Source organism: Sphaerodactylus townsendi, linkage group LG06 (genome assembly GCF_021028975.2).
Source record: "Sphaerodactylus townsendi isolate TG3544 linkage group LG06, MPM_Stown_v2.3, whole genome shotgun sequence".
Taxonomy (NCBI): Eukaryota; Metazoa; Chordata; class Lepidosauria; order Squamata; family Sphaerodactylidae; genus Sphaerodactylus; species Sphaerodactylus townsendi.
In genome coordinates, this window is record NC_059430.1 from 18,024,253 (window position 1) to 18,093,603 (window position 69,351).

At 57.3% G+C, this 69,351-nt stretch overlaps 1 protein-coding gene across 1 annotated transcript; it reads left to right on the forward strand.

Annotated features, from left to right (window-relative positions):
- The first annotated feature begins 1,663 nt into the window (after positions 1-1,663).
- DERA (deoxyribose-phosphate aldolase) lies at positions 1,664-38,367 on the forward strand. Its single transcript, XM_048501497.1, has 9 exons — positions 1,664-1,713; positions 3,871-4,042; positions 4,310-4,316; positions 6,673-6,768; positions 9,662-9,796; positions 19,231-19,359; positions 29,711-29,823; positions 37,031-37,180; positions 38,115-38,367. Exons 1-9 carry the CDS (start codon positions 1,664-1,666, stop codon positions 38,169-38,171), a joined length of 909 nt encoding a protein of 302 aa, XP_048357454.1. The 3' UTR covers positions 38,172-38,367.
- Positions 38,368-69,351: the final 30,984 nt, after the last annotated feature.

The window sequence follows — 69,351 nt, forward strand, 5'->3', positions numbered from 1 at the left end:
TATAGCCAGTGGCTCAAACAGTAAATACTTGACTTGACTTGACATGGTGCATGTGAGGATTTGAACTTGGGTTTCCAGGTCCTGGTCCAGCATCTTAAAACTACTACACCGCACTGTGCTTAGGACTGCTGTAAACCGACTCATGCATCTCTGTGACTTTGGGATAGTCAAAGTTCCTCAGAATTCTCTCAGCCCCGCTGACCTCACAAGGTGTCTGTTGTGGGGAGAGGAAGGGAAAGAGTTGGTAAGCCACCTTGAGTCTCCTTACAGGAGAGAAAGGCGGGGTACAAATCCGAACTCCTCCTCCTCCTCTTCCTCTTCTGGTGGCTGCAGTTCTCTAGGGCTCTTTCCGCACATGCAAAATAATGCACTTTCAAACTGCTTTCAGTGCTCTTTGAAGCTGTGCGGAATAGCAAAATTCACTTGCAAACAGTTGTGAAAATGGTTTGAAAAAGCATTATTTTGCGTGTGCGGAAGGGGCCTGGGAATCCCAGGACGTGCATCCCGAAATCCTTTTAACGTGAGACACCCGGGATTGAACCGGGGACATTCTGCATGCAACTGTGCTCTACCAAGGAGCCACGGCCCTTGCCGATTTGTGCTGCTAGGTGGCAGTATAAGGCCAGATAACCTGTTGAGATGCTTTGGTTGTTTTACTGCAGAGCACAGTTTTAGTTCTGTTTCTAAGTGATCGTGCGAAGTAGAGGAAAAGTTAAAAAATTCTGCCCTACAGTAACCCATCCTGAATACTGTGACTAAATTATGCAAATGTTTGCAATTATGTTTAATTTAGTGTATTTGCAGTTTCAGTAAACAGAAGCATATACATATAGAGAGAGAGACCGAGACAGAGACAGAGAGTGCTTTCAGGATGGAGTTAACTCAAACGGGGGTACATTGTTAGAGGTGTTGCTGTCTGGGGGATCAGTATTCCATTTTGCTTCCTCTTAACGTTCTGCTTGAATATTTTGTAATATCTGCTTGGTTTACAAGATACCTTAAGCCCGCTGGGCTCACTTTCTCTCTTCCATAGCGAGCTAACAAGGCAGAGTTATGCCCGTGCAAATCTAATTAAGTCACTGGGCTTAGAATGGTGGGATATTTCTTAGAAGAAGAAGAGTTTGGATTTATATCCCCCCTCTCTCTCCTGCAGGAGACTCAAAGGGGCTTACAATCTCCTTGCCCTTCCCCCCTCACAACAAACACCCTGTGAGGTGTGTGGGGCTGAGAGAGCTCCGATAAGCTGTGACTAGCCCAAGGTCACCCAGCTGGCGTGTGTGGGAGTGTACAGGCTAATCTGAATTCCCTGGATAAGCCTCCACAGCTCAGGCGGCAGAGCTGGGAATCAAACCCGGCTCCTCCAGATTAGATACATGAGCTCTTAACCTTCTGCGCCACTGCTGTTGGGCAGTGCAGTCCTGGGGGAGGGGTGGGGGGGGGTAGTTACGGCATGCCTGGGGACGGCACAACTGGACCGCCTCCAAAGAGTTTTGTTGCGCAGCAGATGGCAAGTTGAAGGCCACACACCCCATATGGAAGCGGCCTATTCAGCTCAGGCGGTTGCACCGCTGATTTTGCCGGCATCAGTTTATGCTGGCAAATGGGGGCATTCCCAGGCCAAAAGAACTCAAGAAACGGGCTAAAACCGGATCCACCCATAAGAATGCCGCCTTTGGTGCCAGTGCGGACTTCTGTGTTGGAAGAGTTCTGGCGGTGAGGGCACCCAGATGTCACGCTGCCATTCGGCTCCTCAGTACCAGCGTTAGTGCTTCTGCTCTGGTGTAAATGTCCCTTGCACTGGCACAAGATGCAGTGTGTTGTAATGGTTAAGAGCAGGTGGACTCTAATCTGGAGAACCGGGGTTTCCCCCCCACTCCTACACATGAAGCCTATTGGGTGACCTTGGGTCAGTCACAGTTCTCTCAGAACTCTCTCAGCCCCACCTCCTCACAAGGTGCCTGTTGTAGGGTGAGGAAGAGAGTTTGTAAGCTGCTTTGAGATTCCTTAAAGCAGGGTAGAAATCCAAACTCCTCCTCCTCTTCTTTGTGTGTCGGGGGCTGGGATCATGTTGCTTCCTGAGCGGTTTTACTACCCCAGGATTGCACTGTAAATCTCCTAGCCTTGCTTTTGGAATTTCTTGCCACTCAGGAAAGTGGGTAGCACAAAGCAATACTTACGTTATCCAGCTATTATCAAATGCTGTCGATCAGTAGTAAAAGCTGGGAAGGAGAGATGAGTCTCTTAACAAATATTGGCAAGACCTGGTCGTTTTTGCTCCTGACATTTTGCCTGCATCTATGGCTGAAACACACCTTACTGTGATATACCTCTGAAGAGGCCAGCCATAGATGCAGGCGAAACGTTAGGAGCAAAAACTACCAGACCTCAGCCACACAGTGCAGAAAACTCACAACGGTCAATTGGCAAGACCATTCTCAGTGTCTGAGCATGCCCATAAAAGCTTATATCAAGAAAAAAAGGCAGAGGTGGAATCCAGCAGGTTCTCACAGGTTCCCGAGAGAAGGTTACTAATTATTTGTGTGTGCCGAGAGGGGGTTACTGATTGGTGATTTTGCCACGTGATTTTTGCCTTCGTTACGCCCCTCCTCTCAGCAGTAGCGCACAGAACTTGAAGCAGTCTAGCAGGAGGTGCACCGGCGTGCGTGGCAGCCTGTGCCTGCGTGCATTCGTTTCCCGCCCAAGGACCAGCGCAGCAGCTGCGTCCTTGCCACAGCCCCGCCCAGGAATGCCCCGCCCCCAGAATGCCTGGCCACACCCCCTTCGTGCCCCACCCAGCCCCATTGGCGCTACACCACAGTTTGAATCCCACCACCATGGGAACCTGTTACCACCAAGTTTGTGAACACAAACTTTTTTGACTGGCAAGACTGCATCTGGTAAAGATAAGATGACAGGTCTCCCCCACAACTCTATATATATTGAAACTGGAGGCACACCAATATGCAACCTCTGTAAAGATTTATAATCAATAATGTTATGTTCCTTGATTCTCTCATCGGCAACGTCTGCCATGTCTGTACAGGCAAACAGCTGTGTAATGTGATTTTCTTGGCAAAAGCCTCTGTCTGGATGGTTTCCTTTTAAACACGAAGAAGGCAGTTTGTTGGTTTTATTTTAAGATGTTTGGGAGAAGAACTGTGATTTTAAAAAATGGTCTGCGCTGCGGAGAAGAACTTGCTGATAACAAACGGAATGATGCATTTTAATCCAGAATTTCTTAGGAAAACGGTGACGTTTTGATCTATCCAAGAAACCAGTGCTCTGTTTACAATCACCTTTTTGTTTAAAAAAGAAAAGAGGGGAAAAGATTACTTACAGCCCCATCCAAACCTGGACTGCAACCCAAACCCCACTTATTTATCGCAAAGTGCCAACCCAGCAATTTAACCTGAATGCTGAGGTTTTAGTTTAGAAAAAAAGGTTGGCTCCCTCTTCCTCCACCCCACCTGCGCGAGAAGGGGTCAGCCTGCTGTAGACTCCAGCAAGTCCTGCGCGCACCGCTCTGTACCTCTCTAGCATCACTGTCTCCTCTGCGCCCCCACCCCCCGGCAGCAGCCACCCAGAGCACAGGCACCAGACCTGCTAGCCAAGTCCTCCCTACTCACTGCGGTGCGTGCACATCGTTCTCAGTGGCCCAGGCCAGCCTAGATGTGTGTGTGTGTGTTGGGGGAGGGGGTGATTTTCCACCTCCCACATGACAAACTCTGTGTGTGTGTGCCCACAGAGAGGGCTCCGAGTGCCACCTCTGGCACCTGTGCCATAGGTTCGCCATCACTGCCATAGGGCTTACAGGACTTATGCCACAAAAAGGGTGGCGTAAGTCTGAGGGCCGGAGCCCTGTGCTGCCAGATATCAATCCTTGGAGGAAGCTGACTCCATCCCCAAGGAACGGCCCCCCTACCCCCCGCGCTGGTGTCCAAGTGGGATGCCAGCACAGCCCGCCACAGCCCAGACGTCCAGCTTATGCGGTGGTGTGTCTGTGGGACGGGTGGCCACCGGCGTGTCTGCCCCCTTCATCGGGGTAAGTGCCCAAGGGAGGGCAGACGTGCCGGTAAAAGGCTGCATTGCTCTCTGGAGCCCTTCCCCTCCCCTTTGGATGAGGCTGTAAAAGTTCACCGGCGACTCCAAACTGATAAGAGTTTTTTCTCATTGTTCAACAAACTGGTTGTTGTGGGGTTTTGGCTGGGAAAGCCTCTGACAATACATTCCACAAACCCTTTGCTTCTTCTGCCCTCAGAACCCCCTTCCTCTTAAGACATTTCTAGCCCACCTTTTCTCTGATAAACAGGCTCCAAGTGGGTTTCACGGATTGCAGAAACAGTATAAGACAGTGATGGCGAACCTTTTCGAGACCGAGTGCCCAAATTGCAACCCCGAACCCACTTGTTTGTCGCAAAGTGCTAATACGGCAATGTAACCTGAATACTGAGGTTTTAGTTTAGAAAAAAACAGCTGGCTCCAAGGTGTGCGCTACACGGGAGTTAGCTTCGTGGTTCTGCTTTGAAGCAACTGTGCAACTCTTCCAATGGGTGAATCGCGACCCTAGGAGGGTTTACTCAGAAGCAAGCCCCATTGCCCGCAACCGAGCTTGCTCCCAGGTAAAAGGATCACACTTTAGTTCTTTGCATGAAAATCAGTGGGGTTTAACAGCGCTTATCAGGGTCACCTACACTGCTTTCCCAAAACTAGGACTTAGGTTTAATGCGAATAATGGAGCCCAGCAGCCCAGGCCAGCCTAGATATCTGTGTGTGTGTGTGTGTGTGTGTGTGTGTGTGTGTGTGTGTGTGTGTGTGTGTGTGTTGGGGGTGACTCTGTTCGCATGTGCCCACAGAGAGGGCTCTGAGTGCCACCTCTGGCACCTGTGCCATAGGTTCGCCACCACTGGTATAAGACCACTAAAACCAGATCCAGCCCAATCCTATTGGAGCCAGGCTACAAGAACAACATACTAAACCACAACAGTGAGACTCGGCATTCACCACCACCAGTCTTTCGAAGCAATTCTCTTCCTCCTCCCCCCCCCCCCCCCCCCCCCCGTGTTCTGGAATATCAACAAAATGGGTGCTTCTCTTTTGAGGCATTCAGGAACGCATTTCTGTGGGTGGAACTACCCAGAAAGCCCTGTGATCTAGTTGTGGCTGGGCTGACAAGCTTGCTAAAAGGGAATAGCACGTAGGTGTTGTTCTGATGAGCAGATTAGTCTCATGGGAACATTCTGGGAAAGGCAGCCTTTTTGTATGGGATGTTAGCGTGCCTTTGTGCTGTAGTGGTTAAAAGAGGCTGGCTCTGATCTGTTGAACTGGGCTTGGTTTCCTTGCTGTTCCCCAAGAAGCCTGCGGGTGACCTTGGGCTAATCACAGTCCTCTCAGAACTCTCTCAGCCCCACCTGCCTCTCAAGGTGTCTGTTTTGGAAGAGGAAGGGATGGAGTTTGTAAGCTGCTTTGAGACTCCTTAAAAGTAGAGTAAGGCAGGATATAATCCCCCCCCCCCACACACACACAATTCTTCTTTTCCTTCTTTGATTCCCTGCTCCTCCACACAAAGCCTGCTGGGTGACCTTGGTGCAGTCACAGTTCTCTCAGAACTCTCTCAGCATCACCTACCTCACGAGGTGTCTGTTGTGGGGAGGGGAGGGGAAGGCAATTAGAACATAAGAATATAAGAACTAGCCTGCTGGATCAGACCAGAGTCCATCTAGTCCAGCACTCTGCTACTCGCAGTGGCCCACCAGGTGCCTTTGGGAGCTCACATGCAGGAGGTGAAAGCAATGGCCTGCTTCTGCTGCTCCTGAGCACAATTGTAAGCTGCTTTGAGACTCCTTAAATGTAGAAAAAAGCAGGTATAAAAACCAACACTCCTCCTTCTCCTTTTTCTCTTCTCCCACTCTCTTATTTGTGGGAAGGTGACAATCATAAGATTTTTTTGATGCATTGCTTCAGGTCCATGTGACCTCTTTCTTTCCTCCGTCTGCACTGTGATAGAATAAACTGGGCTTGCCACGGTATGGTCTCCCCACTTATTTGGTCCAGTGAATCAATAGCAAACGTGGTAAAAAATTCTCACAAATGTCTAACCCTGTTTCCCAACTCATCTCTTTGCTGGGCCTTCAAAATGCCTTCCGAACGGGAGGCAGAAGTGTCATCTTAAACTGATGTCTGAAGCAGTGACGTAGCTATAGATTTTTTATGGCGTGGTTCAGGGGGCGGGGCCATGCCCCTACCCCCCCCCCGGGGGAGTGGCCACACCTCCCCAAGACCCGTCCCCGGGTTCAGTGCTTATAAAAGCAGCTCTCCGAGGCCGGGGATGGCAGACTGCCCTGCCCTGCCCTGCCCTGCCCCGCCCCTTCTGCCCTTCCCCCCACTGGCTGGACTCCCAGACAGCAGCCCCTTCTGCCCTCCCCTCTGGGCAGAGGCGTAGCTAGGGGAAATGGAGCCCGGTGCAAAATCTAAGTTTTCTGCCCCCACCCCCTCCATGGGTGTCCTTGGTCTGAAGGATACTTTCCTGGGAGTAAGCGCCAAAGAGTAATGTGAGACTTGCTTCCAAGTAGATCTGCTTGAGATTGCTTCCAGAAATAGTTTATTATTGAGGAATGTCAAAAATCTGCAGCAGTCAACTCTGTTTTTATTTATTTGTTTGTTTGCTTGTTTTAGATATTACAACTGCTGCTGTTTGTGTATATCCAGCAAGAGTAGCCGACGCTGTCAAAGCACTCAGGGCTGCTGGCTGTAAGATCCCTGTAGCTTCAGGTAAGCTTTCCATCTTTATTTGAAAAGGGGGCTCCAAATGTTTCAGTGGATGATATTTTATCTATTACCACAGCATGGTGTAGTGGTTAAGAGCAGGTGGTTAAGAGCATATGGATAACTGGATTTGTTTCCCTGCTCTTCCTTGGTGACCTTGGGCCAGTCACGGTTCTCTCCGAATTCTCTCAGCCCCACCTACCTCACAAGATGTCTGCTGTGGGGAGAGGAAGGGAAAGGAGTTTGCAAACTGCTTTGAGACTCCTTGCAAGAAAGAAAGTGGGGTATAAATCCAAACTCCTCCTCCTTCTTGTTCTTCTTGTTCTTCTTGTTCTCGTTTTGGATTTAGAAGAAGAGTTTGGATTTATATCCCCCCTTTCTCTCCTGTAGGAGACTCAAAGGGGCTTACAATCTCCTTGCTCTTCCCCCTCACAACAAACACCCTGTGAGGTGGGTGGGGCTGAGAGAGCTCCGAGAAGCTGTGACTAGCCCAAGGTCACCCAGCTGGCGTGTGTGGGAGTGTACAGGCTAATCTGAATCCCCTCCTCCTCCTCCTCCTCCTCTGTGATGGTGGGCAGGTGTTCAGTGGGAGGCAGGGAAGTTTGGCCACAGGCTGGGCACAGGGGTAAGTTTGGTTGGGTGCCATTTTGGGGTGGTACGTCTATTTTATTTCACAGAAGTCCTGTGAAGTAGGTGAGGCTCATAGAAAATGACTGCCCCAAGGTCACCTAGCACACTTCATGCCTGAGGGGCTGACTAGACATGACAGGAGTCCTCAGCGCTGAGTTCGACCCACTGCAGAGCTGAAGCTACATCTAAATAGGCCAGTTCAACAACAGCCACCTTGTTGTTGAACAAGAAGTTCTTATCAAACAAGAAGTTAAAACATAAAGATGGCATTCTTAATAAAATATCGACAGAGATAGCAATTAAATCATGAACAATGTAATATTTTTTTTAAAAAAGACAATATACCACAAGGGCTTAGCTTTATAGGCCTCCGCCAGAAACTTTGCTGCCACTGTGTTAATCTCAAGGACATGATTATCCAAATAAATACCGTGTTTCCCCGAATATAAGACAGTTTCTTATATTAATTTTTGCTCCCAAAGATGTGCTATGTCTTATTTTCAGGGGATGTCTTATTTTTCTGTGTTCTGTTCGTCGGGCATGCTTCCAAACAAAAACTTTGCTATGTCTTACGTTTGGGGGATGCCTTATATTTCGCACTTCAGCAAAACCTCTACTACATCTTATTTTTAGGGGATGTCTTATATTCGGGGAAACAGGGTACTGAATTCCATTTCCATTTCTTAAACCTTTAATGGCATATATAAAACACCACATAACAACCGTCACAATTAACACAATTTGGAGCGCATAGTAATAACACCAGTTAAAATTTTTGCCGCAGCTTCCAAAACCTCGTATCTATCACTATTTAAAAGAAAAATGACCTTCTGTTCATCATTTATCCCTCAAGTTCCGGCAAAAGGGGGACTATATATTTTTCCCTAGATAACACATAGAAGGGACTGTGTAACATCATATGGGAAACAGATTCTACACAATTTTTTAATTAATTTATTTATTATTAGTTTTATATACCGCCCTCCCCCTGAGGGCTCAGGGCGGTTCACAACAGGTTAAAACAAATATTAAAACATAATTTAAATATCAATTATATAAAAACAGAACCCATTTTAAAATGTGGATGGCGTCTGGCTACTCCCCTCCCCCCCTTGTGCCCATGGGAGGCCAGATGACATGGTAAATGTTTTTTTTTTTAAGACAATCCAGATCACATAAACATTTCCTATCTTTGTGGGGAATCCTACTGAATTACAGACTCCTTATTTACAGATCCTTTCAACTGGAGTAAAGGGGAAAGAAATTCACTGTGGGGACCCCTGTGGAATTTATTTATTTCTAAGCCACCTCTTCCTAGCCCTGCTCGAGGTGGCTGATGATTAAAACCACAGTATAAAACACAAGCCATTAGACCTACATGACATAACGACTGTTCATAAAAGCAGATTGTTCAAGAGCCGATGAGATAAAACTCTTATTGATACCCTGAGTAAAGATATGTTTTACCCTGGTGTCTAAACAATAGTAAAGTATGGGCAAGAGGGATGGCACTTCAAAGGCAAGGTGCCACCACCAACAGGGCCCAGTCTCGCATTGCAACTGCCTCATTTCGGATAGAGGAGGCACAAAGGCCAGGGCTACTGAGGTGAGTCTTAAGTAGCAGGCTGAGTGCTGCACAAAGCTCCTGTTCCCCTCTATACTTTGGGATCACACCCCCGAAATCTAGCCCTGCTGTATATTTAGAACAGCTTGTTAATTATAAGTGCAGATGGGTCATGACCAGAGCAAGGTGCAACTCATTCCCCTCTGTCTATCTTTAAGGTCGTTTCCTTAACATCCCACAAAGTGGGCGTTGTTGTCGGTACTGTCCCAACACTATGGACTCAATCCCTCATATCCTGCTTTACTGTTCGAGGTATAATGATATTAGAACCGATCTGGGAGCTTTACTACCTCTAGAATTTATGTTTCTCTCAGACAAACTAAAAATGTCTAAGCTATTGAACAGCCCTAATGTAGAAATTTCTGAAGCAGTTGCTACATTTTAAATCCGTGTTCTACATGATGTGTAACAATGATCCTGTTTTTGTACTTGGAATGTATGGTACTTCTGGTTTATGCCTAATAAAGGTTTTTGGATTGGATTGGATTGGATTGGAAGTAGCAGGCTGGATAATATGGGAGGAGGTGGTCATTCAGATATCCCTGCTTACACGGAGAGCTGTTGCACACCTCGCACAACTTGGCCCGCGATGATTTGTTTTATGGATGGCACGTCTCTTTTGTTTTGTGTTGTATCTCTTTTCAGTGGCAACGGGGTTCCCGGCGGGGCAGACGGCCCTGAAAACTCGCTTGGAGGAGATCCGCTTAGCGGTGGAAGATGGTGCCAAAGAGATCGACATTGTCATTAACAGGACCTTGGTCCTAACGGGCCAATGGGAAGGTGAGTGTGCCCAGTCAAGGGATAAGACAAGAATACTCAACTCCAGGAAAACGGTTCTTGTTTTGGCTGTCGATACGCTGCCTTGCTTTGGCTGTTGCACGGAGGCCCTTTCGACAGCCTCTCGCAGTTCAGTAAAGAATCAGCGAGCCAGTCTCCTAGCTCCTCCTGTGTGCATTAGAGTCATTTGAACAGTGTTGTGGGGGTCTGCAGTGCATTACAAAGCACCCATTTGAAAGTATGTAAGCCTTTCCAAAATGATGCAGGGTGGAACCCTGGGTCTTGCAACAGATTTCCAGATTTGTACCCTATGTATCTTCCATCGCAGAGCTCAAGGCAATGGGAGCACAGGGGGTTTCCCAGGAAATTTTTGTATCGAGCCCCTGACCTGCTTGGCTTCAGTAGAGTATCCCACCAGTTGGCCATTATTTTCAAAGTTCTGTGTGTTTCAGGTGGCAAGCCAGGTCGATCTACAGTAGAATGCTTAGATTCAAGTCCAGTACCACCTTATAGACCGTAGGCCCCATGGACATAGGTAAGGGGGGGGTGTTCTCGGGTTTGGACCCCGCCCCCCGTTCATGTCCGAAGCTCCGCCCACCCGTTTGTGGGTTTTTAAAACCTTTTAGTGCTTTTTTGGTTTTTGGCCTGCAGGGGGTGCATTGTTTGGGCTAGCAGCACCAAACTTTCAGGGATTGTTTGGGGGACTCTCCTGATGATATTACCCGGGTTTGGTGAGGTTTGGTTCAAGGGGTCCAAAATTATGGACTCCCAAAGGGGGTCCCCCATCCTCCATTGTTTCCAATGGGAGCAAATAGAAGATGGGAGCTACACCTTTGAGGGTCCATAACTTTGGACCCCCTGAACCAAACTTCACCAAACCTGGGTGGTATCATTAGGAGAGACTCCTAAAGATACCCTGAAAGTTTGGTGCTTCTAGCTTAACCATTGCACCCCTGACAGCAGGCACCCCTCAAATTTCCCCAGATTCTCCTTTTAAATCCACCCCCTTCGACATGGATTTAAAGGGAGAATCTGAGGGCCTCAGTTTAGAAAAAGAAGAAGAGTTTGGATTAATATCCCCCCTTTCTCTCCTGTAGGAGACTCAAAGGGGCTTACAATCTCGTTGCCCTTGCTCACTCACAACAAACACCCTGTGAGGTGGGTGGGGCTGAGAGAGCTCCGAAAAGCTGTGACTAGCCCAAGGTCACCCAGCTGGCGTGTGTGGGAGTGCACAGGCTAATCTGAATTCCCCAGATAAGCCTCCCAGCAGCTCAGAGACGGCAATGAGCTGGGAATCAAACCCGGTTCCCTTCCAGATTAGAATGCACCTGTTATTAACCACTACGTACCACATTGGAAAGTGATGTTGTTTCAGTGTGGGGGATGAAGCATCCATTCTCCCTTCAAACAGCATCACTTTCAATGTTGTTTAACTCAGGGGGACCCCAGATTCTCCCTTTAAAGGTGTGGATTTAAAAGGAGAATTTGGGCTCTCTAGTTTAAACACCATTGAAAGTGATGCTGTTTGGGGGTGGATTCCAGCATCACAGCGGCTGTCGGGGGGGGGGGGGGCGCAAAACTCAGATTTTGCACCAGACTCCATTTTCCCTCTATGCCTCTGCCCAGAGGGGAGGGGCAGGGCAGGGCAGGGCAGGGGCGTCTGCCATCCCTGACCTTGGAGAGCTGCTTTTATAAGCGCTAGGATAGGGGCGGGGCTTGGGGAGGCGTGGCCATGCCCTAGGGGCTGGTGGGGGTGTGGCCCCACCCCCGAACCCCCCCCATAAAAAATCTATACCTACTTCCCTGGTAGGCCCCCAACCTTTTTGAGCGTACGGGCCTCTGTGGAATTGTGATGCAGTGTGGTGGGTGCAACCCCAAAGTGGCTTCCCCAAGATGCAGAGCCAACTACAAAATGGCCGCCCCAAGACGCGGAGCCAGCCACAAAATGGCCGCCCTAAGAGGCAGACCCGACCACAACTCTTAATAGTAATTCTTCATCATTTCAGACAGAAGCTTTGACAACAGGGTGCCTTTAAAAATGAACGTATTTCTTGTGTATATACACAGTGTGCCTGCCTAAAGTGGCTCAGTGAAGATCCTTTTCCTGCGGTGGCAACTGTGCCCCAAGCAACAGTTTAAAAAATCTTCTCAGCCAATCAGCTCTCCAGTGGCCAACCAGAAGCGCCATCTGACCCCGCCCAGTTTCTAAAAACACTTGACAAATGCCAGGAAGGAGGTTGGCCGGTGTCCATGGTGCCCACGAACACCACACGGGGGACTCCTGTTAGAGATCATCAATATTTCCCAGATATAAGCTCACAAGAGTCCACACTCTCTTCATACTTTGGTATCTGACCAAAACAGCTTTGATTCTTGGAAGCTTCTATCCTGGAAATCATGGTCTATGAGTTGCCACAGGAACTGAATCTGAAAGTTAAGTATGTAGTCAAAAGTTAACAAATATTTTTGTCACACCTTGAACCACCCCCCCCCCCCACCACACAGTTTCTGATTACCTGGAAAAGCAAACAGGAAAATCTTTTCGCCTTAACTTGTTAGTGCTTGCTGAACCCCGTGACAGGTTTTTGCAACGTTTTGTGCAAGAGAATATTGTAGAACATTTCCTCTTACTTTTGTCTGAGTTCACGTGAAACAGGAAGGGGGGAAAACGGGCCTACATGGGTGCCAACGTTCTAATTATTTCCAAACAGTTGTAAAAGAACTCGAGGGGTTGTTGGGTTGGATGGTGTCTTGTTAAGAAAAAACGCACACACCAGGCTTTTTAATTTTGTTCTTGACAACAAAATCTGTGTGTTTTCTAATTGGTTTTTGCAGAATCTGGGGGCACGCTCCGTACCATTTAGACTGCTGTTGCTTTTCTCCCTGGAATGCTATTAATTAGCAAGCATGATAATGCAGGAGAAGTTGGGCTTTCTTCCCCCCCCCCCCCCCCCCCCGTAATTGGGTTTCTCTTAATGTACCTTGAATGGTTTGCCTTTAAGTGTTGACAGTGCTCCAATAACTAAGCTCTGTGTTAACCCTTGCTCCCTCCCCCAAATCCTTGGGTACAATTAGTGTCTGTGCATTAGCATGCAACTTCCTTAGACGGAGAATCCTGTTCCAGCCGCCCATTCAACAAGAACCGCGTTGGACCTCGCAGTCTGGTTCTCTGTGCCAGCGTTCGGCTTTCCCCCTAACGTCGGCTCGCTGATGACTGCGGTTAACAAATCCGAGCGAGGCCAAGTGAAAGGCATTCCTGGCTCGCGGCCCTCTGCTCCGCAGCTCCTGACAGCAAATCCTCTCTCGCACCCTTCTTAAAAACTCTGACCGGCAGAGTCAGCAAGAAGCAAGAAAGCGTAGTTTCCACATTGCTGGCCCCTCTTGGCCAATTGGGAAGGGCACCTAGAGAAGGCGGCAAAGCACGATCCTTTTGTGCGCTGTTTCGTCCATTGTCTCTGAGCACTCACCCGTGAAGCTGGCCTTGATGATCTCAGCATTTTCAGTGTCGAAAGCGCTCGGTTCCCGTTTAAGGATCCGCGTTTTCCTGTCCTGTGACTTGTTGAGCAATTTGCTCGTGCCCACGTTGGCAGCTTTTGATCCTAGCTGCGGCTTCCATTAAACCTCACTCTCTTCGGAATAAGCTCCAGTAACAGTTTTTAGTGTCCTGATCAGCATGAGGCAGTTCTGCGTTGCAAGAACCCAGCCACGGAGGCTCAGGACTTTCCTGCAGTTATTTTGAGGTCTGGAGAGCATTTCTAAAGGGCACTCTAGTCCCTGGGATAAGGAAAACCTTGGTTAGCCTTACACTTGGACTGAATGATACAATTTTAAACATGTCTGGTCTGGGTTCCCTCAAGATTACATTCCCCACAGGCCCACAGCTACATAAGGGAATTGGCATTTCCTGGTAGGGCCTATTGGCTGTTTAGGCTCCAGAAAACAACCTGTGGGGAAGACGCAGCAGCCCCTTCCTCCCTTCATGCCACAGCTCTGAGCAAAATCAGCCTCTTCAGGCTGTTCAAAAGAAAATGACCCACATCTTCTACGTGTTTGCGGGGAGCATAAATCAGGCCCAGAGTCCCTGATTTGTTCAGTCAGGTGGCGAGGGGTCGTGGCTCAATGATAGAGCCTTTGTTTGGTGTGTTCAAGGACACAGGTTCGATTCCCAGTATCTGCATTTAAAGGGTCTGGCAGCAGGTGAGTTGAAACACTGCCACCCACGGTGCTGGAGAGCCACTGTCGGCCTGGGTAGACAATACTAACTGAGATGGACCAGGAGTCTCATTAAGCGCAAGACAGCTTCATGTGCATGTTCATAACATCCAGCTTGTGCCCGAGTCTGTCCTGTTGAATAGTAGCTTTAAAAGAAACTTTCTGTCCAGGGAGGGAAGGTGTTGTTCATGTCTTTGTGCTGGAGGGGCGGAGGCCATGCTGGCAGGGACTGATGGGATTCGTAGTCCATGAACATCTGGAGAGCCGCAGGTTGCAGACTCCTGCGTCTAATCTGTTACCCAACTTGGGTCCCAGATGCTTGAGATAAAAGTGAGCTTATAAACACTCCTCTTCAAAAATAAATTGAGTCTCCTGGAAGAGAGACTCCTGGAAGAGTCTTGGAGCCTCCACCAAGAAGGCCCCGTCGATTGAGCTCACTTTCCAAACTTTTGAAAACAACGGGAGACGAAGCAGAGCCTCTCCCGTTGACAGCATCCAAGGTTCACTTTGGGTCAAACCAGTTTTCGGTGCAAAGGAACAAAGCCGGAAGAGATGACTTAACAAAAGCACTGTTGCGCCAAACCACCTCCTCTCCCTCCCACGCCCCTGCGATCGGGGAGGCAAATTCACTCCAAAGGCAATTTGCAACATCTCCCTGTATTATCAGACTGGGAATGTGGGTTTTGAAAAAAAGAAAATTTGCCCTTGATTTCTCTTTGTCTCGCACATGCTCTCTTTTTTAAAGCTTTTAAGAAAGCCCGTCTCAAAAGTTGAGGGTCGGGCTTGATGGGGGAACCGCTGGACTTTTTGAACAGTCTTTCAGCGCTTAATTTGTTTCGAAAATTGCTGAAAATGTTAAGTACTTCAGTGTGCGTCCAAATATGCCAAGCTTTAAGTTAAATCTGCTGTTACCTATTGTTGAATATCCGTGTGCCAATTGAACTATAATTGACTAAGCCTGGTCTTTAACAATTATTTTAAGTGCTCTCTAATGGATTGGAGTATAAAAGCAAGCGTTATTGTGTGACTCCCTTTTTTTTTAGGTTCGGCGCCGTGTCCTTGCGCTGGATTTGCTGAGCTCGTTCCCGGTAGATAGCTTTTCTCTAACAATCTTCCATTAGTGCCAACAAGAAAAGAGTATTTTTTAAGCTAAAAATTATTCCATTTACCTCCCCCGCCCCGGTATATCACAAACAAGGAACAAAAGAGACGTGATCCTTATGTCTGTGCCTCTCTGTCTGAAGATTCCTGTTGGATCAGGCCAAAGACTTACCTGTTTTCAGCGCAAATTGGTCACACCTAGAAATGTTTCAGCGGGTAGCTATGTTGGCCTGAAAGGACGCAGCTAGGTTTGAGTCCAGTAGCACTTTAGAGACAGACTTAGATTTTTCAGGCATAGGCTTTCAAGAGTCAACCCCCCGCCCCCCCCGCCCCCAAATTGTCTCAGTCTCTTAAACTGCTACTGGACTCTAATCTAGCTGAGCTAGAAATGTGGTGCTGTTCATTCAGCTTCTCCAAACAAAAGGGTAGAGCCAGCGTGGCGTAGTGGTTAAGAGCAGGTGCACTCTAATCTGGAGAACCAGGTTTGATTCCCCGCTTTGCCACTTGAGCTGTGGAGGGCTATCTGGTGAACCAGATTAGCTTGTGCACTCCAACACACGCCAGCTGGGTGACCTTGGGCTGGTCACAGTTCTTTGGAGCTCTCTCAGCACCACCCACCTCACAGGGGAAGGGAAAGGCCCTCCCCATTTCCACAAGAATGGTCAGGAGGCAAATCAGGCATTGCAGACCAAAGCCCCTCTCCAGTTTTGCTACAGCATTTAGTATTCAGCGGTGTACTGCCTCTGAATATGGAGGATCCATTTAACACAGGTGCATGGGCACAGACATTTCCCCTCCCTCCCTGTATCCAGTTTTGCTTCCTTCTGGAAGTGAGAATTTCCTCATTCAAATATTTGACATTTGAAGGAACAGTCTGTCAGGAAAAAAGACACGTTTTGGTGCTCTGGTTGGGTGACTTGGGACCCGCAAATCCAAGAGAGGTGGCTTCTTTAGAACAGACACGCAGGCTGGGATTTCAGATGCACTAAAGCTCTGTCAGCTTTTATCAGAGGGCCTCATTTTGAAAAACAAAGAGAGAGCTGTAACTGTTTCTTACAGGTGAATGCATATCCCATAACATCACAGAAAGTTAATTTCCAAGTTATATAATCCTTTTGTTTCATGGGTCACAGAAAGGGTTTTGATCTACAGGTAATACACCAGATAGCAATCTGTTTATACTCGAGGCAAGCTCCCAGCAATTTGCGCTGGATCCATAGTTTCCAAATTCGCATGAATCCAAGTAACCAGTTTTGACGGAGCTAAATTCTGCTCCGGCTTGCTTCAGTGAAGAGTCATGTCCGCTCCGGGTCACCTTTGTATTATAAAACTACCTTAAACACAGGGTCTGTGTACATGACGACAATGCTGTCCTCTAAATTGATTCCTGGGATGCTTTGCGTTTTAGGAATAAATACAGTACTGTTGTGTCCTAAAGTCTTTTGTGAAAGGGAGAAACAGGGAGGGGAAGAAAGGAAGGAAAAAAGATGTATTCAAAAGAGCCTGTCGCGGAGTCTGTAAAAGCATCCGAAGAATATTAATGCCTTCAGATGCTATTTAAAGGTGAAGGGACAGAAACACAGATGGCTGTCTGGCACTTTGAAGGGGGTGAATTCCATATTGAAGGGGGGCTTAAACTAACCAGGGTCCTACTGCCTGCTAACTTATGACAGGAAAGCACGCATCCTAAAAATGAAATTGATGTCTGAGTGAAGGTTGGTTACTGTGTAAAAACCCTTTCGCCTATCTGAACACATTTTATTTTTTTATTTTTTTAAACACATCAGAATAAATTTCTGAGGAGACTTAAACCATGAAAACCAGATCTAATAAAGGCACGTCAGCCATTCTAAAATAGCCTACGACATTTGAAAGCTCCTTTGCTTTCACCTCTTTTAAATTTATTTGTTTCACTTAAAGCATTTATTCGCCGCTTTTCTAACTTAAAAGAATTCAAGACATAGATAAAACACAGAAATTAAACTACACTAAAAAAAACTAAGAACCAAGATTTAAAATGATAGTTCAGTGCTAATAATTCAACCAAATACAGTCCTAAAGAAAACAGTTGACAAGTGCCTCCAAAAGATTGAAAAGATGCCAGCGCTTACCAGATTAATTTAAACCCCTAGCAGTCTCTTCTGTCCAATCTGTGGATTCAACCTATTTAGTTACATTTGTGGCAGTTACGTTTTTAAAATAAATTTCTAGTTTGCTTAATTTTTTTTTAAAAAAAAAGCTTTGAATTGGGCTAGGGAGTATATTGACAGTTGGTGTAATTGCTGTAATAGGGTCAAATGCTCCCAGATCCTGGCTCCGACCAGCAGTCTAGCTGCAGTGTTCTACACTAGCTTTAGCAGCCAAACAGTCTTCAAGGGTAGCCCCAAGTAGAGTGTATTTCTAAGAACTTTCTAAGAACAGAAGGGAAGAAGTCCCACCCATATAGTAATCCTGGGTGAACAGGAAGATCTTATTGTCGAAGGCTTTCACGGACGGATTCAACTGGTTGTGGTGGGTTTTCTGGGCTGTGTGGCCGTGGTCTGGTAGGTCTTGTTCCTAACATTTTGCCTGCATCTGTGGCTGGCATCTTCAGAGGTGTATCACAGAGAGAAGTCTGTTACAAACTGTGTCTGAAGATCTTAGTTTGACACTTAAAGCTAAGGCAAAAGTGTTGGGTTTGCAGAAGCAGAGGGAACATTCTAAACAGCCAGGGGTACCACCACAAAAAAGGCCCTGTCTTTGGTAGCCGCCTTCCTTGCTTCTGACAGTGGGATCCTCCAGTGGTCTTAGTTTTTAAGCAGAATTGTATTGCAAATTTTGCATTGCAAACATTTCAGTGGTCTTAGTTTTTAAGCAGAATTGTATTGCAAGTTTTGCATTGCAAACATTTCAGGGTTGGGGTGGATTTTAATTGAATTCGTTTTACATTTATACTTCACCCTACCCCGGCAAGCCAAGCTCAGGATGACGAACGACGTATCACATATGATAATCACAATTAAAAAAAGCTATCCTATAATGAACACATCTCTAGTTAAAATATCGATCATTTTAAATATCTATACTTAAAAGCAACCTTGCATCATGAATCCTTGGGCTTCCCAGTACTGTGGCTAAGAGAGGATACCTCCACAAAGGGCTTTGGAAGAGGGTAGGGAGCTCAATCGAATAACACTATGCTTTGTGTTCAGAAGGTGGCCGGTTCAGTCCCTGGCATCTTCAGTTAGAGGACTTCAGATGGGAAGTTCTGAGATGGATCCCTCCCTGAGACACAGGAGAAATTGTGCCTGTCAAAGTGGACCATTTTGAGCTAGAAAAGTATGAGTCAGCTTTATAGGGTAGCAGATGTACATTCGCTGGTGGTTGCAATTCTGGCTGGCTCTCCAATATAGTCCTTGGAGCTGCATCTAATTTTCATAAAGGAGGAATTACAATCTTTCAATACTGTAAGGCAGTCTGGGTTCTGGGACTTTGCTTTGTTTTAAACATTTGACTTCCCCTTTACAGATAAACCGTATCCTTTTGTTCAAGATATTTATGTTCAGACCTTCCATATAAATATCTGCAAAGTGGCTTACAATGAGGAGAATTCTAAAATTAACTAAATAAGAGAAAAGTTAATGGATTAGCCTGACCCTGGAATGTAGCACTGAGCTCGACATGGATATTTAACCTTTCTTTCTTTCTTTCTTTCTTTCTTTCTTTCTTTCTTTCTTTCTTTCTTTCTTTCTTTCTTTCTTTCTTTCTTTCTTTCTTTCTTTCTTTCTTTCTTTCTTTCTTTCTTTCTTTCTTTTCTTCCTTTCTTCTTTCCTTTCTTTTTTCTTTTCTTTCCTTCCTTCCTTCCATTTTTTCTTTCCTTCCTTCCTTCCTTCTCCTTCCTTCCTTCCTTCCTTCCTTCCTTCCTTCCTTCCTTCCTTCCTTCCTTCCTTCCTCCCTTCCTTCCTTCCTTCCTTCCTTCTTCCTTCTTCCTTCCTTCCTTCCTTCTTCCTCCTTCCTCCTCTCCTCCTTCTTCCCTCCCTTCCTTCCTTCCTTCCTCCCTCCCTTCCTTCCTTCCTTCCTTCCTTCCTTCCTTCCTTCCTTCCTTCCTTCCTTCCTTCCTTCCTTCCTTCCTTCTTCTCCTGTAGTCCTCTACGAGGAAATCCATCAGTTTCGTCAGGCCTGTGGCGAAGCTCACATGAAGACTATCTTGGGGACTGGAGAGCTGGGATCGCTTACGAATGTCTACAAAGCCAGTCTGATAGCCATGATGGCAGGTAATTTCCACCACATATATATGTTTCTTTCTGCCCAAATTTTGGGAGAGTAATCTGGTAACAGCCAGATGGATAGGAGTCAGCCCTGGGGAAGTCATTGTCTGTCCTTGTCAGAATTCCCAGTCAGAATTCCCAGCCAGAATTTATCTAGGTCAGCGGTTCTCAACCTGTGGGTCGTGACCCCTTTGGTGGTCGAATGACCCTTTTACAGGGGTTGCCTAAGACCATCGGAAAACACATATTTCCGATGGTCAGGAACTGAGACACAAATAATTTTATGATTGGGAGTCACTACAACATGGGGAACTGTATTAAAGGGTCGTGGCATTAGGAAAGTTGAGAACCACTGGTCTAGGTGGCCGAGTCTGGATTTACTTTGAGTACCTGCAAGGAGAATTTGGGGATTTGGAAGGAAGAAGGTGGGTTTGAGGCCGTGCTTAACCTTCCTCCTCCCCAACTGTTAGGTCTTGGATTTTTAGTTAATAAATAGATTTTTGGATTTTTGATTAGTAGTGTTATTGAAAGGCAATGAAGTACTTTGTTTGAGACCAACCACTCTTTCTCTGCATCTGCCTGCCACACAGTCCGAGATTCATCTTTATCCAGAGTCCAAGCATGGCTCAAACCACCAGAGCCCAATATATGTTAGAAGAAGCGAGTGAAATTTCTCAGCTCATCATAGCAATGCGAAAACTGGTGGGGTAATTTAAAACTGGCCAAAATTTCTCTGTGGTTGTGGGGGATGGGGTGGGGTGGGGTGGGGGAGAATCCAGGAACATATCTGTGTGTTTTTTTTAACAAGTTGGGTCCATGAAGAGTTAGCAGTGTGCTTTCTACTTTTTGTTAGATATATCCAGCGTCATGTCACGGTTAGCAGGATACACTAGGATCTGGAGATTCGAGTTCAGTCTGTGAACACTCAGTTGGGGTCCTCGGGACAGTCTCCGTTTCAACTTTTGTGGGTCAATTGAGGCAGGGAGAGCCACCTATGCCTCTCTTAGCTCTTTGGATGAATGGCAGGACAAAAGTGGGGTTGCTGTTGAAACCGGCGCCGATCTCAAATTTGCACTGCTCTGAAATGCGAGGGCAGAAGGTGTGTTGAAGCGGTTTGTCTGCGTCGTGTGAGATCATGGGTGGCTCTGGAGCTAAGAAAGGCACCCCTGTGCCGACGCTTGAGCTGCGGCAGCTTTTGTGCTTATGTTAATTTGCCTGTGAATAATTTAAAGGGGCCTGTTTATTTTTTAATAGAAAGGAAGGATATAAATTGACTGAGTGTGGGTAATGTTACTTACAGCTGCCATTGAACAGATGCTGGGAGTTTTTAGATGGATATTTTAGTCTGCCATAACTTACAGGAGTGGGAAACAACCCCGCCCCCCCCCCAGTTTTCATTTCCATTCCCACCTCATTCTTTTCAAATTGATTCCCTGACTAAGATTCACACTATGGCTTTTGCCTTCTCCGAACTCTCGTATAGAGAGTGAGAGGTATTCCTTATAAATATTTAATCTACTTTGTTCCAATTTTTTTGCGGGAGTTTTTTTTTTTTTTTGGCAGAGATCGCGCGTTAATGATTATGATGGACTATTTTAATAAAGCTGTTAAATAAGTTTCATTTGTTCTTCGGAATCGCGCTTGCCCAGAATGAGTCAGTCAGATCTCTCTTTTTTGGGGGGGTGGGGGAGGGCGGTGCAGAGAGGTACAAATGAGAGCTGCATTTTGAAGTAGGGAAACTTTTGAATAGGTTTCTCATTGTCATGAGAACGGGGTAAGGGAGAGGGAGGGGCCTGCTGCAGAGACCAAGGATCGCCACCAGGGTGTACCAAGTTCCTCAGTTTATGAGCAGATTATCTGATGCAATTGAGTGTATATTCTGAAATCAGATTCTTCTAGGGCAGGGGTCTGTAACCTGTGGCTCTCCAGATGTTCATGGACTACAATTCCCATCAGCCCCTGCCAGCATGGCCAAGTGGCAGGGCTGATTGAAATTGTCGCCCATGAACATCCGGAGAGCCGCGGGTTGCAGGCCGCTGTTCTAGGAGCTATCTTTCATTACCTGGTTCGGTTCTCTTAAAAAAACTTTACAATAAAAGAGAATACAAGATGTGGATTCTACTCAGTTCTTAGAGGGGCAGGCTGTATCTGAGTGTGGGTTTTTTTGGAACCTCCCCAATAAAATTGCGGCTGATACCATATTGCACTTCGTGAGAGAGAAAGCTCTGCATTGATTGGGAACATCTTCAGGGGTGGCCAACCTATGGCACTCCAGATGTTCATGAACTACAATTCCCATCAGCTTCTGGCAGCATTGGCAGGGGCTGATGGGAATTGTAGTCCATGAACATCTGGAGCATCATAGGTTGGCCACCCCTGAGTAGTAGAAGTAAGAGGCCATTTGGTTTGCTTAACCACCTTTACAAATTCTCTTATTACACCTCCCTTCTTAGTCTTGAAACCAATTGAAAATATAATGGCCATTGTATTTTTTTTTTGGCCTTCATCCTTTATTTATTTATTTTTTTGCCAAGGTTTAATTTTGTAGCCCGAAAAGGATCTGAATTTCTCAATTTGTTCCATTATAAATTTTCAACTGTTGTGGATTTGAAATCGTCAGGATATCATCAGTGTAACTTTTCATTTGAAACTCTACTATTAGTCCTTTGATTCTAGAATCTTGCCTGATCTCAGTAGTCTGTACTTCTAGGACAGTGGTGGCGAACCTTTTCGAGACCTAGTGCCCAAATTGCAATCCAAAACCCACTTATTTATCGCTAAGTGCCAACAGGGCAATTTAACCTGAATACTGAGGTTTTAGTTAGAAAAAATGGTTGGCTCTGAGACATGCGTTACTCGGGAGTAAGATTGGTGGTAGTCGGTGGCTTTGCTTTGAAGCAATCGTGCAACTCTTCCAATGGGTGAATCACGACCCTAGGAGGGTTTATTCAGAAGCAAGCCCCATTGCCAGCAATCGAGCTTATTCCCAGGTAAAGGATTGCGCTTTAGTTCTTCGCATGAAAATCAGTGGGGTTTAGCAGCGCTTAACAAGGTTACCTATACTGCGTCCCCAAAACTAGGTCTTAGGTTTAATGCTAATAATGGAGCCCAGCGGCCCAGGCCAGCCTAAATGTGTGGGGGGGATTGACTCCCCCCCCCCCCATGATGAACTCTGTTTGTGCGTGCCCACAGAGAGGGCTCTAAGTGCCACCTCTGGCACCCGTGTCATAGGTTCGCCATCACTGTTCTAGGACAAGAATGGATAAGAGTGGAGACAATAGACGGCCTCTTCTATGAAGCTTCACCCCCATCACCTTTGCTTGGGATTGAAACGAAACCCAAGTTTGTACAACTGTGTGTTTGTCCAAATCTTTCCCTTTTCTGTCTGCTGTTTCCCCCCAATATTGAAGAGCTCTTATAAGAGTTTTTGAGCCTGGACTTCTCCATTTTGTGTGTGTGCTACTGTGGGAAGCATGCATGCATGATGCGATAAAAATAAAAAGTTCATGCATCAGTCTTCTTAATAGTTGTAAATACGATATTTTATTCCAAACCAAGGACTGTTGGTTCAGGGTTTGGGTGTTCTGACACAGTGTGGCGCGTGTATATTTCAAGCCTGCCCGTTTCAAAGCAAAAATAATTTCTGCCTTTCTTCGAGGCATGTACTTCCATTGGAATAAAAGTGCTTTTATCAGAAACTATTGAAAAATACACTCCGGTTGACATTGAAGTGTGATGATCTTGGTTGTGTTTTATATCTGGCGTTTTAAAAAAGTTATGTTTAAAATTCATAGCACTTTCAAATCCTGATAAAAGAGCCTAATTTTCTGGCTTGCTTTGTTCAGTGTAATATATTTTCCAAATCCATTTCAAGCAGCTCATTTCCCCCCCCCTCCCCCGTTCCCATTTCAGCAACTTTCCCGCAAGTTTGGTTAGACAATAGGCTTTTATTAATAAAATTAGTTAACAGCTCGCTGCTGACGCTGGGAAGCATCAGAGTTAAACTAAGTTTCGAGACCGAGTGCCCAAATGGCAACCCAAGACCCACTTATTTATCGCAAAGTGCCAACACGGCAATTTAACCAGAATACTGAGGTTTTAGTTTAGAAAAAAACAGTTGGCTCCGAGGCATGCGTTACTCGGGAGTAAGATTGGTGGTAGTCGGTGGCTTTGTTTTGAAGCAACCGTGCAACTCTTCGAACGGGTGAATCATGACCCTAGGAGGGTTTACTCAGAAGCAAGCCCCATTGCCAGCAACCAAGCTTTTTATTTATTTATTTATTTTTTCGACTTGATATACCACCCCATCCCCAGCTTATTCCCAGTTAAAGGATTGCGCTTTAGTTCTTCGCATGAAAATCAGTGGGGTTTAACAGAGCTTAGCAGGGGTACCTACACTGCTTCCCTCAAAACTAGGTCTTAGGTTTAATGCTAATAATCGAGCCCAGTGGCCCAGGCCAGCCTAGATGTGTGTGGTGGGGGGGGGGGGCGTCTCTGCATGTGCCCACAGAGAGGGCTCTGAGTGCCACCTCTGGCACCCGTGCCATAGGTTCACCACCACTGGACTAGGGGCTGGGGTGTGGCAGCTGAGAGGTGGACCCTGTCCCATGGCAGGGTGAGAGACCATGCAGAACTTCATGTGAACCATGCAAAGTTTTCTAAAAGGAAGACCAGAGTATAAGTACAATAAATAATTTGAAGAGATGGGCCTGACTTCAGTCGTTATTCTAAAACAAATTTAGATTTTTTTGAAAAAAAATTGTGTGCATTTATAAAGCTTTATCAGAGATACCGTTTCTTTGGAGGATTCATTCTTTTACATTTGTTCCGTGGTGGCTTCAGGCTTTGTAGGAAATTAATGTAATCACTTCTGATACAGAACTTTATGGAGCGGAGCGCAGTGTGCAAGGAAGAAAGGGTTTGTGCCTAATTTACTTCCAATCAGGGAAGGCTTCATAGTTTTGGTGGGGCTGTTGTGGTGAAGGGATTAGAGCAGGTGTCCGCAGCATGGTGCCTGTGGGTACCCAGGCACCCACCAAGTATTTTTAGAAAGTGAGCAGGGCCAGGAGGGTCTTCTGCCCAGCAAGGCTTCTGATTGGCCAGTTATTTTAAAAGGCAAATCTTGTATCCCTTAGGGCAGCCATTCTCAACCAGGGTACCGTGGTACCCTGGGGTGCTGTGAGCATGACCCAGGGGTTCCGCAGCAACACTACCGCCCCCCCCCCCACTCATTTTTGTGGTGTCTCTCACCGGTGCCAGCAAGGACATGGAGCTGGCCCATGGGGCAGGGCCTGCCACAAGGTCAGCAGCAACCCCCCCGTGCTTCCCTTCACCCTGGAAGGGGAAGGTGGGAGGTGTGGCAAGCAGGGGCAATGGGAGGGGAAGGTGGAGGGTGGCTGCAGGGGTACCGTGAGATATGAAGAGTGAGGTCAAGGGTACCCTGACCTCGAAAAGGTTGGGAAACACTGCCTTAGGGTATGGCTGTATTGAGTTCACCAGCCAAGATAGGCAGGGGCATACCATCCAGGGGGACATATGGGGTCAAATGTCCCCCGGCTCTGGCCATTTAGTCACGTGGGGGGCGGCGGAAAATCACCCCCACACCCCTCCTCCTTTTACCTGGGTCCATACGCTGACTTCAAGACCTGGTACAAAAAAACGTTGTTTGGTTGTGGGGAGGGTGCCTGCACATACAGGGTGGGATTCAGATTTTGTACCGGGCTACAGATAGGTAAGGGAACCTCATTCCAGTGGTCCAGTCCTGTGCAACTTTGATAATATCCACAAGACAGAGCATGCCTTTGCTGTATTGTGGGATTATCCTTTCTGTTGATCTGTGTTCAGCAGTTAAAACCCCCGGGCCAAATTTGGCTCTTTGGCCCTCCAGTTTCTAACCCAAGGACAGTGATGTAGGATGGAATCCTCAGTGACTTCTGGAGGTTGGAAGGCAGGAGTTCCAACATCTGTCCTTGAAAGTGTCCTGCTGATATAGATAGATAGACAGATAGACAGATAGACAGATAGATATAGATATCTTCCCATCTTTTGTCCCCAATACCCAGAAGCCAAGGTCGATAACGCAGTATAAAGCCACTAGAAATTCAGAAAAACATAGTACCAGAAAATAAGAGTTCCATCCAAACTACACCAAATGGTATTATCAAAATGCCCTCTTTACAAAGGTGTGAGTGCTTTTAAATAAATCTGTTGACGGTTCTGTTGTAGCCATAGATGTTAGTGCCAGACCACTTTGTGTCCCTTAGGTTGGAAATGGGGGTGCTAAACTCCAAATTCGTCATGATGTCTTCGGTGGCCAAATGCTACTCTACAGATCCCCGGAGCGGGACATACTCATACATATGTAATTAGCTTCCATAGAGCTCCAGAATCGAAAGAATGAGACTGTTGTTCATTTTGGGCCTGGCAGAATAGAGATGGGTTATTATAGCCTTACATACAAGGGTGGTGCCGTGGCTCTTGATTAACGCTCATTTTCTGGGCAATCTAATCTGGACTTTCATGAGGGTGTTTAAAAGGCTTGGAATGAGAATTGTGGTACAAAACAGCGTCTGCGTCAACCAGATCATTTTGCATTATTTTAAATTGCAGACTGTGTCCTTACTCTTTATTAAGACTAAAGCAACTTTAAGCAGCCTGGGGTTATCCGGAGATAATCACGTCCCCAGGGTGTTTACAGCACTTGGAAACGCAAAGATTGTGATTACTCTCTGATTGCCGTACAGCTTATTATTCTTTATTGCTTAATAATGGGACCATAATATTGTTCTTCGATATAGCTAGCTAGCTGAATAACACTTCTCCAGTTTTAATCATGTAAATGGCTTCATTTACAAATGCAAGTAGCTTTTGCCCACATCTGAGCTGAAGGACATTGGAGTAAGAAATGCTCATACCGGCATCCTGTGGCTAGATCCTGGGCCAGTTAAGGTTGTCAGTTCTGGCTCGAGGTGGTTTTTCTAGGATTGGCATGTTTTTCATTTTCCTATTGGAGGATGCCGAAAGCGCCGAATTTTCCCTCCAAATTTCCCCCCCCCCCCGGAAATTTTCCCCCAATTTCCCAGCCTGGACTTGGCAACCCTAGATGCAGCCCATCCTCCTCTCCTATCCCCTGCACATGTGAACGCTTGACCCTGCATGCTCACCCGCCAGGACTCACAGGTGATCGTGGTCTCCTGCAAGCAGATCACATCCGCGTCCAACACCTCCAAGAGCCACTGCAGTCCCGCAAGCCCCGGTCCGGCCCGGAGCCCGTTCACGTTCCAGTTCACCAGCTTCATCTCGCCAGGAGGGGAGGCGGCGAAAACGTCACTTCCACCCGCCCAAACCCTCTCTGCGCAAAGAGATCGAATAACAACAGTTCCACGCAAGTGCGCACTTCGGGTTCCCATTAGACACCATTAGACGGGGCTGAAGGAAAGAGGGAAAGCATCGCGTATAAAATGGAAATAAAATGGGACTGGGCTTGGAGGCTTTTTGTCTCCAATGCCTTTTATTCCCTCCTCCTATTTTATTTTGCTTCACCCTTTCATGGGCTATTCTGGTCCCAAGCCACGCGGAGCCGCAGTACGACGGCAAAAGAGCCGCATGCGGCTCAGGAGCCGCAGGTTGCAGACCCCTGGTCTATACCCTGCTGCTGTCCCTCCACCTTTTTTAAAAAAAAGCTCGCATGAAAATCCCCATGAAGTACTAACTAGATGAGTGCCTAAACCAACATCCCTTTATTTCTAAAGCCAGCATGAATTATGCTTAATAGCCTCTATTTTGAAGCAGTGGTTGATTTTTGTATTTGCATGTAAGATCCCTTTTTCATTAGCGGGCATATAAAATGTTAATAATACCTTGATATTGTAATGCTCCGTGGCAGCATAGATCTTTTATGTCCTTTCTGGAATCCTGCAAGCAGAAACTCTCGTTTGTATCATAAATAGAATTTGTTCATGAAATAAAAAAATGTATTGTTTTCATTGTTCGAAGACGCGGCTAAATTGGCTGAATGTTTGATAATCACATCTCAAGCTGATTATTCCGCTAATAGTCTTAAGATATTATTTTATTTTTAAAAAATAAGTGCATCACTACAGCCCTAATACTAGCATATGCATGTATACTTAAAAAAAAACCCTTTCTTGTTTCTGTAAAGTCTGAATGAGATTTTCAAAATTGAATAATAATTTGATCCGTTAATCTTTTAAAGCTAGTAATTTTATTTTCCCCTCTTTGCAAGTCTCCGAGGCTCACAAATGAATAGAGCTTCATTACTGGAGCCTGCGTTTAATAACCATTATCCATTATCTTGTAATTAAGACTCCCTGTAACGAATCATGAGGACAATGCAAAAATACATAGTACATTTCTTTAATGAACTGGAAAATGTTCATCTTGTTCTATTTAGTAATGAGTAGCTGAATAGTTGTTAAATCCACTGGAGGATAGAGCGAGATGGATTTTGAAGACTATCTGGCGTTTGTGGGTAATCTATTAGAATTAAAATTTCATCTTCTATTTTTATCAGCCGCCGATTAGAAGCCTTTCTGTTTGACCAAATTGATTAGGAGACCCTATGCAAGGGCAGATGTTGTTTAATGAAAGTTTTTAATGAAACTGTACCATAGAGATTTCTAATTACCAGATTTATGAAAGCTTTGACTTACCTTATCCTGAAGAGATGTGTGTGTGTGTGTGTGTGTCTGTGGTTGTGTGTCTGTTTCTTTCGGGGGTGTTGGGTAGGAAGACTATTATGCTAAAGGGCCTAAACTCTGCAATGAAACGAAAAATGCAAAAGTAGAAGTTGGTTTGGTAAAGTTTTGGATTTGCTTTTTCAAAAAGAGGCGGAAAGAACTTTGGCCAGCGAGCTTGAACAGCGTTGCCAGATCCCAGCACAAACATTATGAGAACTTGGAGGTACTGAAAGAATGAGCATAAGAACATAAGAACAAGCCAGAGTCCATCTAGTCCAGCTCTCTGCTACTCGTAGTGGCCCACCAGGGGCCTTTGGGAGCTCACATGCAGGATGTGAAAGCAATCTATGGTGCTTCCTGCTCCAGTGGTTCCTTTGCCTATCTTTTCCTCACCTGCTCTGGGGAGCAGCTGCTATCTTCATATAGCATATGGAAATGAAGCTACTAAACAGAATTAGGAGCGGGCAGCCTCCGTTTTATACCCCATCTCTTTTAACACCAGCAGCCCAAAGGTTTTCTTTTGGCCAAATCTTGTGAACATCTAGTTCAGCGGTTCTCAACCTGTGGGTCTGGACCCCTTTGGGGGTCGAACGACCCTTTCACAGGGGTTCCCTAAGACCATCGGAAAACACATATTTCCGATGGGTTTAGGAACCAAGACACAAATAATTTTATGGTTGGGGGTCATCACAATATGAGGAACTGTTGAGAACCACTGCTCTAGTTGCTTCTGGACCAGTCACTTACAACTGTTGACTGAGCAAAACAATGCCATCGCTGTTGATTCAGCATTCTACAATATACTTTGAATTAATGTTTCCCCAGACGTATGATATTGGATTTACCACTAATTATTTTATGCATGAAATGTGGACCACTTTCGACTGTGATGTTAAGGTACTCTTAGTGAAATGTGTATAGTGTGATCAGGTTTTGTCTGGATGTATTGGATTAACTGATACATTAGTAATATCAACGATAGCTTTGTATACACTAAAAATATAAGAACCAGATACGCAACAGCATATATTCAAATGTATGATACTGCTTCATTGGAGCATGCATTGGTGCCGGTTACAGCCCACACAGTATTTCATTGTTTAGGTCCTAATATTGTTACTGTGGTCCCTCCCTTTTTTTTTGGGGGGGGGGGTGTTGTCTGAGCAAAACAATGCCAATGCTTCTAGTCATTATGGTTGTCTAGACAATTTGGAAAAATCTCCCCGTGGGAAAGCACTAAAGATTAGTTTCTAGGAGGAAAACTTAAGCTCTAGAGTTGTGACTTTGATGTTTAGAGTGAGAATTTTTCATATTCCTGAATCTTCAGAGTTTCTTAAGAGATTTTCATGGCGGTCCTAAAGAGAGTTACTCCAGCTGGAGCCCATTCATGTCAATGGGCTTAGACTGGAGTAACTCAGCAGAGGATCACACATTTGCCATTTTCTGTTGGCTGATAATAAGGGGGGGATTTAACTTTGCTGAGCTTCTGTCATCTACCCCAGCTGCTGGGGGGTGGGGGGGGCAGTTCAGGGAGATGCTTAGCGGTTGCACTACCTGCGTTATAATTAATAACTGTATTAATGTAATGAGTAACACTTAAGCCAGTAATATATATGGTGACTCTCCCCCTTCCCCCCCCCCTTTTTATTTCTTCCAAGGTTCTGATTTCATTAAGACCTCTACGGGAAAAGAAGCGGTTAATGCTACTATTCCAGTTGGGCTGGTGATGGTGAGAGCCATCAGAGATTACTTCTGGAGAACAGGCTACAAGGTACCATGCCTAAGTTCAGACTGCAGTGTGTCTAAGAGGTGGTACATTCTCATAGTCTTAGGCCCTCAGGAGCAGCAGTGGCGTAGTGGTTAAGAGCAGGTGTACTCTGATCTGGAGGAACCGGGTTTGATTGCCCACTACCGCTTGAGCTGTGGAGGCTTATCTGGGGAATTCAGATTAGCCTGGACACTCCCACACACGCCAGCTGGGTGATGTTGGGCTAGTCACAGTTCTTCAGAGCTCTCTCAGCCCCACCTACCTAACAGGGTGTTTGTGGGGGGGGATGGTGGTGGTGGTGGTGGTGGTGGTGGTGAAGGATATTGTAAGCCACTTTGAGTCTCCTTACAGGAGAGAAAAGGGGGATATAAATCCAACTCTTCTTCCTCCTTCTTCCTCAAGATTGATATCCCTCCTTTCTGCCTTCATTAGGGCTACTGAGGTCCATCAGAGAATTCCCTCATTAGGAAAGGATGTAAGGAATCATCAAATGACCTGATGTACCCAATGGATCATTTGCTTATTTGTTTATTGCATTTTAGCCGCTTTAGGTCAGAGACCTATGTTAGGTTTAATATACCGTGTTTCCCCGAAAATAAGACAGTGTCTTATATTAATTTTTGCTCCCAAAGATGCGCTATGTCTTATTTTTAGGGGATGTCTTATTTTTCAGTGTTCTGTTCATAGGGCATGCTTCCAAACAAAAACTTTGCTACGTCTTACTTTTGGGGGATGCCTTATATTTCGCACTTCAGCAAAACCTCTACTACGTCTTATTTTCCAGGGATGTCTTATATTCGGGGAAACAGGGTAGTTGATACAACTTTGTGTGGCAAAATGATATAAATCCATACTCATATTGGGCAGTAAACTCTAAAGAGAAAAATGAACATTTTTGTATTGAGGACATTTCTTGGTTGAGAGACTCACTTTATCATTGCATGATTTAAAAGAGCTTGTTTTGGAGATAATTGCAACACAAATGCATAAGATAAAATATGCAAATAGTTCCCCCCCAACAACGTTGTTGCAAACTAGATGCTTTCTGACAAAACAAGATGAACCCCACAAGCAGTCTTGACTGCATTCACATACCGTGATCTAACCTTGCGTTCCCCCTTCCCTCCAAGTGTGACATGAACGAACCACAGTTTGTTGCAAAATGTGAAGCAGATGAAATTACCCAATGTAGTTTGCCTACAACCAGGATCCAGACAATGCCAACTGAAGCAGATTATACCTTTCTGAATCTTAAATAGATAGGCTTGGAATGGTGTTAACTGTTTAGGATTGCACAAAACTGCAGTTTAAAGACTTCTTGGTTTGGCAAACTTCAGTGTTTTGTGAAACCTGTATTGGTTGAGATAACAAACTGGCTCTCTCTCTTGCAGCCTAACTAGGATGAAATGATTTGTGGTGGCATCCTCAGCAGAATTGTACCCTTCTAAATTAGTTGCAATCCATGATCCTAGATTTCACCTGAACTCTGGTTGGCAGGCAAGATGCAGGTGGTAATTTCCACCTGGTGTGGATGTTGCAAAAACTGCAGTTTGTTCCACTGAGAAGTTTTTTTATCTCCATGCTGATGTCAAGGCAAAGAGTGGAAAAGGAACACATGGGACCAAATACAACTTGGGTGATTCTTGTTGCACACAAACCAGAGTTGATTCTCTCTCTCTCTCTCTCTCTCTCTCTCTCTCTCTCTCTCTCTCTCTCTCTCTCTCTCTATCTATCTATCTATCTATCTATCTATCTATCTATCTATCTATCTATCTATCTATCTCTTTCTCTCTTTCTATCCCTCTATCCCTCCATCCTTCTATACCTCTATACCTCTATCATCTCTAATCCTCCCTCCATCCTTCTATACCTCTATACCTCTATCATCTCTAATCCAACCTATCTGTCTGTCTGTCTGTCTGTCTGTCTGCCTGCCTGCCTGCCTGCCTGCCTGCCTGCCTGCCTGCCTGCCTGCCTGCCTGCCTGCCTGCCTGCCTGCCTGCCTGCCTGCCTGCCTGCCTGCCTGCCTGCCTGCCTGCCTGCCTACCTACCTACCTACCTACCTACCTTCAGTCTGTAAGTTAAAACAATCAATATGGTGACAGTTCCCTCCCCCAACCCTATCCACGGGGGGCCTGGATGACATGAGGGTCTGATGGTCATACCAAAAGCCTAGCGGAACAGGCCCGTTTTACAGGCCCTGCAAAAACTCTGTAGGTCCCACAGGGCCCTGGTCTCCTTAGGGAGCCTGTTCCACCAAGTAGGGGCCAGGGTTATGAAAGCCCTGGCCCTTGTAGAGGCCAGCCGGATCTGTTTTGGGCCGGGGATTTCCAGCAGATGCTGTTATGCGATGTCTGCGCTTAGCCCCTGAGAACAGCATACCTAGGAGCTTGTATATAGAAATTTTTGGCTGGTTGCGGCAATAACTGGGCCCTGGTGGTGGTTCCACTCACCCAGAAAGCTCCCACCAGGATCAGACTGAGCAGCGGGGGCTGACTGGCTCTAGCTTTACACTGTTGGCTTTGTCCCCCAAGCTCTAGTCATCTCCTGGTGCTCAGTCGGATCCTGGCCTCAGAAAGGCTTCGATCGAGCTTTAAAGCTGGACCTGGGTGAGCAAAGGCCAGCATCAAATGGGCTCACCCAACGTTACCTCCACGTGGAGATCGGGACGGGCAAGCTGGCTGGCTTCATTCCCGAACCCCACGTGGAGATTAGGGGCAAGGCGAGCCTGGCTGGCTGGCCTGAGCTCCATGTGGAGTTTGGCGGGATGCAGCTGAGGGGTAGAGCATGGCACCCAGGGTTGCCTCAGGCACCATTTTATATAGCTACGTGCCTGTTCTCTCTCTCTCTCTGTCCATTTAGTGAATATGTGGGGCTGCCGTGTGTACCAGATGACAGTGGCAAGAGTTGCTACCTCTGCTGCCCCCACTCCTCATTCATTCACCTTCTTTGTCAACACTTCTTCAAGTAGCTGGAAAGAAGAACAAGGCAGCCTAAAGTGAGCGCATAGACTTCTGTGTGAACTGTTCATCTGACCAGGAATAGTTATTTCTGGTATCAGGAGGGCCGTTGCCTTGACAGGTCTAGCTCTTCATTTTCTTGGTTATGCATACTCTCTAGTTTCACCTCAGACAGCTGAAAGTTTCAAGACACTGAGTTTCGTCAGAAAACATTCCAAATGGCTAAATTCCTGTCACCAAAAGAGAAAAAAAAGCTGACTTTTAAACGTTAACATAAAAAGCCTCCCACACCAGCCATTGTTCTTAAATGAACTGCTATTTTGCAGCCTCCTGTTACTAGAACTGACAGGTTGCTGATTGTTCAGAAACTACAAAACAGAATTTCTCCAGCAAATGGCTTCAGGCTGCTGTTCCCCCACCGTGGATTGCCCTGAGCCACCATAACCGTGTTTCCAGAAGTTTCCAAAGCTTAATTCAAGGGTTTTTATCATGAAACCAAGCCTGGGAGAGCCACACTTGTTTCAGTAAAATGTTGGGTCCTTTACTCCAATAACTCCAACCAGCTGAGTTCTCAACGATTTTATTGGAAAATAGAAACCAAAGAAATAAAATAAAATACAGTGAGATTTGCTCAGCTGAATACATTCTTATGGATCTCTTGGGACATCCAGCCCAGAGGTGCTTCTCTTAGTTTAGCCCATGATAGAGTCACCTAGGTCTTTGTTCTTAGTTTCCAAGAAAACTTCCCTCCTTGCCATGCGGTCCCCACAACGTTTGAAGTGCCTTATTTGGGCATCTTCCTGTCCTGGGTAAATTTCCATGGTTTCTCCATCCGGAGGTCTTGAGATCAAAGGCCGATTTTAACATGTAGGTGTGATTCTGCTAGTTTTACAGTACTATTCCATCACAGGTTTGTATATTTATAGCAGCTCCTATGTATGTTAACCTTGAAATCAACTGTATTGAGGTAATTGGGACTTCCATGGGAGCAAATGTGTATAACATCGCCGCTTTATTTTTGTGTGAATGGGTAAAGGCTTTGATCTTTTCAGAAAGAAATTCCTTGAACCACACCTGAGGTGGAGTCTCTCTGTCAGTTGAGTGCCCTTTGGCCCTACTGTTTCCTCCCTCTCCCACGCTTCCTTAAAGGAAGGGTGCCCTTCATAAGGACTGCTCAATGATTTTTATTTTAATTAAACGGTGTCTCTTCAAAGTTGACCACTGAGTGTGGGTTAACACAAAAAAATGGACTTTTTAAATGTAAGGGCAGAACCACCACCCCCAATTCCTTGTCACCTTTTAATTTAATTTAATTTATTAAATTTGTATACCGCCCTTCCCCAAGGGGTTCAGAGCGGTGTCCAACAGTCATATATCCAACATTAAAACAGCTAGAAACAATCAATCCCCACTAATTAAGGAACCACAGTTGCATAATTATATAGATTTCAGATGGCATCGAAAGTTCCCCCCTCCCCCTACTTTGCGCCCACGGGAGGCCAGATGTTTATCATAAAGCAAGTTGTCGATGTTATCCCTGCTGGCCGAATGCCTGGCGGAACAGGTCCGTTTATTATACAATGTGGCCACCCCGACCCTGGTGTAGTGTGGATGGGATTGTTTGTGCCGGGAAACTGATGATCAGGGTTTTGCAGCTTAACAGCAGCTTCCAGAAAGAAGGAGAAGGAAGAAAAGGAGGAAGAGGACGAGTTTGGATTTATACCCCACCTAAAATATACTAAAATAAGATGGTGACTGGTAGAATATCATAGCCTGAAATCCCTCGTCCCAGCGCCCCTTTCAAATTCCTATAATTAAGTGTTGGGACGGAAAAGCGGGGGGCGGGGCACAAAGACCTCGAAAAGGTTAAGAAAGTTTGGGGGGGGGGGGCAGCGAGATTTAAACCTTTTTTCAAAAAAAGTGGGATTTCAACTTGTTTAAAAAGTGCAGTTGGCAGAAAGTCTGTGCACGCCCGTGCACTTCCTCAGAATTAAAAAAAAATCAGACGTAAACCGAGTTCGTATCATTTTTATTAAACAAAGGCAAGCTTAGGATTCTAAATGGCTTCCTTAACAAACCAATTTGGCGGCTGTACAGATGCTTCCCAGCAAGGCGTTGGCTAGTAAAAACCGGTTAATATAGAAATTAAACTTCTCCCGAGGACCGACGCGGGTTGCAGGGGTAACATTTATTGAATGATAAGCGGAGGTTGGCGATAGGGAGGGAAAAAAAGGATGCGGCATAATGGGAAATAATCTTTTCCTGTCATTATTGAAGGACACGCACAAATTGGTTTTTCTGCTGGGAAATCCCCAGTCCTGCAAAACTTATTACTTTTAATAATATAAGGTGACAAGGAAATTCTCAAGGAGATGAACTTATTAAACAAAATAATGAAATGCTGCGAAACGGCGGGAGGAAAGTGGCCAGACTTTATACAGCTCTTCAACGAAACGCTTTATTTATAAATGGCGTGCTCCGGCAGTCAGATGGACTGTTTGGGAAGACAATGGACGGAAATGGAGAAAGACTAGCGACGGGCAAAGTTAGGTGAAATTAAAACAAACTTCTGTTGGGGGGGGGGGGGGGGGGGCACATTTTTAGGCAAAAACACGATCCAGAGGGTGTGTGCTATTTGTAGAAGATTCTGAAGCTGTCTCCTAACAGTCACACTTAACAAGGCTTCTTATTTGTAAACTTCTTATTTGTAAACGTTCTATACTTGCCTGAGTAGGATCCCTGAGCACTATAGCAAGAGTGCTCACTGGGACACAGGTGAGTAAACCTACACCTGTCCTCCACTGCTTGAACTGGTTACCGGTTGAATTCCGGATCATTTGCTTGTGAAAATCATGCCAGAAGTGCTCTCACTTTCCCCACACGCAAGGCAAGAGGAAGCCCTTCAGGACAAGAAATCTTGGCCCAAATTAGGGGTTTGTCCCAGTGAACATTTACAAATAAGAGGTTACCAGTTGAATTCCGGATCATTTGCTTGTGAAAATCATGGCAGAAGTGCTCTCCCTTTCCCCACGTGCAAGGCAAGAGAAGAAGAAGAAGAAGAAGAGTTTGGATTTATATCCCCCTTTCTCTCCTGCAGGAGACTCAAAGGGGCTTACAATCTCCTTGCCCTTCCCCCCTCACAACAAACACCCTGTGAGGTAGGTGGGACTGAGAGAGCTCCGAAAAGCTGTGACTAGCCCAGGGGTAGGGAACCTGCGGCTCGAGAGCCGCATGCGGCTCTTCTTCCCTTGCACTGCGGCTCCACGAGCCGAGCCGCCGGCTTCATCCTTGCCTGCCCTGCAGGCAGCAGGGCAGGCACACCAATTGCCCTTGGCCAGCTGGGCAGTGCCGTGGGCTTCCCCTCTCGCCCACCCCGTTCGAGCGGGGCAGGCGTTTTCCCAGCGGCTGGCAAGGCCAAACCACTGGCCCCATCCTTGCCTGCCCTGCAGGCAGCAGGGCGGGCGCATCCATGCGCTTCTCAGAATGAGTGGAGTAAAAGGTTAAAAAAACCCAATATTTACAGTGTTATCTTTATTTTAAATGTCAAAAATTATTTGTGGCTCCAAGTGTTTTCTTTTCCCATGGAAAACGGGTCCAAATGGCTCTTGGAGTGTTAAAGGTTCCCTACCCCTGGACTAGCCCAAGGTCACCCAGCTGGCATGTGTGGCAGTGTACAGGCTAATCTGAATTCCCCAGATAAGCCTCCACAACTCAAGCGGCAGAGCTGGGAATCAAACCCTGTTCCTCCAGATCAGAATGCACCTGTTCTTAGCTACTGCTCTTAGCCACTACACCACTGCTGCTCCTTCAGGACAAGAAATCTTGGCCCCATGTGCTTCTGGTCCCACTGCGTTCCCTAGCTCTGGTGGGTAATCTGCCAAGGAATCAAAGCTACAGAACTGCATTTTTAAGTGTCACCATCCACGCCAAGAAGTTGCGGATAGTATAAGTAAGGTTATCAAAGGAGGACAAGAAATTGAATGAAATAAAAAGCTACACACACAATATATAACCTAAGTGCATGTCATTGTTTTGTGCCCTGAATCGTTTCATTTATGTATTTATTTATTTCCTTCACTTTATTTAATATTCCCACTTTTCTCCTCCATGGGGACCAAAAAAAGCTTCAATTGCCCTCCTGCCTTCCATTGTATCCACACAGCAACTTTGTACGGATTGCTGCATCCCAACTTCCAGTGGTCCCAAGTCGCACCTTTGTTTAGTGTTTTTATTGTCTTCTCCACATCAAGGTTGGCTTTAAGCCCGCAGGAGGAATCCGTACTGCCAAAGACGCCCTCACTTGGCTCTCCCTGATCAAGGAGGAACTAGGAGACGAGTGGCTGAAGCCGGAACTCTTCCGCCTGGGTGCCAGTACTTTGCTGGCCGATATTGAGAGACAGGTCAGTTTTATTTTTGTTTTTGACTGCCTTATGAATGAAATAGCGGGGCCCCAGCCCTTTACGTACGAGATCTGCCTTGGTGGTACCGGGATCCTGTTTAGCCGACATGTCCTATGCTTGGTTTTTGAGCACAGTGGGCTATTGTGAACTTAGGGTTGGAATAGCGGGAGCTCTTTGTGGAAGGCAGCAGTGGCTAAGTAGAGGAGAGCAGGTGCTGCATTCAGGAAGTTTGGGTTCGATCTGTGGCATATCTAGTTGCAGCATCTCTGGGAACAGGTGCTACACGCAGAAGGGTCGAGGTTCCTTTCTAGCTAAAAGAGCTGCAGGAATTGGGAGGGCCAAGAGAGCTGCTGTCAATCAGAGCAGACAGCATTGAGTTTAGGTGGAACAGGGCGGCCCAGGTAAGAAGTAAGAAGAATAGTGTCAAGCAAGAATGCCTAGTAATAAAATCCAAGGCATGGCTAGGAGGAGCTCAGTGTGGTGTAGTGGTTGATCTGGAGAACCGGGTTTGATTCCCCGCTCTGCCTCTTTTGCTGTGGAGGCTTCTCTGGGGAACCAGATTAGCTTGTGCACTCCAACACATGCCAGCTGGGTGACCTTGGGCTAGTCACAGTTCTTTGGAGCTTTCTCAGCCCCACCCACCTCACAGGGTGTTTGTTGTTGTTGGGGGGGGGGATTGTAAGCCCCTTTAAGTCTCCTTGCAGGAGAGAAGGGGAGGATATAAATCCATATTCTTCATCATTATCATCTATTATTTGTTTCCCTAAGGAATGGTTTTAAAGAATTTTGTGAAGCGCATTTGATTTTAATGTATGGGAGTAATTATAAATATGCATCAGCCTTCCTGTTAACCTGCCAGCTTTGTAACTCCTATTTCATGTCTGCTTTTCTGTACCTGCTCTATTAAACTTCTCTCCCTTCCTCCCCTCTGCAGATTTACCATCACGTGACCGGCAGATACGCAGCATACTACGACCTGCCTATGGCTTAGCCTCGTGACTAATGCAGGATGCGAAAGCTAGAGAAAGCAGCTTACAGAAAACAATGTCCTTGAATTATTTCCTGCGACCAAACCCCCCAAGTGCTTATGGGAAACTCAGAGGGCCAGCGTGCTCTGGTTTCATGGTTTCGTTGTACCTAAGAATGTGCCAAACTCCACAGATAAATATGGCAACCTGTGAATATTTCATGGTTTGCAATGTTAAATTTTCTTGTGCCTCCCCCCCCCCCTTGTGTAGTGTGGGCAGGATTGTTAGTGCTGGGAAACTGACGATCAGGGTTTTGCAGCTTAATTGCATCATCCAGGAAGAAGAGGAGGAATTTATTCGGTGTTCAGATTTATACCCCACCTTTCTCTCCTGGAAGGAGGCTCAAAGCGGCTTACAAAATCCTTTCCCTTCCTCTCCCTACAACAGACACCTTGTGAGGTAGATGAGGGTGAGAGAGTTCCCAAGAACTGTAACTGGGCCAAGGTCATCCAACAGGAATGTAGGAGTGGTAGAACAAATCTGATCCACCAGATAAGAATCCACTGCTCAGGTGGGGAAGTGGGGAATCAAACCTGTTTCTCCAGATTAGAGTCCACCTGCTCTTAACCACTATACAGTGGTGGGATCCAAAATTTTTAGTAACAGGTTCCCTCGCCAGCCCCCCCTCAGCAAAGGGGGCAGAGGCGTACCTAGGCAAACCTGAGCCCTAGGCAAAACCTAAGTTGGATGCCCCCCCATGGGCAGCCACCCCACCACGACCCCCCCCAATTTTTTTGCACCAGGTCATTTTTAAATTATCATCACATTATAGAAAATGCCCCAACTCACAAATCTGAACACAGCAATGGTGAAACACACAGGTTCTTTGATAGAGGCTGGTGAGATAAAAGGTATGAAAGGCTGAGAATCCATGAATTGCAGTACCTGAAAGGGATTCACCCAGTTCAGGGAGTTACATTATTAATTGCAATGGCTATATGGAACCTTCACATTCAAAGGCAGTATGCCTCTTGGGGAGGCGAGGGCGTGGAGATGGAAAAGCGGACCCAATTAGTAACCCCCTCTCGGCACACACAAATAATTAGTAACCCACTCTCGGGAACTGGGGAGAACCTGCTAGATCCCACCTCTGCCACTATACCACAGTGGCTGTCTCCACACAGGATACATGGTATCCCAGTGTCAAGCCCTGGATCTGTAGACAAATATAAGACTGGATCTTTGAATCAGAAGCCTTTATTTATAGGCATCGGATGGCATGGCTAGGGGAAGCCAGTTCTGGCCAACTGTCTTCAAGTAAATCCTTTTTTTCACCCCAAAGTTTCCCCTCACCCCCCTTTCACCCCCCATATCAAAAACAGTGTGAAACAGAACAAGAATGTTACAGCCGTTGTTCCCCCTCAAGGCCGGTGGGAGAGATAAGAGGATTGTCCGGCACTCGGACACCTCTACTTTGCTACATTTCAGAGATCAAGGGAAGGTTGGAAAATGAAAGTAAAGATCCATTAACATGACAAGAGTCTTTTTGATGTTGGAGCACTCTTCCCGTCACATAGTCATTAATAAAAGCTCCATGTCTGAGAATGTACCTTCCCCTGCCAGTCTAATGACAAAACAACCCTCAATTTGAGACTGCCTCTGCTCTCTTCCCGGGCACCTTCTGGCATGAGCCAGGAGTTATGGGGGCTTAGGGTTGCTTGTAGTCTGATGAGCTGGGTAGTGGTGGGACCCTTCTCCTTGTTCCTGTGGCTGGAGTGAGAAGACTTGGTGGCAGAGAGAAAGTGGCGGCTTCCATGTTTACACTCAAAGGTCGATTCCCCACTTCAAAAATGGAGGTCGATACGCACCGGTTTGGTTTTCTTTGGGACTTTTTGAGCACGCTTTCATGGTCCCCACCGCAGCTTCTGCCCCCTTGGTCCAATAAACGCGGCAGCCACGCAGCAGCCACGCAGGACTCCCCACTGATCCGTTCAGGGGCTGCCCTGATTGGCTGCTGCGTTGTGCTGGGGCAGTTTTTTTTAATTTTCAAAAGGACGAATCAACATCTCCACGAGCATGCGCAGATTCGCCATTATAATATATAGCTTTGCCGATGAATCCACGTCTATTTGAGCAGACGTAGATTTTTGGTGTTAAAAATGAAAAAAAAAACAGGCTGCATGTGCATCGCGCACACCCCTCCGTGGCCTGATTGGATGGAAGGCCACGTCACTATCAGCGGCGGGAAACCAAACCTGGAGTCACCCCCCGGAGTTCCCCACTGCCCCGCGCTCGGTGCGTGGTTTTGAAAAAGGCGTACTTCTGACCAGGATCCAAAATGATGTGCGCTGAGGGGTGGCAGGAGTGGCTGTGTTGTCGCCGCTGGTGTAGTGGGGAGTGCTGCAGGGCCCCGGGATATTTTCTGTGAGGAGAGCGCATCTAATGGTGAGTGGGGAATCGACCAAATAGAAGTTAGCACCATTTTTTTTCAGTAACAAAGCCAGGAAAAGGGGAGAGAGAGTCCCCTTCCGTTTGGGTAAATATAGAACCATTCTGGCTGATGGTCACAAGTGAATGTAAACAGCAGGGCTGTATGAGGAACCTCTCCTTCCTCAGGTAATCATCCATACACCTTTGCAAGAAATGTTCCTGAGTTTTAAAAAGCAGCAGTTGCTGTATTCAGTGGGGAAAAGTGAGGGTGGTACAGATCTGGGCTGTAGCCAGTGGTGGGATCCAAAAATTTTAGTAACAGGTTCCCATGGTGGTGGGATTCAAGCAGTGGCGTAGCACCAATGGGGATGGGCAGGGCACGATGAGGGCATGGCCGGGCATTCTGGGGTGGGGCATTGCTGGGCGGGGCTGTGGCAAGGACGCAGCCGCTGCGCCTGTCCTTGGGCGGGAAATGAATGCATGCAGGCGCAGGCTGCCACGCACACCGGTGCACCTCCTACTAGACTGCTTCAAGTTCTGCGCGCTACTGCTGAGGAGTGGAGGAGGGATGTAACTTAGGCAAAAATCACGTGGCAAAATCACCAATTAGTAACCCCCTCTCGGCACACACAAATGATTAGTAACCTACTCTCAGGAACCTGTGAGAACCTGCTGGATCCCACTTCTGGCTGTAGCTTTCCAAATATCACAGCCACAGTGTTTTAGTATACTGATGTTGGTTCAATAGACCATGAGTGCTTTTGGGTGGGATCATCTGGTACCGTGCAGGAGGTTAGAGTAGATGGCTCTTAGGGCCCCTTCCAACAAACCCCCCTCCCCCCCACCCACACACACTATGTATTATATTTGCACTATGCTGTTGAGATTTCTGGATTTTGTCCTGAGTTTTTAAGCTTCTATATGGGCGCAAGATCAAGAGCAACAATAAGTCCATAGTGTTTGTTCAGATTTCTGTTAAGGAAGTTGCTGAAATAATACCTTCTGTCTTATGCGGGCAAGATATTTAAGTTACGGTCACCTCTGGGCAAGATATATTTGTGTGTTCACATTGGAAGTGTTTTGAAAACAATTGGATTTATATCCCTCATTCTCTCCTGTAAAGAGAATCAAAGGAGTTTACAGCGTCCTTTCCCTCCCCCCCTCCCCACAACAAACACCCTGTGAGGTGGGTGGGGCTGAGAGAGCTCCAAAGGACTGTGGCTAGCCGAAGGTCACCCAGCTGGGATGTGTTGGAATGCACAAGTTAATCTAGTTCACCAGATAACCCTCCACAGCTCAAGTGGCAGAGCGGGGCATCAAACCCAGTACTCCAGATGAGATTGCACCTGCTCTTAACCACTACACCATGCTGGCTTTGCAAAATCTCTGGTTTTGGAAAGCTCTGTTTTGTGCAAAAGAGTCCCTTGGAGCACAAGGAAATAAATAGCCCCTGTGTCCAGCCAGGGGGATTCCATTTCCTTTTTAAAAAGTAATTTACTCTTTTGATTGTGACAGTGGGGGAAACACAGAATCATCATGGTTCAACAGGAAAACACCCTACCAACATTGGAAAAATATGTCAAGAAACGGCCACTTGAAACTTGAATCTGTGCCCCGTTTTTGAAACAGCAAATACAAAACTTTCTGCTTTGTGAAATCTTAGCAACATGGTTCAACTCTGACTTTGCAGAAGTAAATTGCTTGACATTTTAAGAACATATGTTTAAATGAAAGGATAATTAGTGCAGAGATTGTTCTTTCTCATTTCACTTGAGATTAATTAGCGGAGGCACACACGTGATGTTAACTAAAAATAATACTAAAATCGTTACCTTCCTAAAGATCAGGCCAATGTCAACTTGGTACCTTGCTTTGGCGCTGTCTTCTGCTGAGGCAGACTCTGTGTTTTCTTTCCTCATTAAATCTCCTGTGTCCCAACCACCATCCTATGAAGCCTTTAGCTAAAAAGACATGTTGCAGAGCTAAAATGTTAGCTACCTTTATTTTAAAAGAGAGAAACTGGGCTTCTGGACTGCCTGGGAAACCTATCCTCTTGAGATAAGTTGCATGTGGACGGACTGGTGGTTACTCAGTGATGGGGGATCACTTTGCCCATGCTCAGAGACCCTTGCTGAGTCCTGCCAGATTCAAGTCCAGCAGTACCATAGACACCAACAAGAGTTTCATGGTATAAGCTTGCATGTGTAACCTCTATCTGTGGGTCCTGTGGGGCAGAACTTGGAATGAGTTTGCAACAACAAATTTAAAAAACAAAACAAAATGGTTTACTTTCGTAACATATAACATCAAACATCAACATTTAACATCACACTTCAAGGTCCTGCTCAGGTTTCATTTCAAGTCCTTCTAGTTACAGTCTTCTGATATTGCCAAGTCCAATTCTTCCTGCAAGTGGGTTGGCTCCTGAAGACTCCAAGCGCTTGGTGAACAGGATTCAACATGATGAAGGTTTCCAGGAGAACTCTCACCCATGACAATCACAAAAACGCTTAACAAGGTGTTAAGGGCTTATACAAATCAAGGTCCGAGTCTGGTAGCCTTGTCTCCTCCAAACTACATGAGCTCTGCAGCCTCTTGCTGCTTTGAGTCTCCACCCCTTTCTGGGTCAACCCATTCTGAGCATGGGGGTTACACATGCATCAAAACTCCCTTTGTCAGGTGCAACCTTTGATTCTCAAAGCTTAAGCCCCAACAATCTTGTTCGTCTCTAAGGTGGTTCTGGATTTGAATCTAGCTGCTCTATTGCAAAACCAACACAGCTGAATGAGTCCAATCACTTTAAACAAGGTTTCCCGTCAGCCCAGAGTTCCCGTCAGCTTAAAGATAAAGCTGGGGGGGTGGGGTGGGGGGTTTATTGCAGATTAGCGCTGATGAACGTAAGAAGCTAACATGGAATGAACTGGTAGCAGATAGTCCTGTGCATCGTAGATGGCTGAAAGATTCATATGTTCCTCATCTTAACAAAACCTCTCTGCATATAATAAGCTAGCAAATGAGGGATAAGTCTGCTCAGTTTTTCTGCACTATTTATGCTGGTTTTCTACATGCAAGGCATTTTCCTCCCAGAAGGAATAATTGGGAAACGTGACTTCTGTTCTCCTCTGCAGTCTAAAGGGGCTATATTTCAATGGTGAGGATCCTAGCTGTTCAACAACTTGAACCCAGATCTGCTCATCATCACAGTCCTGGGTATCTCCAGTTGAAAGCATCTCAAGGAAGAGATGCTGGGAAAGACCATTGTCTGCTTGAGACCCTTGAAAATCGCTGTCAGAGTAGATAATACTGAGGCAGATGGACTCTGGCATAACTTTGTGTGTTCAAGTGATAACATCTGTCTGGTATGGTAGTAGGAGCGTTGGGCTAATGATGAGCAGATCTGGGTTCAAGTTCTTGTTCAGCTAGGATCCTCAACTGGAAGAGTCATTCTTTCCGGTCAGTGAAACCTACCTCACAGGACTACTGGGAGGGTTAAATGGAGCATAGAGAACTATGTATGAGCAAGGTGGCCAACCTATGGTGCTCCAGATGTTCACGGACTACAATTCCCATCAGCCCCTGCCAGCACAGCCAATTGGTCATGCTGGCAGGGGCTGATGGGCATTGTAGTCCATGAACATCCGGAGCACCAAGGTTGGCCACCCCAGTGATAGTGGTAGAAAGACAAAATGATGTTATGTAATAGATAGGGTTGGATCCAGCCAATTTTTTCACTCAATCTTACCAGCCCCCCCCCCCCTTCTACAGTCTCGATCCTGCCTGGCTTTTCTGCATACATGTCTCATGATGGGTGGGTAGCGTGGTGGCCAAGCTTGCAGATGATACCAAATTATGTAGGGTGGTGAGAACCACAAAGGATTGCGAAGAGCTCCAAGCGGACCTTGATAAATTAGGTGAGTGGGCTCAGAAATGGCAAATGCAGTTCAATGTAGCAAAATGTAAAGTGATGCACATAGGGGCAAAAAAATCCAAACTTCACATACACGCTACAGGGGTCAGTGCTATCAGTCACAGACCAGGAAAGGGATTTAGGCGTCTTAGTTGATAGTTCCATGGGAATGTCAACTCAGTGCATGGCAGCTGTGAAAAAGGCAAACTCTATGCTGGGAATAATTAGGAAAGGAATTGAGAATAAAACTGCAAAGATTGTCATGCCCTTATATAAAGCAGTGGTGCGACCGCACTTGGAGTACTGTGTCCAGTTCTGGTCGCCGCATCTCAAAAAGGATATCGAAGAGATAGAAAAAGTGCAGAGAAGGGCAACGAGGATGATTGAAGGATTGGAGCACCTTCCTTATGAGGAGAGGCTGCAGCGTTTGGGACTCTTTAGTTTGGAGAGGAGACGTCTGAGGGGGGATATGATTGAAGTCTATAAAATTATGCATGGGGTAGAAAATGTTGACAGAGAGAAATTTTTCTCTCTTTCTCACAATACTAGAACCAGGGGCCATTCATTGAAAATGCTGGGGGGAAGAATTAGGACTAATAAAAGGAAACACTTCTTCATGCAACATGTGATTGGTGTTTGGAATATGCTACCACAGGAGGTGGTGATGGCCACTAACCTGGATAGCTTTAAAAGTGGCTTGGACAGATTTATGGAGGAGAAGTAGATTTGTGGCTACCAATCTTGATCCTCTTTGATCTGAGATTGCAAATGCCTTAACAGACCAGGTGATTGGGAGCAACAGCCGCAGAAGGCCATTGCTCTCACATCCTGCATGTGAGCTCCCAAAGGCACCTGGTGGGCCACTACGAGTAGCAGAGAGCTGGACTAGATGGACTCTGGTCTGATCCAGCTGGCTTGTTCTTATGTTCTTATGATCCCCAGTGTAACCCAAAGGGACTACCTTCTCCCTCTTTTTACCAGCAGAAGAGATGGTTCTATGATATACCCTTAACCTAAGGAGTATTTTATGAAGATCTTTGTTTTTAAACTTTGGCTCAGTTTTATGTTTTTATACCCTAGCAGGTTTGTTAATTTTTAGACAGCCTACAACCTTTAAAAACAAATACATAGATTAGAATTTTTTTTTCTTGCGCTCATGAGAACTTTTCCAGAGCTGGGGTGTGCGCAAGTGGAACATCAGCAGATGGATTTTAATCTGCGAGTCAATCTGAGAGCCCAATTCTTGGTTCTTGGCAGTAACTTTGGGAGAATAAAGGTGCCGATTTCCTTCCCGCCCCCCAGGTCAGCCTGTAGTGTAAGATGACCTATGAAGTCTATGACTTCATAACTCTAAAGAGAACAAATTCCCCCCATCCCCCCAAGTTTTTTTCCTGTATCTTAATTTGGCCAGTTGTAACATTGGTTTCTTGTTTCCTTCTGAGAATAGAAGTGAGATTTTGTGTTTTTTTCCCCTTTTTATCCTGATGATCCTATGCTGAAATGATCAGAGGTAACATCTGGATGTTAGCTAAAATGTCAGAGGTAGGATTAAAAGGAAAATCATTTTTAATTAAATACAACCTGCTCAGGAGGGAAAGAGAGAGAAAATTCTCCATCTGGTCAAATCTTTAATAGGGCAGAAGAGAACCAGAGTATTCATACTATGTAATTGGAACAGTGTTGAAAAGTTTAATGGCCATTTGAGTTGATACTCTAAGTATTCCAAACTTCCACCTGTATCCTTGACTTGTGATTAGGTTAGTAGGGAAATCCTGTCTGATAACAAACTTTGCCCCCCCCCCCCCGGTTCCTTTTCCCACCATTGAGGTTGATGCTTGACAAACCAGGGGGGGCTGTGAGAGTTTGTTTGGGTGGGTTGGTTGGTTCTTGAGGGAAATAAATGATGGGAAAATTCACGTATTCTCATGACTCAAATCTCTCTCTCCAGGTTACTATGTGCTCAATGCTACCACATCTCTGTGTGGCCCAGTTTAATAGCCTATGAAGGGTAGTGGTTAGAGTGTCAAACTGAGATCTGAGAAACATTTCAATCTAGGATGATCAGCCTTCCAAGTGGGGGCTGGAGATCTTCTGGAATTACAACGGATCTCCAAACTACGCAAATCACTTATTTATTCAAAGCATTTCTTCCACTTCTGGGGAAAATGGCCGCTTTGGATGGTGAACTGCATGGAGATATATCCCTCGCCTCCCTATACCATACCCTCTCAGGCTCCATCCCAAACTCCACATATTTCTGATCCTAAAGTAGGCAACCCCATTTGAATCCCCTCTCTGCCATAGAAGCTTGCTGGGTGAGTTTGGGCCAGTCACACGCTCAACTCAACCTACCTTACAGGGTTGCTGTGAGGATAAAATGGAGGAGAGGGGAATGATATAAGCTGCTCTGGGTTCCCATTGGAGAGAAGGTTAGTATAAATAGGTAATCTGGAGAACTGATTCCCCGCTCTGCCACTTTAGCTGTGGAGGCTTGTCTGGTGAACCAGATTAGCTTGTGCACTCCAACACACGCCAGCTGGGTGACCTTGGGCTCGTCACGGTTCTTCAGAGCTTTCTCAGCCCCACCCACCTCACAGGGTATTTGTTGTTGGGGGGTGGGGGGTGGGAGGAGATTGTAAAGCCCATTGAGTCTCCTTACAGGAGAGAAAGAGAGAACATAAATCCAAACTCTTCTTCTTCTAAATAAGAGCCAGCTGGGTGAATCATTTGTGTCTACAGGGAGTAATTTGGAATCAGCTCTTTCCATCATCATCATCATCATAAGAAGAGTTGGATATATATCCCCCTTTTCTCTCCTATAGGAGACTCAAAGGGGCTTACCAATTCCTTTCCCTTCCCCCCTCAGAACAAGCACCCTGTGAGGTAGGTGGGGCTGAGAGAGCTCAGAAGAAGTGTGACTAGCCCAAGGTCACCCAGCTGGCGTGTGTTGTACAGGCTAACCTAGGCCCCTTCCGCACACGCAGAATAATGCGTTTTCAAACCACTTTCACAACTGTTTGCAAGTGGATTTTGCTATTCCGCACAGCTTCAAAGAGCATTGAGAGCAGTTCTGCATGTGCAGAAAGAGCCCTGAATTCCCCAGATAAGCCTCCACAGCTCAGGCGGCAAAGCGGGGAATCAGACCCAGTTCCTCCAGATTAGAGTACACCTGCTCTTAACCACTACGCCACTGGGCTCAGAGATCCTATAAACATTTTGTGGCAGCCATTTTGAGATAAAACTGACTACTTGTTCTCAAAATTCCAAAAGTGTCCACAAGGTCAGCAAGTTTGGGGAGTCCTGCTGTACATTTTATCCCATTAAACCTGCACTAATTTAAGTGTTTATTACGTGTGAATACAGCTACTTCTTAAAAGGGAGAAGAAAGCATCTGCTCCTCATTTTGAGGTGATGCAGGCAAAGAAGTCGTTCCCATGAGCGTCTGAGAAATTGGAGTGAGAGCGCCTTGTCGCAGATGGTTTTTGCCGCCTACAAATTTTGCACACTTTTATATTAAAAATAATTTTAAAAAAAATTCTGCCTGATTGGATGGGGACCCCTTTTCAGAATCCAAGGTGCATCAAAACACTGTAGCTGCAATTGTGATCCTTGGTTCCTTAGAGCGAGCGAGGATTCATCGTGACTTTTAACTGAATTATAAAATATAAAGGAGAAAATTCTTCTTGATACTGAAGGTACTGAAGACGTTTAAGTCTCTAGCTCCCCAGTCTTGGCACACGTACAGAGTGCATCTGTTTAACATCCTCAACTGTTTCCCAATGCATTATGGGAATTAGTTTCGGGGCTGCTATGAATAGAACATGCTCCCTTGCAAATAGCATTACCCCTCTGTCAAAAGTTCAAAGCGAAGCGAGCCAGAAGTTCTCTTTATTCCTTCCCCCCCATTTTCCTTGCCTGGCCTGCAATGAAAAGAAAACTATAAAATGTGAAGGCGGGAGGGAAGGGAAATAAAGAAGGCGCTGCTCCCTGATGAGAAAATCTCTCACTCGTTTTTTAATCTGGCCTCTATTTTAACATGCCTTCTCAGGCAAGGCGCATTTGAATCCCCACCCAACCCCTTGTGTTTTATTATTGACATGTTATTCCAAAGAGATTGCCCTGGATTCTGATGGGGCTCCATACCTCTCTGCCTTTTTCGTTCGTGTCTTTTGCTGCTCTATTGCCACACAATAAGTTAAGTCAGAAATACAACAAATTCAGGTTTGTGGCCTATTCTGCTCAAGTCACCGAAAACATTTACAGAACGTTTGCAGAATGGTTTTAAACCCCTCGAAATGATTCCATGCCGCCATTCTGTGTTCCAGAAAAATTCACTGTGGAATTGATGCTTCAGCGCTCCGTACTGCAATTCCCCATGGCTTGCGCAATTGTAGCTTCAAAGATTCCCAACCTCCCAAAGATTCCCAAGATTCAGATCCTCTGAAGATGCCAGCCACAGATGCAGGCGAAACGTCAGGAGAGAATGCTGCTAGAACACAGCCCGGAAACCACACAGCACCCCATTCCCAACCTCCATTTTTTTTTAAAAAAACCCAGAAATTATTAAAATAAACAGGCGAGAAAGAACAAAGCAAACTCAGCAGCGAAATAGAAAATGGTGCCGGGGAGGAAGCTTGGGAACAGCAGAGAGGCGTGTAAAGCATTTGAAAGAGATCGCCCAGCTGAGAAAATGTTTTGAAAACATTTCAGGCGAAAGAATAGTTATAAAACAGCATGCATATAAAGTGCACTGAAAGTGCATTATTCTGCACGTGCAGAAGGGGTTGATGGTCGTTTTCCCACATACCTGCTGCTGCGCACTACTCTCCCCAAGTAGCGTGGAGTCCCCCGGCACTCCCCACTACAGGGGTGGCGACAACACAGCCGCCCGACGCTGCCGCTGTCGCGCCCCCTCAGCGTGTGTCATTCCTGGCGCTCCTCGAAACAGTGCCTTTTGATGACCCCGCGTGGTAAAGCCCGGGAGCGCGCAAGAAATGATGCGCGCTGGGAGTAGCGCGCAGCAACCTTTGGTCGAGGTAAGTGGGGAAATGACCTTAGTTACATGCTCTCTGCTGAATACATCACATAGGGAATGTTGTAAACCATACTGGAGAAAGGCATAGTGCAAATAAAGTAAATAACTGACAGGCAGAGACTTTTCAGCATATTCCTTTCCTAGGGTGATCTGTCCCATCCCTTCCTTAAACATTCTTTAAGGAGGGTGCTTCAGCTAGTCTAAGTTCACATTTTTGCTTGTTTTTCCTGCGTTGTGCTTCAAAGTTATTGATTCTGATTCGATGCCGGATCTTAGCCTCCGTTTATATTTGTGGGGTTTTAACTCTTGAATTGATTACCTCTTCACTGCTTCAGTGAAAGAGAGGGTATAAATGGTTCGATAAATAAATAAATACTCATTTGAAAAATCGCCGGCTACATTATTTGGTTGGAGGCCTCTCTTCCTGTTCTAATCGGGATGCAAAGTGTGACTCGCTCCGGGCCTTTTGTGGAAATGTAGGTACCGAGATTGCATTGTGAAGTCCCTTTTAAAACTCTGAACTAATGGGTACTTTGGCAACCATTTCCAAGTCTGAAATCATTATTAATTCCTTTAGTACTGTAATAACATTGATGGAGATGAACTCTTATAACATTGAAACTGTATAGTATTTAGCAGTAATTAACGTCCCCTAATTAGGAACTGTTGCCAAGTAGTTTTCTCTGCTGGCTCCATCAGTAGTTAAGTGCAGCTGGATGAAAATTAACCACAAAGGGAACAGCTTGTGTTTTATGTGAAGTTTGCCTTTGATTGATTCAAAAAGATATTCCTCCATGCTCCATCTTATTATCAAGAAGGGTACATGGAATTATCAGTGTTAGAAACAGGAAAGAAATCCACCTGTCACAAACCATGCGGCAGATGAAGCCGATTGGAGTGGACGTTAAGAGAGTTTGCCAACGGATCGTGCCACCCGTGCAAGAAAAACGACTGGGTTTGCGAGCGTCCCCGGGCTGGCTAGGGGACAAAAGAAGGACATTTGTTCCATAAAAAAGCTTTTGTGGAGGGTATTGAGAGAGCCAGCGTGGTGTCTTGGTTAAGAGCAGCTGACTCCAATCCAGAGAACCAGGTTTAATTTCCTCATTCTCCACTTTTCCGCATGAAATGTGCTGGGTGACCTTGGGCCAGTCACAGTTCTCTTAGAACTTCCTCAGCCCATGTGGAGCCAGGCAATGGTAAACCACCTCTGAATGTCTCTTGCCTTGAAAACCCTATGGCATCACCATAAGTCAGCTATGACTTGATGGCACTTTCCACTTCCAGAAGATGTTGAGGAACTGAGCCAGTGGTGGGATCCAAAAATTTTAGTAACAGGTTCTCATGGTGGTGGGATTCAAACTGTGGCATCTTTCCAATAGGGCTGGGTAGAACCTGATAGAAGCGTGGCAGGGCATTCTGAAGGCGGGGAGCATTCATACAGAGCGGGGCTGTAGCAGGGACGCAGCTGCTGCGTAGAGATCCTTAGCAGGTGAAGCGAATGCATGCAGCGCGAGGCTGCCACGCACGCCGGTGCACCTCCTGCTAGACTGCTTCAAGTTCTGCGCGCTACTGCTGAGAGGAGGGGCATAACTAAGGCAAAAATCACGTGGCAAAAACACCAATTAGTAACCCCCTCTCGGCACACACAAATAATTAGTAACCTACTCTCGGGAACCTGTGAGAACCTGCTGGATCCCACCTCTGAACTGACCCCATTAAGGGGAAGGCCAATAATGATGATGATGATGATGATGATGATGATGATGATGATGATGATGATGATGATGATGATGATGATGATGATAATACCCCTCATGGACATTCCCTTGTCATGGGGAAGGGGCTTGAGTGCTTGATGATGTTGAGAGCTATACTGGAGGTAGTGTATACCACAGGAAAGGTCCCCCAAGCCAGACAGGTCTCAACCGAGAAACCAGACTAAGAGTGTCCACCAATGCATTTAGGGAAGGCCAGGATGGGAGATGCGAGGAGGCAGCCCTGACCAGCCAGGGGAAAAGCAGGGCAGAGAGGTAGATGGAAGGGGAAATAGGAATGGAAGATTTCCCTTTCCTTTTAATAGTCTCCCAGGTGACGCAGGTGGAGCATAACAGCAAGCCTCATTGAAGTCTATGGTGGGGAAAAAACAATTACCTTCCCCCTCCCCCCCTGGAATTTGCTGAGGAGCCTGGCAGATTCTCTGATCCAACCTGGCTCCGTTGTAGTCAATGGGGAATTTCTAGGGGTGTCTGCACAGTTTTTCAAGTAGATGCACCAAACTTTCAGGGTGACTTCAGGAGACCGTCTTGGCAAGAGCACTCAAGTTTGGAGAACTTTGCTTCAGGGTGCTGTGGGAACATAAGAACATAAGAACATAAGAACGAGCCTGCTGGAACAGACCAGAGTCCCCAGCATAGAGTTTGCCTTTTTCACAGCTGCCATGCATTGAGTTGACATTCCCATGGAACTATCCACTAAGACGCCCAAATCCCTTTCCTGGTCTGTGACTGATAGCACTGACCCCTGTAGCGTGTATGTGAAGTTTGGATTTTTTTCCCCTATGTGCATCACTTTACATTTTGCTACATTGAACTGCATTTGCCATTTCTGAGCCCACTCACCTAATTTATCAAGGTCCACTTGGAGATGTTTGCAATCCTTTACGGTTCTCACCACCCTACCTAATTTGGTATCATCCGCAAACTTGGCCACCACACTACCCACCCCTACTTCCAGGTCATTTATGAATAGGTTAAAGAGTCCCAAAATGGATCCTTGGGGGACACCACTCCTTACATCTCTCATGGCCCTACCCTGTTGGGGCTCCATAAAATTGAATCCCCTGAAGCAAAGTTCACCAAACCTGGGTGTTCTTGCCAGGAGTGTCTCCTGGAGCCACTCTGAAAGTTTGGTGCCTCTACCTTGAAAAGTGTGAACCCTGCTTACGCACCCAAAATTTCCCCATTGGCTGCAATGGAGCCAGGTCAGTTCAAAGAGAGAACCTGGGGAAATTTATTGGGGTGCCTGTTAGGGGTGCATTTTTTAAGCCAGCAGTACCAAAATTTCAGGATATCTTCAGTAGGCTCTCATGATGGTACCACCCAGGTTTGGTGAAATTTGATTCAGGGGGTACAATTTTATGGACCCTCAAAGGGATAGCCCCCATCTCCTATTAGCTCCCTTTGGAAACAATGGGGGATAGGGGCACCCCCCTTTGAGGGTCCATAACAACATGCCCCCTACAGGCCAAAACCCAAAAAAATCACTTTTATTTATTTTATTTATTTTTCAGTTTTATAGACCGCCCCATCCCCTGAGGGCTCTGGGCGGTGTACAACATAATAGCCATCATATACAAATAAAACAGATAAAACCTTTAAAAGCAGCGGTAAAATGAGAGACTAAATATAATAGTTAAAATTAATTTGTAAAATGGCATCCGACAATTTCGTTTCCAAATCCTCTTTCAAGGAGGGAAGGACAGCAAATCCCAGAGTAACAAAGGCACAGATGTAAAGGCCGTGGGAGGGGGCACTGTCAACGGCTGGTACCTCCAAAGGCCCGGCGGAACAGCTCCGTCTTACAGGCCCTGCGGAATGGGGGGGGGGTGGGGGGGGGTCGGGCGGGGGGGGGGGGGGGAGGGGGGGGGACGGCGGGGGTGGGGGGGGGGGGGGTGGTGGAGGTGGTGGGGGGGGTGGGGGGGGTGGGGGGGGGGGGGGTGGGGGTGGTGGAGGGGGGGGGGGGGGTGGGGGAGGGGGGGGGGGGGGGGGGGGTGGGGGAGGGGGGGGGGGGTGGGGGGGGGGTAGGGGGGTGGGGGGGGGGGGGGGTGGGGGGGGGGGGGGGGGGGGGGGGGGGGGGGTGGGGGGGGGGGGGGGTGGGGGGGGGGGGGGGTGGGGGGGGGGGGGGGTGGGGGGGGGGGGGGGTGGGGGGGGGGGGGGGTGGGGGGGGGGGGGGGTGGGGGGGGGGGGGGGTGGGGGGGGGGGGGGGTGGGGGGGGGGGGGGGTGGGGGGGGGGGGGGGTGGGGGGGGGGGGGGGTGGGGGGGGGGGGGGGTGGGGGGGGGGGGGGGTGGGGGGGGGGGGGGGTGGGGGGGGGGGGGGGTGGGGGGGGGGGGGGGTGGGGGGGGGGGGGGGTGGGGGGGGGGGGGGGTGGGGGGGGGGGGGGGTGGGGGGGGGGGGGGGTGGGGGGGGGGGGGGGTGGGGGGGGGGGGGGGTGGGGGGGGGGGGGGGTGGGGGGGGGGGGGGGTGGGGGGGGGGGGGGGTGGGGGGGGGGGGGGGTGGGGGGGGGGGGGGGTGGGGGGGGGGGGGGGTGGGGGGGGGGGGGGGTGGGGGGGGGGGGGGGTGGGGGGGGGGGGGGGTGGGGGGGGGGGGGGGTGGGGGGGGGGGGGGGTGGGGGGGGGGGGGGGTGGGGGGGGGGGGGGGTGGGGGGGGGGGGGGGTGGGGGGGGGGGGGGGTGGGGGGGGGGGGGGGTGGGGGGGGGGGGGGGTGGGGGGGGGGGGGGGTGGGGGGGGGGGGGGGTGGGGGGGGGGGGGGGTGGGGGGGGGGGGGGGTGGGGGGGGGGGGGGGTGGGGGGGGGGGGGGGTGGGGGGGGGGGGGGGTGGGGGGGGGGGGGGGTGGGGGGGGGGGGGGGTGGGGGGGGGGGGGGGTGGGGGGGGGGGGGGGTGGGGGGGGGGGGGGGTGGGGGGGGGGGGGGGTGGGGGGGGGGGGGGGTGGGGGGGGGGGGGGGTGGGGGGGGGGGGGGGTGGGGGGGGGGGGGGGTGGGGGGGGGGGGGGGTGGGGGGGGGGGGGGGTGGGGGGGGGGGGGGGTGGGGGGGGGGGGGGGTGGGGGGGGGGGGGGGTGGGGGGGGGGGGGGGTGGGGGGGGGGGGGGGTGGGGGGGGGGGGGGGTGGGGGGGGGGGGGGGTGGGGGGGGGGGGGGGTGGGGGGGGGGGGGGGTGGGGGGGGGGGGGGGTGGGGGGGGGGGGGGGTGGGGGGGGGGGGGGGTGGGGGGGGGGGGGGGTGGGGGGGGGGGGGGGTGGGGGGGGGGGGGGGTGGGGGGGGGGGGGGGTGGGGGGGGGGGGGGGTGGGGGGGGGGGGGGGTGGGGGGGGGGGGGGGTGGGGGGGGGGGGGGGTGGGGGGGGGGGGGGGTGGGGGGGGGGGGGGGTGGGGGGGGGGGGGGGTGGGGGGGGGGGGGGGTGGGGGGGGGGGGGGGTGGGGGGGGGGGGGGGTGGGGGGGGGGGGGGGTGGGGGGGGGGGGGGGTGGGGGGGGGGGGGGGTGGGGGGGGGGGGGGGTGGGGGGGGGGGGGGGTGGGGGGGGGGGGGGGTGGGGGGGGGGGGGGGTGGGGGGGGGGGGGGGTGGGGGGGGGGGGGGGTGGGGGGGGGGGGGGGTGGGGGGGGGGGGGGGTGGGGGGGGGGGGGGGTGGGGGGGGGGGGGGGTGGGGGGGGGGGGGGGTGGGGGGGGGGGGGGGTGGGGGGGGGGGGGGGTGGGGGGGGGGGGGGGTGGGGGGGGGGGGGGGTGGGGGGGGGGGGGGGTGGGGGGGGGGGGGGGTGGGGGGGGGGGGGGGTGGGGGGGGGGGGGGGTGGGGGGGGGGGGGGGTGGGGGGGGGGGGGGGTGGGGGGGGGGGGGGGTGGGGGGGGGGGGGGGTGGGGGGGGGGGGGGGTGGGGGGGGGGGGGGGTGGGGGGGGGGGGGGGTGGGGGGGGGGGGGGGTGGGGGGGGGGGGGGGTGGGGGGGGGGGGGGGTGGGGGGGGGGGGGGGTGGGGGGGGGGGGGGGTGGGGGGGGGGGGGGGTGGGGGGGGGGGGGGGTGGGGGGGGGGGGGGGTGGGGGGGGGGGGGGGTGGGGGGGGGGGGGGGTGGGGGGGGGGGGGGGTGGGGGGGGGGGGGGGTGGGGGGGGGGGGGGGTGGGGGGGGGGGGGGGTGGGGGGGGGGGGGGGTGGGGGGGGGGGGGGGTGGGGGGGGGGGGGGGTGGGGGGGGGGGGGGGTGGGGGGGGGGGGGGGTGGGGGGGGGGGGGGGTGGGGGGGGGGGGGGGTGGGGGGGGGGGGGGGTGGGGGGGGGGGGGGGTGGGGGGGGGGGGGGGTGGGGGGGGGGGGGGGTGGGGGGGGGGGGGGGTGGGGGGGGGGGGGGGTGGGGGGGGGGGGGGGTGGGGGGGGGGGGGGGTGGGGGGGGGGGGGGGTGGGGGGGGGGGGGGGTGGGGGGGGGGGGGGGTGGGGGGGGGGGGGGGTGGGGGGGGGGGGGGGTGGGGGGGGGGGGGGGTGGGGGGGGGGGGGGGTGGGGGGGGGGGGGGGTGGGGGGGGGGGGGGGTGGGGGGGGGGGGGGGTGGGGGGGGGGGGGGGTGGGGGGGGGGGGGGGTGGGGGGGGGGGGGGGTGGGGGGGGGGGGGGGTGGGGGGGGGGGGGGGTGGGGGGGGGGGGGGGTGGGGGGGGGGGGGGGTGGGGGGGGGGGGGGGTGGGGGGGGGGGGGGGTGGGGGGGGGGGGGGGTGGGGGGGGGGGGGGGTGGGGGGGGGGGGGGGTGGGGGGGGGGGGGGGTGGGGGGGGGGGGGGGTGGGGGGGGGGGGGGGTGGGGGGGGGGGGGGGTGGGGGGGGGGGGGGGTGGGGGGGGGGGGGGGTGGGGGGGGGGGGGGGTGGGGGGGGGGGGGGGTGGGGGGGGGGGGGGGTGGGGGGGGGGGGGGGTGGGGGGGGGGGGGGGTGGGGGGGGGGGGGGGTGGGGGGGGGGGGGGGTGGGGGGGGGGGGGGGTGGGGGGGGGGGGGGGTGGGGGGGGGGGGGGGTGGGGGGGGGGGGGGGTGGGGGGGGGGGGGGGTGGGGGGGGGGGGGGGTGGGGGGGGGGGGGGGTGGGGGGGGGGGGGGGTGGGGGGGGGGGGGGGTGGGGGGGGGGGGGGGTGGGGGGGGGGGGGGGTGGGGGGGGGGGGGGGTGGGGGGGGGGGGGGGTGGGGGGGGGGGGGGGTGGGGGGGGGGGGGGGTGGGGGGGGGGGGGGGTGGGGGGGGGGGGGGGTGGGGGGGGGGGGGGGTGGGGGGGGGGGGGGGTGGGGGGGGGGGGGGGTGGGGGGGGGGGGGGGTGGGGGGGGGGGGGGGTGGGGGGGGGGGGGGGTGGGGGGGGGGGGGGGTGGGGGGGGGGGGGGGTGGGGGGGGGGGGGGGTGGGGGGGGGGGGGGGTGGGGGGGGGGGGGGGTGGGGGGGGGGGGGGGTGGGGGGGGGGGGGGGTGGGGGGGGGGGGGGGTGGGGGGGGGGGGGGGTGGGGGGGGGGGGGGGTGGGGGGGGGGGGGGGTGGGGGGGGGGGGGGGTGGGGGGGGGGGGGGGTGGGGGGGGGGGGGGGTGGGGGGGGGGGGGGGTGGGGGGGGGGGGGGGTGGGGGGGGGGGGGGGTGGGGGGGGGGGGGGGTGGGGGGGGGGGGGGGTGGGGGGGGGGGGGGGTGGGGGGGGGGGGGGGTGGGGGGGGGGGGGGGTGGGGGGGGGGGGGGGTGGGGGGGGGGGGGGGTGGGGGGGGGGGGGGGTGGGGGGGGGGGGGGGTGGGGGGGGGGGGGGGTGGGGGGGGGGGGGGGTGGGGGGGGGGGGGGGTGGGGGGGGGGGGGGGTGGGGGGGGGGGGGGGTGGGGGGGGGGGGGGGTGGGGGGGGGGGGGGGTGGGGGGGGGGGGGGGTGGGGGGGGGGGGGGGTGGGGGGGGGGGGGGGTGGGGGGGGGGGGGGGTGGGGGGGGGGGGGGGTGGGGGGGGGGGGGGGTGGGGGGGGGGGGGGGTGGGGGGGGGGGGGGGTGGGGGGGGGGGGGGGTGGGGGGGGGGGGGGGTGGGGGGGGGGGGGGGTGGGGGGGGGGGGGGGTGGGGGGGGGGGGGGGTGGGGGGGGGGGGGGGTGGGGGGGGGGGGGGGTGGGGGGGGGGGGGGGTGGGGGGGGGGGGGGGTGGGGGGGGGGGGGGGTGGGGGGGGGGGGGGGTGGGGGGGGGGGGGGGTGGGGGGGGGGGGGGGTGGGGGGGGGGGGGGGTGGGGGGGGGGGGGGGTGGGGGGGGGGGGGGGTGGGGGGGGGGGGGGGTGGGGGGGGGGGGGGGTGGGGGGGGGGGGGGGTGGGGGGGGGGGGGGGTGGGGGGGGGGGGGGGTGGGGGGGGGGGGGGGTGGGGGGGGGGGGGGGTGGGGGGGGGGGGGGGTGGGGGGGGGGGGGGGTGGGGGGGGGGGGGGGTGGGGGGGGGGGGGGGTGGGGGGGGGGGGGGGTGGGGGGGGGGGGGGGTGGGGGGGGGGGGGGGTGGGGGGGGGGGGGGGTGGGGGGGGGGGGGGGTGGGGGGGGGGGGGGGTGGGGGGGGGGGGGGGTGGGGGGGGGGGGGGGTGGGGGGGGGGGGGGGTGGGGGGGGGGGGGGGTGGGGGGGGGGGGGGGTGGGGGGGGGGGGGGGTGGGGGGGGGGGGGGGTGGGGGGGGGGGGGGGTGGGGGGGGGGGGGGGTGGGGGGGGGGGGGGGTGGGGGGGGGGGGGGGTGGGGGGGGGGGGGGGTGGGGGGGGGGGGGGGTGGGGGGGGGGGGGGGTGGGGGGGGGGGGGGGTGGGGGGGGGGGGGGGTGGGGGGGGGGGGGGGTGGGGGGGGGGGGGGGTGGGGGGGGGGGGGGGTGGGGGGGGGGGGGGGTGGGGGGGGGGGGGGGTGGGGGGGGGGGGGGGTGGGGGGGGGGGGGGGTGGGGGGGGGGGGGGGTGGGGGGGGGGGGGGGTGGGGGGGGGGGGGGGTGGGGGGGGGGGGGGGTGGGGGGGGGGGGGGGTGGGGGGGGGGGGGGGTGGGGGGGGGGGGGGGTGGGGGGGGGGGGGGGTGGGGGGGGGGGGGGGTGGGGGGGGGGGGGGGTGGGGGGGGGGGGGGGTGGGGGGGGGGGGGGGTGGGGGGGGGGGGGGGTGGGGGGGGGGGGGGGTGGGGGGGGGGGGGGGTGGGGGGGGGGGGGGGTGGGGGGGGGGGGGGGTGGGGGGGGGGGGGGGTGGGGGGGGGGGGGGGTGGGGGGGGGGGGGGGTGGGGGGGGGGGGGGGTGGGGGGGGGGGGGGGTGGGGGGGGGGGGGGGTGGGGGGGGGGGGGGGTGGGGGGGGGGGGGGGTGGGGGGGGGGGGGGGTGGGGGGGGGGGGGGGTGGGGGGGGGGGGGGGTGGGGGGGGGGGGGGGTGGGGGGGGGGGGGGGTGGGGGGGGGGGGGGGTGGGGGGGGGGGGGGGTGGGGGGGGGGGGGGGTGGGGGGGGGGGGGGGTGGGGGGGGGGGGGGGTGGGGGGGGGGGGGGGTGGGGGGGGGGGGGGGTGGGGGGGGGGGGGGGTGGGGGGGGGGGGGGGTGGGGGGGGGGGGGGGTGGGGGGGGGGGGGGGTGGGGGGGGGGGGGGGTGGGGGGGGGGGGGGGTGGGGGGGGGGGGGGGTGGGGGGGGGGGGGGGTGGGGGGGGGGGGGGGTGGGGGGGGGGGGGGGTGGGGGGGGGGGGGGGTGGGGGGGGGGGGGGGTGGGGGGGGGGGGGGGTGGGGGGGGGGGGGGGTGGGGGGGGGGGGGGGTGGGGGGGGGGGGGGGTGGGGGGGGGGGGGGGTGGGGGGGGGGGGGGGTGGGGGGGGGGGGGGGTGGGGGGGGGGGGGGGTGGGGGGGGGGGGGGGTGGGGGGGGGGGGGGGTGGGGGGGGGGGGGGGTGGGGGGGGGGGGGGGTGGGGGGGGGGGGGGGTGGGGGGGGGGGGGGGTGGGGGGGGGGGGGGGTGGGGGGGGGGGGGGGTGGGGGGGGGGGGGGGTGGGGGGGGGGGGGGGTGGGGGGGGGGGGGGGTGGGGGGGGGGGGGGGTGGGGGGGGGGGGGGGTGGGGGGGGGGGGGGGTGGGGGGGGGGGGGGGTGGGGGGGGGGGGGGGTGGGGGGGGGGGGGGGTGGGGGGGGGGGGGGGTGGGGGGGGGGGGGGGTGGGGGGGGGGGGGGGTGGGGGGGGGGGGGGGTGGGGGGGGGGGGGGGTGGGGGGGGGGGGGGGTGGGGGGGGGGGGGGGTGGGGGGGGGGGGGGGTGGGGGGGGGGGGGGGTGGGGGGGGGGGGGGGTGGGGGGGGGGGGGGGTGGGGGGGGGGGGGGGTGGGGGGGGGGGGGGGTGGGGGGGGGGGGGGGTGGGGGGGGGGGGGGGTGGGGGGGGGGGGGGGTGGGGGGGGGGGGGGGTGGGGGGGGGGGGGGGTGGGGGGGGGGGGGGGTGGGGGGGGGGGGGGGTGGGGGGGGGGGGGGGTGGGGGGGGGGGGGGGTGGGGGGGGGGGGGGGTGGGGGGGGGGGGGGGTGGGGGGGGGGGGGGGTGGGGGGGGGGGGGGGTGGGGGGGGGGGGGGGTGGGGGGGGGGGGGGGTGGGGGGGGGGGGGGGTGGGGGGGGGGGGGGGTGGGGGGGGGGGGGGGTGGGGGGGGGGGGGGGTGGGGGGGGGGGGGGGTGGGGGGGGGGGGGGGTGGGGGGGGGGGGGGGTGGGGGGGGGGGGGGGTGGGGGGGGGGGGGGGTGGGGGGGGGGGGGGGTGGGGGGGGGGGGGGGTGGGGGGGGGGGGGGGTGGGGGGGGGGGGGGGTGGGGGGGGGGGGGGGTGGGGGGGGGGGGGGGTGGGGGGGGGGGGGGGTGGGGGGGGGGGGGGGTGGGGGGGGGGGGGGGTGGGGGGGGGGGGGGGTGGGGGGGGGGGGGGGTGGGGGGGGGGGGGGGTGGGGGGGGGGGGGGGTGGGGGGGGGGGGGGGTGGGGGGGGGGGGGGGTGGGGGGGGGGGGGGGTGGGGGGGGGGGGGGGTGGGGGGGGGGGGGGGTGGGGGGGGGGGGGGGTGGGGGGGGGGGGGGGTGGGGGGGGGGGGGGGTGGGGGGGGGGGGGGGTGGGGGGGGGGGGGGGTGGGGGGGGGGGGGGGTGGGGGGGGGGGGGGGTGGGGGGGGGGGGGGGTGGGGGGGGGGGGGGGTGGGGGGGGGGGGGGGTGGGGGGGGGGGGGGGTGGGGGGGGGGGGGGGTGGGGGGGGGGGGGGGTGGGGGGGGGGGGGGGTGGGGGGGGGGGGGGGTGGGGGGGGGGGGGGGTGGGGGGGGGGGGGGGTGGGGGGGGGGGGGGGTGGGGGGGGGGGGGGGTGGGGGGGGGGGGGGGTGGGGGGGGGGGGGGGTGGGGGGGGGGGGGGGTGGGGGGGGGGGGGGGTGGGGGGGGGGGGGGGTGGGGGGGGGGGGGGGTGGGGGGGGGGGGGGGTGGGGGGGGGGGGGGGTGGGGGGGGGGGGGGGTGGGGGGGGGGGGGGGTGGGGGGGGGGGGGGGTGGGGGGGGGGGGGGGTGGGGGGGGGGGGGGGTGGGGGGGGGGGGGGGTGGGGGGGGGGGGGGGTGGGGGGGGGGGGGGGTGGGGGGGGGGGGGGGTGGGGGGGGGGGGGGGTGGGGGGGGGGGGGGGTGGGGGGGGGGGGGGGTGGGGGGGGGGGGGGGTGGGGGGGGGGGGGGGTGGGGGGGGGGGGGGGTGGGGGGGGGGGGGGGTGGGGGGGGGGGGGGGTGGGGGGGGGGGGGGGTGGGGGGGGGGGGGGGTGGGGGGGGGGGGGGGTGGGGGGGGGGGGGGGTGGGGGGGGGGGGGGGTGGGGGGGGGGGGGGGTGGGGGGGGGGGGGGGTGGGGGGGGGGGGGGGTGGGGGGGGGGGGGGGTGGGGGGGGGGGGGGGTGGGGGGGGGGGGGGGTGGGGGGGGGGGGGGGTGGGGGGGGGGGGGGGTGGGGGGGGGGGGGGGTGGGGGGGGGGGGGGGTGGGGGGGGGGGGGGGTGGGGGGGGGGGGGGGTGGGGGGGGGGGGGGGTGGGGGGGGGGGGGGGTGGGGGGGGGGGGGGGTGGGGGGGGGGGGGGGTGGGGGGGGGGGGGGGTGGGGGGGGGGGGGGGTGGGGGGGGGGGGGGGTGGGGGGGGGGGGGGGTGGGGGGGGGGGGGGGTGGGGGGGGGGGGGGGTGGGGGGGGGGGGGGGTGGGGGGGGGGGGGGGTGGGGGGGGGGGGGGGTGGGGGGGGGGGGGGGTGGGGGGGGGGGGGGGTGGGGGGGGGGGGGGGTGGGGGGGGGGGGGGGTGGGGGGGGGGGGGGGTGGGGGGGGGGGGGGGTGGGGGGGGGGGGGGGTGGGGGGGGGGGGGGGTGGGGGGGGGGGGGGGTGGGGGGGGGGGGGGGTGGGGGGGGGGGGGGGTGGGGGGGGGGGGGGGTGGGGGGGGGGGGGGGTGGGGGGGGGGGGGGGTGGGGGGGGGGGGGGGTGGGGGGGGGGGGGGGTGGGGGGGGGGGGGGGTGGGGGGGGGGGGGGGTGGGGGGGGGGGGGGGTGGGGGGGGGGGGGGGTGGGGGGGGGGGGGGGTGGGGGGGGGGGGGGGTGGGGGGGGGGGGGGGTGGGGGGGGGGGGGGGTGGGGGGGGGGGGGGGTGGGGGGGGGGGGGGGTGGGGGGGGGGGGGGGTGGGGGGGGGGGGGGGTGGGGGGGGGGGGGGGTGGGGGGGGGGGGGGGTGGGGGGGGGGGGGGGTGGGGGGGGGGGGGGGTGGGGGGGGGGGGGGGTGGGGGGGGGGGGGGGTGGGGGGGGGGGGGGGTGGGGGGGGGGGGGGGTGGGGGGGGGGGGGGGTGGGGGGGGGGGGGGGTGGGGGGGGGGGGGGGTGGGGGGGGGGGGGGGTGGGGGGGGGGGGGGGTGGGGGGGGGGGGGGGTGGGGGGGGGGGGGGGTGGGGGGGGGGGGGGGTGGGGGGGGGGGGGGGTGGGGGGGGGGGGGGGTGGGGGGGGGGGGGGGTGGGGGGGGGGGGGGGTGGGGGGGGGGGGGGGTGGGGGGGGGGGGGGGTGGGGGGGGGGGGGGGTGGGGGGGGGGGGGGGTGGGGGGGGGGGGGGGTGGGGGGGGGGGGGGGTGGGGGGGGGGGGGGGTGGGGGGGGGGGGGGGTGGGGGGGGGGGGGGGTGGGGGGGGGGGGGGGTGGGGGGGGGGGGGGGTGGGGGGGGGGGGGGGTGGGGGGGGGGGGGGGTGGGGGGGGGGGGGGGTGGGGGGGGGGGGGGGTGGGGGGGGGGGGGGGTGGGGGGGGGGGGGGGTGGGGGGGGGGGGGGGTGGGGGGGGGGGGGGGTGGGGGGGGGGGGGGGTGGGGGGGGGGGGGGGTGGGGGGGGGGGGGGGTGGGGGGGGGGGGGGGTGGGGGGGGGGGGGGGTGGGGGGGGGGGGGGGTGGGGGGGGGGGGGGGTGGGGGGGGGGGGGGGTGGGGGGGGGGGGGGGTGGGGGGGGGGGGGGGTGGGGGGGGGGGGGGGTGGGGGGGGGGGGGGGTGGGGGGGGGGGGGGGTGGGGGGGGGGGGGGGTGGGGGGGGGGGGGGGTGGGGGGGGGGGGGGGTGGGGGGGGGGGGGGGTGGGGGGGGGGGGGGGTGGGGGGGGGGGGGGGTGGGGGGGGGGGGGGGTGGGGGGGGGGGGGGGTGGGGGGGGGGGGGGGTGGGGGGGGGGGGGGGTGGGGGGGGGGGGGGGTGGGGGGGGGGGGGGGTGGGGGGGGGGGGGGGTGGGGGGGGGGGGGGGTGGGGGGGGGGGGGGGTGGGGGGGGGGGGGGGTGGGGGGGGGGGGGGGTGGGGGGGGGGGGGGGTGGGGGGGGGGGGGGGTGGGGGGGGGGGGGGGTGGGGGGGGGGGGGGGTGGGGGGGGGGGGGGGTGGGGGGGGGGGGGGGTGGGGGGGGGGGGGGGTGGGGGGGGGGGGGGGTGGGGGGGGGGGGGGGTGGGGGGGGGGGGGGGTGGGGGGGGGGGGGGGTGGGGGGGGGGGGGGGTGGGGGGGGGGGGGGGTGGGGGGGGGGGGGGGTGGGGGGGGGGGGGGGTGGGGGGGGGGGGGGGTGGGGGGGGGGGGGGGTGGGGGGGGGGGGGGGTGGGGGGGGGGGGGGGTGGGGGGGGGGGGGGGTGGGGGGGGGGGGGGGTGGGGGGGGGGGGGGGTGGGGGGGGGGGGGGGTGGGGGGGGGGGGGGGTGGGGGGGGGGGGGGGTGGGGGGGGGGGGGGGTGGGGGGGGGGGGGGGTGGGGGGGGGGGGGGGTGGGGGGGGGGGGGGGTGGGGGGGGGGGGGGGTGGGGGGGGGGGGGGGTGGGGGGGGGGGGGGGTGGGGGGGGGGGGGGGTGGGGGGGGGGGGGGGTGGGGGGGGGGGGGGGTGGGGGGGGGGGGGGGTGGGGGGGGGGGGGGGTGGGGGGGGGGGGGGGTGGGGGGGGGGGGGGGTGGGGGGGGGGGGGGGTGGGGGGGGGGGGGGGTGGGGGGGGGGGGGGGTGGGGGGGGGGGGGGGTGGGGGGGGGGGGGGGTGGGGGGGGGGGGGGGTGGGGGGGGGGGGGGGTGGGGGGGGGGGGGGGTGGGGGGGGGGGGGGGTGGGGGGGGGGGGGGGTGGGGGGGGGGGGGGGTGGGGGGGGGGGGGGGTGGGGGGGGGGGGGGGTGGGGGGGGGGGGGGGTGGGGGGGGGGGGGGGTGGGGGGGGGGGGGGGTGGGGGGGGGGGGGGGTGGGGGGGGGGGGGGGTGGGGGGGGGGGGGGGTGGGGGGGGGGGGGGGTGGGGGGGGGGGGGGGTGGGGGGGGGGGGGGGTGGGGGGGGGGGGGGGTGGGGGGGGGGGGGGGTGGGGGGGGGGGGGGGTGGGGGGGGGGGGGGGTGGGGGGGGGGGGGGGTGGGGGGGGGGGGGGGTGGGGGGGGGGGGGGGTGGGGGGGGGGGGGGGTGGGGGGGGGGGGGGGTGGGGGGGGGGGGGGGTGGGGGGGGGGGGGGGTGGGGGGGGGGGGGGGTGGGGGGGGGGGGGGGTGGGGGGGGGGGGGGGTGGGGGGGGGGGGGGGTGGGGGGGGGGGGGGGTGGGGGGGGGGGGGGGTGGGGGGGGGGGGGGGTGGGGGGGGGGGGGGGTGGGGGGGGGGGGGGGTGGGGGGGGGGGGGGGTGGGGGGGGGGGGGGGTGGGGGGGGGGGGGGGTGGGGGGGGGGGGGGGTGGGGGGGGGGGGGGGTGGGGGGGGGGGGGGGTGGGGGGGGGGGGGGGTGGGGGGGGGGGGGGGTGGGGGGGGGGGGGGGTGGGGGGGGGGGGGGGTGGGGGGGGGGGGGGGTGGGGGGGGGGGGGGGTGGGGGGGGGGGGGGGTGGGGGGGGGGGGGGGTGGGGGGGGGGGGGGGTGGGGGGGGGGGGGGGTGGGGGGGGGGGGGGGTGGGGGGGGGGGGGGGTGGGGGGGGGGGGGGGTGGGGGGGGGGGGGGGTGGGGGGGGGGGGGGGTGGGGGGGGGGGGGGGTGGGGGGGGGGGGGGGTGGGGGGGGGGGGGGGTGGGGGGGGGGGGGGGTGGGGGGGGGGGGGGGTGGGGGGGGGGGGGGGTGGGGGGGGGGGGGGGTGGGGGGGGGGGGGGGTGGGGGGGGGGGGGGGTGGGGGGGGGGGGGGGTGGGGGGGGGGGGGGGTGGGGGGGGGGGGGGGTGGGGGGGGGGGGGGGTGGGGGGGGGGGGGGGTGGGGGGGGGGGGGGGTGGGGGGGGGGGGGGGTGGGGGGGGGGGGGGGTGGGGGGGGGGGGGGGTGGGGGGGGGGGGGGGTGGGGGGGGGGGGGGGTGGGGGGGGGGGGGGGTGGGGGGGGGGGGGGGTGGGGGGGGGGGGGGGTGGGGGGGGGGGGGGGTGGGGGGGGGGGGGGGTGGGGGGGGGGGGGGGTGGGGGGGGGGGGGGGTGGGGGGGGGGGGGGGTGGGGGGGGGGGGGGGTGGGGGGGGGGGGGGGTGGGGGGGGGGGGGGGTGGGGGGGGGGGGGGGTGGGGGGGGGGGGGGGTGGGGGGGGGGGGGGGTGGGGGGGGGGGGGGGTGGGGGGGGGGGGGGGTGGGGGGGGGGGGGGGTGGGGGGGGGGGGGGGTGGGGGGGGGGGGGGGTGGGGGGGGGGGGGGGTGGGGGGGGGGGGGGGTGGGGGGGGGGGGGGGTGGGGGGGGGGGGGGGTGGGGGGGGGGGGGGGTGGGGGGGGGGGGGGGTGGGGGGGGGGGGGGGTGGGGGGGGGGGGGGGTGGGGGGGGGGGGGGGTGGGGGGGGGGGGGGGTGGGGGGGGGGGGGGGTGGGGGGGGGGGGGGGTGGGGGGGGGGGGGGGTGGGGGGGGGGGGGGGTGGGGGGGGGGGGGGGTGGGGGGGGGGGGGGGTGGGGGGGGGGGGGGGTGGGGGGGGGGGGGGGTGGGGGGGGGGGGGGGTGGGGGGGGGGGGGGGTGGGGGGGGGGGGGGGTGGGGGGGGGGGGGGGTGGGGGGGGGGGGGGGTGGGGGGGGGGGGGGGTGGGGGGGGGGGGGGGTGGGGGGGGGGGGGGGTGGGGGGGGGGGGGGGTGGGGGGGGGGGGGGGTGGGGGGGGGGGGGGGTGGGGGGGGGGGGGGGTGGGGGGGGGGGGGGGTGGGGGGGGGGGGGGGTGGGGGGGGGGGGGGGTGGGGGGGGGGGGGGGTGGGGGGGGGGGGGGGTGGGGGGGGGGGGGGGTGGGGGGGGGGGGGGGTGGGGGGGGGGGGGGGTGGGGGGGGGGGGGGGTGGGGGGGGGGGGGGGTGGGGGGGGGGGGGGGTGGGGGGGGGGGGGGGTGGGGGGGGGGGGGGGTGGGGGGGGGGGGGGGTGGGGGGGGGGGGGGGTGGGGGGGGGGGGGGGTGGGGGGGGGGGGGGGTGGGGGGGGGGGGGGGTGGGGGGGGGGGGGGGTGGGGGGGGGGGGGGGTGGGGGGGGGGGGGGGTGGGGGGGGGGGGGGGTGGGGGGGGGGGGGGGTGGGGGGGGGGGGGGGTGGGGGGGGGGGGGGGTGGGGGGGGGGGGGGGTGGGGGGGGGGGGGGGTGGGGGGGGGGGGGGGTGGGGGGGGGGGGGGGTGGGGGGGGGGGGGGGTGGGGGGGGGGGGGGGTGGGGGGGGGGGGGGGTGGGGGGGGGGGGGGGTGGGGGGGGGGGGGGGTGGGGGGGGGGGGGGGTGGGGGGGGGGGGGGGTGGGGGGGGGGGGGGGTGGGGGGGGGGGGGGGTGGGGGGGGGGGGGGGTGGGGGGGGGGGGGGGTGGGGGGGGGGGGGGGTGGGGGGGGGGGGGGGTGGGGGGGGGGGGGGGTGGGGGGGGGGGGGGGTGGGGGGGGGGGGGGGTGGGGGGGGGGGGGGGTGGGGGGGGGGGGGGGTGGGGGGGGGGGGGGGTGGGGGGGGGGGGGGGTGGGGGGGGGGGGGGGTGGGGGGGGGGGGGGGTGGGGGGGGGGGGGGGTGGGGGGGGGGGGGGGTGGGGGGGGGGGGGGGTGGGGGGGGGGGGGGGTGGGGGGGGGGGGGGGTGGGGGGGGGGGGGGGTGGGGGGGGGGGGGGGTGGGGGGGGGGGGGGGTGGGGGGGGGGGGGGGTGGGGGGGGGGGGGGGTGGGGGGGGGGGGGGGTGGGGGGGGGGGGGGGTGGGGGGGGGGGGGGGTGGGGGGGGGGGGGGGTGGGGGGGGGGGGGGGTGGGGGGGGGGGGGGGTGGGGGGGGGGGGGGGTGGGGGGGGGGGGGGGTGGGGGGGGGGGGGGGTGGGGGGGGGGGGGGGTGGGGGGGGGGGGGGGTGGGGGGGGGGGGGGGTGGGGGGGGGGGGGGGTGGGGGGGGGGGGGGGTGGGGGGGGGGGGGGGTGGGGGGGGGGGGGGGTGGGGGGGGGGGGGGGTGGGGGGGGGGGGGGGTGGGGGGGGGGGGGGGTGGGGGGGGGGGGGGGTGGGGGGGGGGGGGGGTGGGGGGGGGGGGGGGTGGGGGGGGGGGGGGGTGGGGGGGGGGGGGGGTGGGGGGGGGGGGGGGTGGGGGGGGGGGGGGGTGGGGGGGGGGGGGGGTGGGGGGGGGGGGGGGTGGGGGGGGGGGGGGGTGGGGGGGGGGGGGGGTGGGGGGGGGGGGGGGTGGGGGGGGGGGGGGGTGGGGGGGGGGGGGGGTGGGGGGGGGGGGGGGTGGGGGGGGGGGGGGGTGGGGGGGGGGGGGGGTGGGGGGGGGGGGGGGTGGGGGGGGGGGGGGGTGGGGGGGGGGGGGGGTGGGGGGGGGGGGGGGTGGGGGGGGGGGGGGGTGGGGGGGGGGGGGGGTGGGGGGGGGGGGGGGTGGGGGGGGGGGGGGGTGGGGGGGGGGGGGGGTGGGGGGGGGGGGGGGTGGGGGGGGGGGGGGGTGGGGGGGGGGGGGGGTGGGGGGGGGGGGGGGTGGGGGGGGGGGGGGGTGGGGGGGGGGGGGGGTGGGGGGGGGGGGGGGTGGGGGGGGGGGGGGGTGGGGGGGGGGGGGGGTGGGGGGGGGGGGGGGTGGGGGGGGGGGGGGGTGGGGGGGGGGGGGGGTGGGGGGGGGGGGGGGTGGGGGGGGGGGGGGGTGGGGGGGGGGGGGGGTGGGGGGGGGGGGGGGTGGGGGGGGGGGGGGGTGGGGGGGGGGGGGGGTGGGGGGGGGGGGGGGTGGGGGGGGGGGGGGGTGGGGGGGGGGGGGGGTGGGGGGGGGGGGGGGTGGGGGGGGGGGGGGGTGGGGGGGGGGGGGGGTGGGGGGGGGGGGGGGTGGGGGGGGGGGGGGGTGGGGGGGGGGGGGGGTGGGGGGGGGGGGGGGTGGGGGGGGGGGGGGGTGGGGGGGGGGGGGGGTGGGGGGGGGGGGGGGTGGGGGGGGGGGGGGGTGGGGGGGGGGGGGGGTGGGGGGGGGGGGGGGTGGGGGGGGGGGGGGGTGGGGGGGGGGGGGGGTGGGGGGGGGGGGGGGTGGGGGGGGGGGGGGGTGGGGGGGGGGGGGGGTGGGGGGGGGGGGGGGTGGGGGGGGGGGGGGGTGGGGGGGGGGGGGGGTGGGGGGGGGGGGGGGTGGGGGGGGGGGGGGGTGGGGGGGGGGGGGGGTGGGGGGGGGGGGGGGTGGGGGGGGGGGGGGGTGGGGGGGGGGGGGGGTGGGGGGGGGGGGGGGTGGGGGGGGGGGGGGGTGGGGGGGGGGGGGGGTGGGGGGGGGGGGGGGTGGGGGGGGGGGGGGGTGGGGGGGGGGGGGGGTGGGGGGGGGGGGGGGTGGGGGGGGGGGGGGGTGGGGGGGGGGGGGGGTGGGGGGGGGGGGGGGTGGGGGGGGGGGGGGGTGGGGGGGGGGGGGGGTGGGGGGGGGGGGGGGTGGGGGGGGGGGGGGGTGGGGGGGGGGGGGGGTGGGGGGGGGGGGGGGTGGGGGGGGGGGGGGGTGGGGGGGGGGGGGGGTGGGGGGGGGGGGGGGTGGGGGGGGGGGGGGGTGGGGGGGGGGGGGGGTGGGGGGGGGGGGGGGTGGGGGGGGGGGGGGGTGGGGGGGGGGGGGGGTGGGGGGGGGGGGGGGTGGGGGGGGGGGGGGGTGGGGGGGGGGGGGGGTGGGGGGGGGGGGGGGTGGGGGGGGGGGGGGGTGGGGGGGGGGGGGGGTGGGGGGGGGGGGGGGTGGGGGGGGGGGGGGGTGGGGGGGGGGGGGGGTGGGGGGGGGGGGGGGTGGGGGGGGGGGGGGGTGGGGGGGGGGGGGGGTGGGGGGGGGGGGGGGTGGGGGGGGGGGGGGGTGGGGGGGGGGGGGGGTGGGGGGGGGGGGGGGTGGGGGGGGGGGGGGGTGGGGGGGGGGGGGGGTGGGGGGGGGGGGGGGTGGGGGGGGGGGGGGGTGGGGGGGGGGGGGGGTGGGGGGGGGGGGGGGTGGGGGGGGGGGGGGGTGGGGGGGGGGGGGGGTGGGGGGGGGGGGGGGTGGGGGGGGGGGGGGGTGGGGGGGGGGGGGGGTGGGGGGGGGGGGGGGTGGGGGGGGGGGGGGGTGGGGGGGGGGGGGGGTGGGGGGGGGGGGGGGTGGGGGGGGGGGGGGGTGGGGGGGGGGGGGGGTGGGGGGGGGGGGGGGTGGGGGGGGGGGGGGGTGGGGGGGGGGGGGGGTGGGGGGGGGGGGGGGTGGGGGGGGGGGGGGGTGGGGGGGGGGGGGGGTGGGGGGGGGGGGGGGTGGGGGGGGGGGGGGGTGGGGGGGGGGGGGGGTGGGGGGGGGGGGGGGTGGGGGGGGGGGGGGGTGGGGGGGGGGGGGGGTGGGGGGGGGGGGGGGTGGGGGGGGGGGGGGGTGGGGGGGGGGGGGGGTGGGGGGGGGGGGGGGTGGGGGGGGGGGGGGGTGGGGGGGGGGGGGGGTGGGGGGGGGGGGGGGTGGGGGG

Coding starts and splice junctions, on each gene's coding strand:
- DERA (XM_048501497.1), top strand. CDS start 1,664: ATGCCGCCTTTGGTGCCAGTGCGGACTTCTGTGTTGGAAGAGTTCTGG. Junction 6,769..9,661: donor TAAGATCCCTGTAGCTTCAG/GTAAGCTTTCCA, acceptor ATCTCTTTTCAG/TGGCAACGGGGTTCCCGGCG. Junction 19,360..29,710: donor TCTGATAGCCATGATGGCAG/GTAATTTCCACC, acceptor ATTTCTTCCAAG/GTTCTGATTTCATTAAGACC.